This window comes from Astatotilapia calliptera, chromosome 13, assembly GCF_900246225.1.
Source record: "Astatotilapia calliptera chromosome 13, fAstCal1.2, whole genome shotgun sequence".
NCBI classification, from domain to species: domain Eukaryota; kingdom Metazoa; phylum Chordata; class Actinopteri; order Cichliformes; family Cichlidae; genus Astatotilapia; species Astatotilapia calliptera.
The window spans coordinates 31405049-31477137 of NC_039314.1; the positions used below are offsets into that span (position 1 = coordinate 31405049).

Below are 72089 nucleotides of genomic sequence, written 5' to 3' on the forward strand. Positions count from 1 at the left end.
ATATGATACAAACCACTGCAGTGCAGTACCTGTAATACCTACAGCATGTTCTAATCGCTCTAATAGGATATTATGGTCGACAGTATCGAACGCTGCACTGAGGTCTAGCAGGACAAGCACAGAGATGAGTCCACTGTCAGAGGCCATAAGAAGATCATTTGTAACCTTCACTAAAGCTGTTTCTGTGCTGTGATGAGCTCTGAAACCTGACTGAAACTCTTCAAATAAACCATTCCTCTATCACCCTATTAGAGCACTTCGCTCTCGCTCTGCACACACACCTTTTTGATATAGTTAGGGCTAAAGGTGGGGATTGATCAGAATTTAGCACTTACGATTCCATTATCGATTTAGTTCCTTATCAATCCCTTATTAATTGTTAGCGGCTCCGGTTTGAGAGTCGCCACCATCTCTAAGCAGCAAATCAAAGACATTACATTCCTGCAAACTGATTACATGCTGTAGGTCAAAGGATTGTGGGTGTTGGTATTTCTGCACTTTGCTGTGATCAGCGTAGGTGTCAATACTCAAAAAAAGTAATGTATTACACAGAACCATTTTTGAGTTAATTACTTACTAATACCGTAAATGTAATGTAATGCATTACTTAATTATTCCCAGGAGGAAGTAAGTCATTAAACTACATTACTGTTGCATTTCTCTGTGAAATGACCTGAAACACATTCTCTCATAATTATCGTTTAACAATATATACCTGAGGCTACAGTCCTACACACCAGGGCCCTGTTTCAGGAAGCCGGTTTAGTGCAAACTCTGAGTAAGTATACCCTGAGTTAACGAAAACTCTGGGTTTTCGGTTTCACAAAGCGAGTTCAGCTGCAGCCTGAGTGAGTCACTATGACGACACACTCCGTGAAGCTAACCTGCCCCCTAGCAGGTTTACTACAACTAACCCTGACTGTCTCCGCCCCTTTGTCGGAAACCTGACAGTAGGAAGTGTCGGACATGGCGTGCCACTTCCTTGAAGAGCCAGTAGATCGTGAAGCCCAAATTCTCCGCAGAGCTCTCCGCCGGGAGAGAGTGATTAGAGCGCGTTTGGACATTTTATCATTTCCTGATGATTTTCTGTGTGAACGTTACCGTTTCTCAGCACAATCTATAATTTATTTGGATAACATCCTCAGGCCATATATTACGCATGTGACACATCGCGGACATGCTCTCAGTTCATTGCATATTATTTGTATTGCACTTCGGTTTCTTGCAAACGGGAGCTTTCTGTATAATATTGGTGACGCTGAGCACGTTTCCAAGGCTACCGTCTGTCGGGCAGTCAGGAATGTTACAGTTGCACTGAAACGTCTCCTGTACTCGTTTGTGGTGTTCCCCGGTCATAGACCCACAAGATTTATCAAAGAGGGATGCCACAAAATTGCAGGTATCAGGATGACCAAAACTTAATGTATGATGTGGTGATACTTGAACTACTACTTAAATTTTACATTTATTTTCAGTGTATAAAAGTTCCCAGGCGTGATTGGCTGTACAGATGGCACTCACATTCCAATCATTGCTCCTTCAGTAAATGAAGGAGACTATGTGAACAGGAAGTCTTTCCACAGCATTAATGTACAGGTACATAGTTCCCTGTAGCATTTCAAACTAACAAATTATTTCATTATAGTAATGGATGCTAATTTGTGTTCTCTGCACTGTGAAGATCATATGTGATGCTGCCAACATTATCACAAATGTGGAAGCCAAGTGGCCAGGCTCTGTCCATGACTCACAAATATTCCGTGAATGTACACTGAGCACAAAATTTGGACATGGTGAGTTGAAAATACTTTAAAATATATAAAGACCAATTGCTTCAGGGACATTTGAACTGAAGTGTACCCTTCTGTCTTAGGAGAGTTCACTGGCTACTTGCTTGGTGATAGGGGGTATCCATGTTTACCCTATTTGCTTACCCCTTACCCTGACCCTGACCCGGGCCCACAGCAGCGATATAATCTGGCTAATTGCAGGACAAGAGCCAGAATTGAAATGACTATCGGAATGCTTAAGGCCCGGTTCCAGTGCCTGCAAAGACTCAGGGTCACCCCAGAAAGGGCATGTGACATTATTGTGGCATGTGTGATTCTTCACAACATTGCCACAATTAGAGGAGAACACTGTCCTTCTGAACCAAACAGCAGCAGTGATCCAAACCATGAACATCCTGACCCTCCCACGGACATACAAGATGGAAGCACAGTCAGAGACACCATATGTCACAATCATTTCTTTTGACCCATCACCTCAACATGTTGAAAGAAGAATAAACAGATTTTTTGTTCAACTGGCTTTATTGGTCGCCTGTGTTTCCTGTACACAAAGTATTAAAAGATGTAAACCTCATAAAGTGTCTCTGTTGCTTCCTCCTCTGTAACAGCTGTCAATGTTTCTTCATTATTTTCCTGTAGTAAAGAAATAAACAACATTGCTGTTCTACTGTAAACTCATCTAATCTGTGGAGTATTACTCACAACTGCATGTTGGTCTGGCTCAACAGGAGGCTGCACCAGATGCAGTACACTACCACCATCAACTGATAGAATATGAGGTTTATACAGGTCACTTATAACTTACAAGGGACCAAATGGCAATTAACAAACATACCAATCACCTTGCACTTCATTGTCATTATGCTCTCAAAGACAACCAAGGCTGAGGGAAGGCAAAGTCAGTAGGAAAATAACTTCACTACAAAATAATCCATTATGGTAAAGAGTTTATCAAATGAATGAGCAGCACTGCAAAGGTGACTGTGAAGAAAGGATGTATGCACATCATGTATTATTTTGAAGTTACCCCCTATGTAGGCACTTGTGTCTTGCGGGGTTATTGACTCAGAGGATGTCCCCGCAGAGATGCCTTCGGCCACAGGGCGCCCACTGTTTTGGCTGAGGGCCAACTGCTCAGCCTCTGTGAGTGGTGGTGGTGGAGGACCCCCACCTGTTTTTCGGGCCTCCGCTTTTTTTCTGTTGGCTATAACGGGCCGCATTTGAGCATACAGAGTAAGCAAATATGTACTTGTAATGTGCTCAGATAATTTCAATAAGTGCTTACAGAAAAAAAATTAATGTAGCCTCTAACTGCAATTGATTTACATCGGAGAAACAGACCAAGCACTATGGCTCATAATACAATTACACCTTACCTGTTTGGACTATATTTTTATATTTCATTTTTACTTGCTGCCAGGAACGTTTGGGGCCTGTTGGGTTGCACCTGCGCTCACATCACATCACAACATAAAATGTATAAAATAACAAATAAAATAACATATGATAAAATAACGTGTTAAATGGGTGGAAATCCCTCGATCAATGTTTAAATTAACACTCACGCATTGACTCTGTCGGCTATGTTTTGCCATGCATGCTCACTTTCTTTTGCAGCTGTGGCTGTGTTACTTTTTTCTGCGGAATTTGCATGTTATCGGCATATGCTGCCATCAGAATTTCGGCCTCAAGCGCTGTGAAATACATTGACCGCGCCTTCTTTCCCTCCATCTCCATGGTGACTCGCTTAATCTGTGCTCCGCTTATCAGGGCTTTATGTATCCTCGTCCGCACGCTTCACTTGGGGTTAAAGCAACTCCGCGTTGACTGAACTAATTGTTATCAGCCTTTCTGAAACCGAATATTCCGAGTTGGACAGTTCGGGGTTACTCAACCGTGAGTGTCGTTTTTCACTTGGAGTTTTCTAAACCGGCTTCCTGAAACAGGGCCCAGCACACATGTGATCTTACTCTTAGTGTTTAGGTATGAACACAAAGCAAAAATGAAACCAGAGACTTTAAAGTGATCTTTAGAAACATGAAGAGGGTCGTATTATCGTATGGTCTTTACTTTCCAATATAAAGTGCCCTGGGGCAGCTGTTGTTGTGAATTGGCCCTATAGAAATCAAACTGAACTTAATCTGATTTAATTGGATTGATGAAAAAAATCGCTCCATTCATAATACAGCATAATAAAACAGGTTTTCTCAAAGGTAGACACTGAGCCAATAATACACCCACAGATTATTCCACCATCATCCGCGTAGAAACAGCTGTCTCTATAGATGCAGAGAAAGCATTTGACTGGGTAAACTGGAACTTTTGCAACCAACATGTAGATGTTACTTTCCAGACCATAAGATTAGCCTACGTGCAACTCCCAAACCTCTCTTCTGAAGACAATCATTCTCATAGATACTTTCTCATCCATGTCAGACTACTCTGTTACCTGGAGGAAATCTACAGTTCTGCCTCTGAATGGTACATTTCAGAACATCTCGACTACAGTCGGGTATAATCTTTCCACCAGATGCTCGGACCATATGATTGAACCATATTGCTCTACTAAAATCAGTAGAAGATGATCTCACACGTTGGAGCACTTTACCTACAACACAATTAAAATAAACTGTTCCCACTGTTTCCCAATAAACCCTCTACTGTCTAGTTAAGGTCACTAGACTCAACCATCTCGAAACTTTTACAGAAAAATCAACCATCACGAATAAGTCTGAAAACTACAAAAAACAAAAACACAATGGTGGTGTAGAACTACCACAATCTCATGACTATTTCTTATCCAACAGGTTGCTATATGTTTCAGAATGGATCAAATCAAGATGGAGTTCTTGTTCTAGATCTGTGGCTGGATCGAGAACAAGAACCCTGTAAAAACGTCTCATCTCGCTCTCATAAGCACCAGTATTAAGCATCTTTATATAAACACCGCTGAGAGGCTGATGGCGATTTTTTAAAATAACAGCATCTTCACTTATCCCATGTAAACCAACATCCATTTGGAACAATCCAGATATCTGTCAGGAAAAAGAAAGTTTTCATGGCACGAAAAGGCGGAAACCTAGAAAAGGTTATTTAAGATGGAAACTTTCATTTAAGGTACCAAAACATGGACTCAGCAACAGTACGTTTCTTGAATACTGGCTGGGGATCTGGGGGCGGATTAACTGCATCCCATGGGGGGGGCCTTGGGTCCAGGACCCCATCCTCGGCCAACTTTCTCACTCTCTCACACACACACATGTTTGTTTGTGTGCCTCCCTGGGTTTTGTTCGGTGTATTTTGTTACAGATGTAGCAGAAACCCCGCATGTTCTTTTCTCTCTTTCTTTCTGTCCATTTTCTCGTTCTAGTCCTCTGTTTTCTTCTCCTTTCTTTCACCAACCTGGTCTTAACCCCCGTCCACTCCGGCATAACACACAGATAATAATAGGAAAGATACAATAAAATAAAACGAATAAATAAAACAACAAGATTAACAAGAAGAGTCTACAGTGCTCCTCTTATGAAAGCAAACGTGATTGCCGCAAGAAAGCATTCAGACCATGATTCTGCAGAACAGGATTAAAAATAAGTAAAATAACTTCATTTGACCAAATAATAATAAATGGAGCAGCTACAACATGGCCTTCATGCTGTTGATGTGCCAGCCCTTGTAGTAATAACTGCAGCAGATAGAGTAGTGTCACCGTGGTGCTCAAGCGCTAACAAATATCCAGAGTTATGTGTCACACTTATTCATCTTTACATGCATCTTTTTCCAAATTACTGCTGGCAATTAACAGCTGAGATGTTTTCCACTTTAAAAAGGTGAACAACGAGGTAATAAAAACCATCACAAAAAGTCTCTTTAATTAACTACTTCAAAAGCTTGCTCCACCCCGGCTCTTCTCATTTTTTTCTAATCCCCTCCCAGGAACAAACAGTAACCCGTCTGTTGATTTACTCTGTGATTTCAACAGTAATTCTGTGAACTGCTTTTCTGCTTGAATCCTAATTATATTTGTCACATTCTTTGCTTTCATTCAGTCCACCTTCTCCAAGACAACGCATCTACCATAGCATGCTGACACACTGCACTCTCCTCAAACCTGCAAAACCCGGTGGTGGTGGCACTCCTCATGTGGTGGTGTAGCAGTGCACTGTGCAGTGAGGCACAAACTTGGAGGTGGCTGTGGCTCAGGTGGTAGAGCAGATCAGTCACCGATTGGAAGGTTGGTGGTTTGATCCTTGGCTTTCTCAGTCTGCATGTCAAATATCTTAGGGCAAGATGCTAATCCAAAGTTGCCCTCTGGAGTGTGAGTGTAGAGCACTTGTGTGTTGTATAGAGTGCTTTGAGTACTCTGGGAGAGAAGTATAACGCTGTATAAGAATCAGTCCATTTACCAAACTGGAGGTAGTAGCCAGCAGCCCCAAAAACCGCCCCACTTGTTTTTTTGGTCCTGGTATGTGATGGCTATAGCTTTCTCCATCTGTGGATCCACCCCCCCCCCCCCCCCCCCACCTGGGAGGCTGGCAGGTGCATCAGAGACTGAGGCTGTGTCCCAATCCAGCGCCCGCACGCTTCGGAGTACGCGCAGTTTTTTTTTTTTAGTTAAATTATTGTCCTGCAACCCAGAGGGTTTCTTTGTCAGTAATGTATAGACTTCATCATTTAAGTATGTTAATTTTTCTTTAACCTTGCTGGAAAATCTTCACGTGTTCATGAGTGTAAGCTGTTTCTTCATTGCGTGTATGTGCATTTGTATAAAAGCAGGTTAATTTTATCTTTTCTCAAACTAGGCTCCGGACGCCTTCCCAACCTCCACAAGTCCGTTGGCCCTAATTTTATGTGTTAAAACTTCTCTTAATTTCTCCTCTAATTCTCTCCTCGCTGCTGTCTTTTTCACAGCTGCTGATTCGTGCTGGGTGTGGTTCCCATTACCTATAATTTTGCTTCGGCCGCTGTGCTTGTGGGGGCAGTTGGTCCAGGTCCGCAGCTTCCTGTATTAACACACTAAGAGATTTATTTTAATTTCATTTTCATCACTTTTAAACAGATAAGCAGGCAACCCGCCTACCTTGACAGCGTAAACTGTACGCCAGTCTCCCAACACATTCCTCTCTCTACTCCTCCATAATTCTCCACTGCACACCTCTTACTATCTCTCCTTTTTATTTTTATTACACCACAGAGTAATACACCCAATTATGCCCGTCTATCTCTATGTGGCTCCAAATTCCCTCTTTATTTTAATTTCACACTCGTCAGGGGACAGGCACACAACAATTTCAACCACTGAAACGAGGAATTCAACCTTTTTATATTTCTTTACTAATCTAGACTCAACGTTTGTTCACAAAAATGTGTCTTGTTCTAGTCCGGAATAAATGTGAACCCGTGATTACACGGCCGTTCCAGTGTTATATCCGTAGCTATGCGGGGGCCCTCACCTCCCCAAGTCACCACCTTGGCACCCGGACGCCGCCGGTCCTGGCCACGCGTCCACGGACAGGAGGGTCGCCACTCCTAGGGCAAATGTTCCACAGGTACACTAGGCATCAACCTTTGATCCTAAAATGTGTATTTGCTCTAATGTCCTCCTAATCAAACACATCAACCGTCACTGTCACTGTGTTCACGCTTCACACTCCACACAAAAAACACACTCAGAGCGCGCCTCACTCACACTCCACTCAGTGCGCGCTTTACCCACAAGACAGCACCCAGAGCGCGCTTCGCAGCTTCACACACTCTCTCACCCAGAGCGCGCTTTCACACTCACACACAACACTTTTCCTCAGCGGGAATTTTACACAGAAACCTCTGAGCTCAACTATTAGATCTTCTGAAAGCACACTGCACCATAGACCAAAATACCCCTTTCTCTGCGATTATGACCGCCACAACGGAGCAAAGTCGCATCATAAAAGTGATGCTTGCATCCCCGAAGTTATACCTGACATCATAAACCAGGTGTTGCTATTTACTTACATTTTTACTTTGTATTATGACCGCAGCCCTTTATACTCGACTGACGCCACAAACCACCGTCAAAACCTCTATCAAATGTACTAAAACTAGCACCAACCACTACTGCACTTCACGGCCGCACCACCGGAACACGCCGTATCATAAACCAAACCTACGGACGTGTTTCGCTCTCGCGTTGCCAGCGTCCAACTGCACCGTGAAGCCAGCATCTGCTTGTCCTTAAATCAACTTCTATTTCATAGCCGGCAAAAGCCAGGACGTCACTGACACCATAAACAAAATAAACAAACCTCGACTTCAATGTACTGGACTAATGGCCGCGTCTTCAGAATAAATTCTAATGTATTATTGCTACAGAAGCCAGTATTAGACAAAATTAAATGTGGAAGGTAAAGTGGCTGCAACTAGCTCAACGTAGTATCTTATTAGTTTCTCGGTAGAAGCAGTTTACTGCAACTAGCTCAACGTAGTGTCTTATTAGTTTCTCGGTAGAAGCAGTTTATTTAACACACTGGAATTCAGCCTCAACTTATGTTGTTAGTATCTTGCGCCAAAAACCAGACACCGACAAATTTACTGTGAAAATACATGTGACTCAGTGAACAGATTAATTTGGAAAGCCCAATATGCACATTTGGTATTTGTAATACAACAGGCTGTGCTTACCTTTTTATTTTTGGACCGGTCCTCTGTTCACCTCGCCTCACGATCTCACCAAAGGTCAAATCTGCACCTCCTCAGCACACCAAAGATCCGGGTCACACGGCACCAAGTTGTTGAAATCACGCAGTTCTTTGAATCTTTGGGCTGAAGGAGGGACAATACTCGGTGTATCAATGCTCAATCAACAATCATTTATTTCCATACAATTCAACAGTCAGAGCATTACAACGTCCGGACGGGAGAGATGCTACCAGAGGGTCAGGCACATGTCTCAAAATGGTGACGGGTTGCTCAGCTTTTTATAGTCTCTAGTGGCCCCCAGCTAGTCGTAAAAGCCAAAACATCACATTTTTTCTCTGTTACAGCGCCTAAGTTATGACCTCGGCAGTTGTTTCTCTGCTTTCTGTAAGGTGGGGGTGTGGAATGTGGTCTATCTATCTCCCCTGTCTTTAGACACAGAGTCTCCTGCTTACAACCTTCTCTTCATGATTCAACAATTAAGCATGTCAAGAAAACAGTGTAACACATTCCCAGCAGATCAAGGATACAGAGTGATGCACATTTATCCAATGGACTAATATGTGAATATGTTCTGTTAACTCAAAAGTATAATGAGAACTAAACTACATACAGCTCACACACTCTATTTTAAAGGGTATAATATGATCTACAGCAGTATTCTAATTCAACTACTTTGATTACATATATAAGGTAACATATAATAACAGAATAATATCACAAAACACACGTTAAAGTCCATTTGGCTCGACACCACCGCACAGAGGCAGCAATATAACATAGCTAACATTAACAGTGCAGTGGATCCTGCTTGTGCCGTGATGTTCAGGACTGCAAACCGAGCAGCATCACTGACTTTCAGCTCGTTGTGTTTGTGGATATATGACTGACTTTAATTATCCACAAAATCATCAGAGTCTCTGTCAGATTAAGGTCGACTATTGAACGGCGCATATTTTAAAGTAAAGGCTTTAAAATCAAGTTAGTACAAACATCGCTAATGTCACATAACTTTGCCGACATGTGGCCAACAGTCATGTTTTAATGTTCTTCGTTACTAAACATTCGCACATAAGTGACATCATATTCAGTACTTACTTTTGACAGTTTACTCTTCGGCCGCTCCGCTTCAGCCATCTGCGTTTTTTTCCGAAAAAAATATCCACACCCACCGCCGCGCTATGAATTGTGGGACCACAAAGTCTACACCGGACCACACTTCAAATTTGGGGAAATGAACTGCGCATTTGTCGACCGCATTTGGAGTACACTTCGAATTGGGACACCCTTCGTCGAGTCGCTGTGACGTAATCGGTCTCCAGATGTGCACTACGAAGCGTGCGGTCGCTGGATTGGGACACAGCCTGTATGTACCCAGATGCTGTCACTACCCAGATATTGCACCTCCCTCCATGCAACTGAAGACTTCTTTGGGTTGGCCATGTTGGACTGTGACCATCATGCTATGGCATGTGTCTGCCCAGGTGTCATGGACTAGGGGCAACATCCTTCCAGCATCAGACTGTGACACGTCATTCACCTTGGCCACCTGGTCCCCACAGAACCAGACAGACCCTTCTTTCTTCAATACAAGAACTATGGGGCTACGCCAGGCACTGTGGAACTTCTCTGTTACACTCATCTCCAGCATAGCAGTCACCTCCTTCTGAGCTATTTGCCTCTTGTGTTCAGCTAACCTGTAGGGATGTGTTTCAACATGTTGCTCTGTGAGAGTGGTGTGACTATGCAGGATCCCAATTGTGTTCATCCTCGGGAATTAACTAAGGAGTCATGGATTTTAAACTCTTCTTCAGCCGCTCCACCAACCCGTCAGTCTGAGGGTGGAAGCAGATTAATTCCCCCTATTTCATACAGCTGTTTCAGTGTGCGAGACATGTGCCCAGTCAGTCAGTATCTTTGCTTGGAGATAACCAGAAACAGCACTAGCAGAAATTAAATACACTCTTTGCAGAAACTCTGGCTCAGCTTCATGATACTGTGTCCATAATCCACCAGAAATAATACAAAGCAATACAAGCACTCCAGTGAAATGGCCCGATAAGGTCCAGGCCACTGTGCTTAACTACTGGTAATGAGCACAAAGACACTTTTGGAATGGCACGCTGGTTCAGCAGCTGACAGTGCGGGCAGGATGCACATCATTGGTGCACGTTCTGTCAGGTACCCGGCCAATAAAATCAGTCCATTATTCACTCCAGAGACACACTGCTCAACAATCAACAAAGCAGGAGCAGGGCTGGAGAGCCTCAGGGCAGGGACCGGTGCCACCAGGTGATACTCTGCAGTGTGGCTGCCGCCTCCAGGCTTGGCTGCTGATGGCAGTGGGCCCACTGGGCTGTCTCACGGGAGAGTTCCTCCACAAATTGCTTGTGGATGGCCAATTTCAGATGTGGATAACAAATGCAAAGGGGCAATCATACACCTCCATCCTGGTGTTGCAGAGGCCCAGTGAGTCCATAAATACTTTATGGATTCAGCAGAGCACCCTCACAAAGCTGGCTGCAGGCTGGGCTTCCCCCGACAGCAGCAACAACCACAGTGACCATGCCTCTGCTGTCTCCTGCATCGTCTCCAGGAACGCCTGGGTATCATCCTCCTCCCGATTCAATGCAGTGTCACTATCGGGCTTGAGACAAGCAGCACTGGAGAAGATCCAGACTGTGGGACCAGCTGCTCTAGCCCCTACATCTGGCACTTGGTCTAGGCCTGCAGCTTCTTTAGTTGCACATAATGCACCACTGCCTGCTCCTGGTGTATCGTTAACCCTAACCTTAACCCATCATCATTTACAATATCAACACACGACCACACCACATTTTTGTGATACTAAGACTTTTGAGTCACCGTGTCTCCAGCTCAGCTGAGTTCATTTTACCCCGTCAGTCCCAGCTGCCCTGCAAGCCTGACACTGTCCCGCAACCACTGCAGCGGTGCCCATCCCTGCCATGACCGTCAGTCCCATTTTCTATCCTATATCGTCACCTATGGTCTCACGCATTGGGTCGTGACCAAAAGTGAGGAACTTGCCGTTGTGGACCTAGTGAGGGCAGACAATGCTATGCGTCTCCACCAGCTACGAAAGCAAATACTTGCAGACAGGCAAGTGTTCAACAACATAAACCATGTGAGCATCACCACCATCAGATGCATCTTGGGAAAACACAGCATCACCATGAAGCAGCTCTACAGAGTCCCATTTGAGAGGAACAGTGACAGGGTCAAAGGACTTCGAGCTGAATATGTACGGGTACGTGTAACTGTCCCTTACATTTACAATAGAGTATTGGTGAAGTCCAGTAGCAGCTGAATATGTACCATATCAGTACCACATGAATACATTCTGAGAGCTACACAGGTACCTGTGTGATGGGTGAGGGTTCTGTATGTGTAGCACTGTAGTGCAGTAATATGTTCTCTATTTTCTTTTTTTTTTACAGAGAATCTTGGCCATGGATGGAGCTGCACAGCCTCATGAATTCATTTTCATTGATGAAGCTGGATTCGACCTGTGCAAAACAAGACGACGGGGTCGTAATGTAATTGGCCAAAGGGCAGTTGTGCACGTTCCAGGGCAGCGCAGGGGAAACATCACATTATGTGCCGCCATAAGCCTTCGAGGGCTTCTGCATCATCATGCAAAACTAGGTCCATACAATAGGCAACATATACTCACATTTCTAGATGCTCTCCATGATATAGTTGTACAGAACAGACCAGATCAGCCCAGGTTTGTGGTGATATGGGATAATGTCAGTTTCCATCGGGCTGCTCTGGTCCAGGCCTGGTTCTCCAACCACAGTCAACTTGAAGTGGTATGCTTGCCCCCTTACTCACCATTTTTAAACCCTATAGAGGAATTTTTTAGGCTTGGAGATGGCGTGTATATGACCGCCAACTACATGCCTGCATGCCTCTTCTGCAGGCAATGGAACAGGCCTGCGGCGACATTCAGGTGACAGCAATCCATGGATGGATTTGACATGGAAGAGGATATTTTCCCCAGTGCCTAGCGGGAGAAGACATTGCTTGCGATGTTGATGAGGTTCTGTGGCCAGACCCCAACAGACGGCGGGATCCATGAGCCCACGTATGCACAATTGTCATGATTTTTTGTTTACAGTATAGTGTTTTTTCTATTACTGTATTATGGGTTTTTTGTTTTTGTTTTGTTTTTTTGCTTTATCTGAATTCATGGTACTGCAATGTACAATATTGAGTAGGTCTATTTGCTTTTTTGGTTGTTTGCAAATGTGTCTCCTGAAAATATGCCTTCTGAATGAACAATGGAAATCAAAGACTGCAGTGTTTTATATAAAGTAGACTAGTGTGTTCCCCCTGCTCTGTAAGTGTTTGCATATGATGCAAGTATGTGTCATTTTGTCAACAGAGTTACATTTTGACAGAGGAATGTTAGGTTTTGATAGCAGAGTTTAGGTTTTGAGAGTAGAGTTTCAATTTGGTGCAGATGTGAATGGTATATTTCCCAGTGTTGTGTCATGTGTACTTGTGTTTAGGGTTTTGGCACAATGAGCAAAGTTTTGCAAAATGTGTTCAGGCAACGGGCAAAAACTGTAATATGTTCTAATTAATATTTTTGACTCCTAAACTCTCCAGACGTGTCATTTATGCCACGCCGCCTGTCTAATTCTATTTAAAAATTATGCTTTTTTTTAAAAAGTAATATAGTAGTGATTATAATGTAAATAAAAATATTACAAACATTAGATTACGTCTTCATCGGTGTTGTACATATATCAAATCTATCCTTTTCTATTTTGAACATAATCATCTAAAGTCCTTATGTTAAAAGTAATTAATGCATCATTTCTTAAAGCATAATCCCTAACTTCCTCTGAGGTGTTGGGATTGTTTTAAAACCATTTATGAAATATTAGGTTAAAGCAAAACTAGAGAACGGCTGAATCTTCTCTGTTTCTAGCGCTAACTCCTCCCTGTTAGCTTGCTCTTCTCCCCTACTCTCTGAGGTAATTGTTAGAACTTCCTTCGTTCTGTATTTTTTCCAGACCACGCTCTGTGCCCTCTCCTCTCTTTCTGTGGGTCTGAGGAAACATCAGGGACCTATAAACCCTCCGGTGGAGTATTGATTCTTTATTGTGGTGTGGCTGTGAGGAGCACATACTGTGACCGTTTCTCTTCACTCCACAAAACAGGTCTGTGAGGAGGCCACCAGGAGACTCGCTGCAGCTGGATCAGCAGGTTAATTTGAGCGCTCCTTGCTGCTTGTTGTACAATCTGACAGTGCTGCTTTGTCTCTGAGGGTGTGTTTAATACTGCAGCACATGTTTGTGTGTGCACAACACCCTTAATCTACAGCTTAACATTTAGGGTGATATAGTCATTACTGTTCTTTAGATGTGGGTGATTTGGCCTGTTTTTAAATATTCATAATTCTGGTGAATAGAAGTTTATATAGAAGCTTATGCAAATGTGACTCTTCAGCTGTATGAAGAATATTACTGGATTATTAATCATTACAACAAATCTTAAAAAACACTCACACAACAATCAGTATCTGATGAAAGGTCCTGTGATCAGGATCTCCACTGGAGAATGTCTGTTTGATTTTATTATTATAGGATTTAATATTTCATTTTAAAAACAAGCATCTCATTCAGCCTGAGAAGTAAAATAATTCTATTGATTTTGCAGGGCTGTAATGTAATTATGGACATACAGGCCTTAATGAGTTAATTACACCCTCAGCCAATAGGACAGCTGAGAGTCATTGTTTTTGTTTGTGTGATGTTAATCCACCTGCAAGCGTTCACAATATGTGAAATTAGATTTCAAAATATAATATTTTTAATTCTAATTATTGTTATTTTTTCATTTTAAATTTACTGTTTTTCAACAAAGCTGAAATTTTTTTTATTTTGTTTATTTAATTAAGATACAAAAATGACACATATTTATTTGTATTCCTGAAAAGAAATGAAAAATGTGAGTCGTTGAATATTAAGCTTGATTGATTTCTGGCTTCTCAGAGAACTCCAATGTGGCGGGTGTGAAACCAGTTATTTACGTCTTTGACAGATTTCTAAAATATTTTCCTTTTTGTGTTCTTACAGCTGGTCTAATAAATGACATTTGTAATGAAATAGATCTAATTAATATATAGATATGTTTATAATTATAATACATAGAAATAAATCAATAGAGAAACAAAGAACGCGTGCATTAAGTTCAGCCATTGGTAATTCAATAAGTGTTTAAATATGGATAAGAAGAAATATTTGCCCCTCTAACATCTTGTTTTCCAGCCCCACCCTGGTCTCTGAGGCTTGATTTAGCTTAACCGTGAGCTGGTAACAAGCTTCAAACATCCACGATGCTTCACATTAAATCTTCTTCTCCATTGTTCCAAAGCACGCTCATCTGGTAAGTCTTCTGAGTAAAAACTGTCTTAAAAGTGATGGAGAGAAAAGCACTGAAAAGGTAAAAGGCTCCTACTGTAAACGTGTGGCATTTGATTGTTGCTTTTTGTTTATGGCTTCTGACTTTGTGTCACAAAAACATGCTGAAAATTGTGTTAGAAGATCTTAACATATTCATAGAGATTTTTCTTTAAACTCTGTATTTGCCTCACGGTCCATAATCAAAGGAATATTAAGATTTTTGTTTAATTTTTATATAAAATGATTTTTTTAAGTGTCTTCATTTTCTTCATACTCTCCATATTAATTCTGGGAGTTTCACAGTGCTTCAGTGTTAAAACCCACTCGAGATAAAGTCACCCTGTGGTTTAAAGCTGAATGAGTCCGATAAAGGGAACAGCAGTGGAAATGTTGATGCAAACTCCTTGTTTCTGACTTTGCTGGGACACCCTGCTCCTCAAAGCCTTTATATAATACTGGCAGCGTCTCTGTGAATTCTCTCACCGTTACTGGATCTCCTGTGGGCACCACTCACACTGTAGGTCAAACATATCACTGAGCACTATTTCCCATCGAACTCTCTTCCAGCCTGCTACTTGCTGCTGAGGTGAGTCTGTTTCCATCACATCATGCACATTGCTTTGAGAACAGCATGTTTTAGTTCGTGTCACATCTTTGAAATGAGAGAAACAGAGTGATAGATGCTCTCCACGGTTCATAGAATCGGATCCTTTAATTGGTTCATGAATGAGACAAAGCAGGCTACACCAGGAAGAAAGCTCGCTTGTTTTTTGTTTGGTTTTTTGTTATAACAACTGCACTCTTACATACATGTTTACAGTCATGGACTTTCTTTGTATAACACCACACAAATCTATATACTCAATGGCTTTTTATATTTACTTGAAACTTCTTGCTCATTCTGGTGCATGTGTGTGTGTTTGTTTGTTTAAATTCGAGGTTGTGCTCGTATTTCAGGACTAACCTGTCACCTCTCCAAGCCGACCTTTGACCTATGATCCTTCAACGGTCGAGGAATTCACAATAAAGTTCTTAAAGAATGTGCTCATAGAACATCAAACTAGGCCTTTGTATTTGTAGAACATGCTCCTGTCATCCGTACTACATTTGATATATTTTTCACATACAAAACAAACAGAAAAATTCAACTATATACATCTTCCAGTTGTCTTTGCAGCGAAGACTGCAGCTCAAAGGGTTTTGTGGGCCAGCAGCAGTCCAGTTGCAGCATCTTTGTTTTCTTTAGCCTTGGTTTCTACATTTATTCTAATCATGCAGTTCAAAAGAAGGCAAAAATGAAAAGGAACAATAATATTTAAAAATCATTTGAAGCAGTTGGTCAGTTCAGCGACAAAGCGCAGTGGTCCATCTGAACACGTCTATTTGTTGTGTCAGTTGTGGAGATAACTCTTATTGTGTACCATGAACACACAAGCTGGCAGTCTGCTGTGCATCGGCCACGTTACAGATGGAACTAAGGAGATGTGAAGTGGGGTAGCAGTGAGTTTACAGCTGGTTGACTGAGTCAGAGTTTCTAGTTCATACTGGCCGGTCCACAGCATATTGACAGGGGCTCAAGTTGGACACGGGGTTCTGCACTGCTGGATAGGCGAAATTGGTGTGCTGCTTGGCCTTGAGCCGCAGGCTGGCCAGACTGGAGTTACAGGTGTCTCTGTACATGTAGGGACTGGCTGTGGTGGCGTAGGGGCAGGTGGCTGCGGTCACTGCTACCGAGTTGAGTGCTGAGGGACTGTTGAGGTTGTTGAGATTGCCCAGGTTGTTGAGGCTCGTAGCAGGAACTCCAGCTACTGCTGTGGGCACCATGCTAGAGGCCATGTTCATGGAGGGGATGGTGCTTGGTGGGGAGAACATGGGCTGGGATGACAGGGGGCTTACATTCATTGAGTTAAAGAATGGGAAGCTCTTGGCAGAGAGTGGGCTGCTTGCTGCTAGGCTCTTGGTGGCCCAGTTGTTGTAGGAATAACCCGTGTACATGTCATCATAGGGCTGCATGAGTCCATTGAATTGGGCACCGAAGCCATTTTTGCATAACTCTGCCTGCTGGTTCCTCTCGCGCTTTCTCCACTTGGCACGCCGGTTCTTGAACCATACCTAGGACGCACAAAAATAGCTAGTTATATGTTACAGTTCATACAGTGTGTGTATGAACAGGTCAGTGTGAGGCATAAGAACATTGTTTTGGCATCCAAAACGTTCTTTTTTCACAAACACAGCTTGACATGTTCTGAATTCTCTTTTTTGGCTTCACTTTCCTGGTTTAAATCCTTCAGTTACTCGTGAAATCTGCAGCTCCACAGTCAGGTTGCACAGAAACCATCAGACAAACAAGCTCAAGCTCAGACAGTGAATCGTTACAGCTGCCTTCTTTTCAGAAGAAAACCTTACATTTTGTCTGTATTTGTTACATTTTTGGAACATCTATAAAAACATACATATACGTATATGTATTGTAACCCCAAAACACTGTTTTATTCTGTCGTCATTAATAAACCCAGACAATTCCATTAAACACAGGTATACATAACTCATCATAATTAGGACAATACACAATGCTCAGCATCTCCTAACTCACAGATATCACTGTGTGGTCATTCTGGATGTTTGTACATCTGCCAGTTTGGAAGGGAACACTGTGGGAACACTGCGGGAACACTATGGGAACACTGTGGGAACACTGTGGGAACACTGTGGGAACACTATGGGAACACTGTGGGAACACTGTGGGAACACTGCGGGAACACTGTGGGAACACTGTGGGAACACTGTGGGAACACTGTGGGAACACTATGGGAACACTATGTGAACACTGTGGAAACACTGGGAACACTGTGGGAACACTATGGGAACACTGTGGGAACACTATGGGAACACTGTGGGAACACTGTGGGAACACTATGTGAACACTGTGGAAACACTGTGGGAACACTGGGAACACTGTGGGAACACTGTGGGAACACTGGGAACACTATGTGAACACTGTGGGAACACTGGGAACACTATGTGAACACTGTGGAAACACTGTGGGAACACTGGGAACACTGTGGAAACACTGTGGGAACACTGGGAACACTGTGGGAACACTGTGGGAACACTGGGAACACTATGTGAACACTGTGGAAACACTGTGGGAACACTGGGAACACTATGTGAACACTGTGGAAACACTGTGGGAACACTGGGAACACTATGTGAACACTGTGGGAACACTATGTGAACACTGTGGGAACACTGTGGGAACACTGTGGGAACACTATGTGAACACTATGTGAACACTGTGGGAACACTGTGGGAACACTATGTGAACACTGTGGGAACACTGTGGGAACACTATGTGAACACTGTGGGAACACTGTGGAAACACTGTGGGAACACTATGTGAACACTGTGGGAACACTGTGGGAACACTATGTGAACACTGTGGGAACACTGTGGGAACACTATGTGAACACTGTGGGAACACTGTGGAAACACTGTGGGAACACTGTGGGAACACTATGTGAACACTGTGGGAACACTGTGGGAACACTGTGGGAACACTGCGGGAACACTATGGGAACACTGTGGGAACACTGTGGGAACACTGTGGGAACACTATGTGAACACTGTGGAAACACTGGGAACACTGTGGGAACACTATGGGAACACTGTGGGAACACTATGGGAACACTGTGGGAACACTGTGGGAACACTATGTGAACACTGTGGAAACACTGTGGGAACACTGGGAACACTGTGGGAACACTGTGGGAACACTGGGAACACTATGTGAACACTGTGGGAACACTGGGAACACTATGTGAACACTGTGGAAACACTGTGGGAACACTGGGAACACTGTGGGAACACTGTGGGAACACTGGGAACACTATGTGAACACTGTGGGAACACTGGGAACACTATGTGAACACTGTGGAAACACTGTGGGAACACTGGGAACACTGTGGGAACACTGTGGGAACACTGGGAACACTATGTGAACACTGTGGAAACACTGTGGGAACACTGGGAACACTATGTGAACACTGTGGAAACACTGTGGGAACACTGGGAACACTATGTGAACACTGTGGGAACACTATGTGAACACTGTGGGAACACTGTGGGAACACTGTGGGAACACTATGTGAACACTATGTGAACACTGTGGGAACACTGTGGGAACACTATGTGAACACTGTGGGAACACTGTGGGAACACTATGTGAACACTGTGGGAACACTGTGGGAACACTATGTGAACACTGTGGGAACACTGTGGGAACACTGTGGGAACACTATGTGAACACTATGTGAACACTGTGGGAACACTGTGGGAACACTATGTGAACACTGTGGGAACACTGTGGGAACACTATGTGAACACTGTGGGAACACTGTGGGAACACTATGTGAACACTATGTGAACACTGTGGGAACACTGTGGGAACACTGTGGGAACACTATGTGAACACTGTGGGAACACTGTGGGAACACTATGTGAACACTATGTGAACACTGTGGGAACACTATGTGAACACTATGTGAACACTGTGGGAACACTGTGGGAACACTATGTGAACACTATGTGAACACTGTGGGAACACTGTGGGAACACTATGTGAACACTGTGGAAACACTATGTGAACACTGTGGGAACACTGTGGGAACACTGTGGGAACACTATGTGAACACTATGTGAACACTGTGGGAACACTGTGGGAACACTGTGGGAACACTATACCTGACAATTCTGCACTGGGCTCAGAATCGTAGTTTGTATAATCATACAAATATAAGTTCATATATATTTTATTTTGAGATTTTTCAAACATTGTTACAACTCCAGCATGTAAGCTTTCTCAGTGCTGCACAGCATGCTCATATTTCCATAACATATTTTGGTTTAAAGAACAGCATGAAGGCTATATCTCACTAAAAAGAATAGTTTCAGAAATATCTGGCAATTTGTGTCATTATAAACGTGGTTATGGTGATTATGGCCCCAACAGTGCTCGCTGGCACCTTCAGTCCTTTCTTCTTTAACCAACGCCATCAGTATGTTTTGCAGCAGTGAGGCTGCAGAGGTCTTGAGATCATGAGATGTTCCTTGTGTGACACCTTTTATATGTGTTGTTGTATCACATTTACAAATATATTTACTTAGAAAACTGGTAACATTTTAATACTTATTTTAGCTGCTACATCAAATTAAGACTAGCTCTAATTAAAAAACTTTTATTCTTTTTGTTTTTTATTGTTTTGTGGAAGTTACATGAAAGTTCATTTGCAATGACAGAGCCAACAGGTAATGTTGAGGGTAGAAAAGGTTAAACTGTAGAGAAACACACAGCATGAAATGCCACAGACAGGAAGATGTAATTTATCTGAAAGTTGACGTCTAACAGTTTCACTCATAATTTTATTTCAATAACAAAGACAAAAGCGAAGGACCAAGAAAGTTAGAAACTGTCTCTTAACCATAACTCTCTGTCAAATACTCAGTAATATTGTGTGCGCACGAACCCACAGTCTCTGAAATACGTGATGATCACAGACAGTAAGTGTACTGTCAAACAGTCATATTAGGAAAGGCTTATTAAAACTCATAATTCACTTATTTGAATTGCGAAATCTCAATGAAAGAAATGTCAGGGAAGGGCAAGCGTCACATTGGTGCTTTTATGGCCCTATATTTGGAGGATATATATCGGATTAAAGCTTTAGTGGAAAATTCAAATCTAGGGTTTTTCAAAATGAGAGGAGTTCTTCTGTAGCTACATTTCTGGACAAACTTTGCAGAACAATGGTGTTTGACACACTCCACCATCCATATAAATACTTGGTGTAATATCTGATTCACTCTGATTGACATGTAAACGCTATTTCACATCCCCGTTTCTTTCATTAAGCAACACTAAACTGTGAGCTCGAGTTTCCTCGGCTGAACCGGAGAAAATTGTGCATATATTTCTGATATCATGCACAGATGACTGTGACGCTCCACTCAGCCACTTCTCTGTCACATCTCCAAGCTAGAGAAAATACCACTGCCAGATCAGTAATGTGCTTCAGTGCTCTTATTTTATACTCTTTACACTGGCTTCCTGCAGATTTTAGAAGTCATTTTTAAATTATTTTACATATATATAAATATATATTTTAATTCCCGTCTCGCCCCTGCGGGCGGTCTACCCTTGAAGCTCGGGGTGACGGAGCTTTTCAGCACAAAGACTTTGTTCAGCTGACTCTATGGACTCAAAGTCCTTACAAACATTTTTGTTTCTTTATTCTGTTTTGTTTGAATTTATTTTTTTCTGTATTTTTCCTTGTTTTGTTTTTTTTATCTTATTAACTGTATTTCCTATGAGTTCATTGTCATTATTCCTGTCGTTTTCATTTGTGATGCACAGCGCTTTGTGACTACATGTCTGTGAAAAACACTTTATATTTGCTTCCTGGTGATCTGTTCAGAACCACATGTCTGTCATATTCACGTTTTCTGCTGCTTTAATCCTCCTGAACCTCTGTGTTGGTGCATGCTGTGCATCACCCGATCCTACAGTAACAGAGAAGTGTCAGGACAAGCTTGTGAGAGTCGTCTGCAATGCTGTTTGAAGGTTTCTGAGAGAGGTTTTTTTCACTTTTATGCGTCTTTTGCTGAAATAAATACACAAATCCAACGATCCCTCTGAAACCACAGTGAGACACATTTGATGAGATGGACTGGTTACCGTACTCCACTTTGTTACTTTTTGTCTGTGCCTGAAAAATAGTCACCACAGAAACTCTGACCCAGTTTCGTCTGTTGACACATCTACCAGTGCAGAGACTGGGCCCGTCTTTAGTGCGTCACCTGACTGACCCGAGCTGTCAGAAAGCCAAACCTACCAAACAATAATCAGGTTTCACAGCAACCCGCTCAACAACTGCCAGCTTTAGTTTACAGGTTTAGCAAACCCAGAGCACTCCTGACTGTTGGGAGCTGTTTATTCAATTTAGTCTCATCTTTAGAGTAAGAGACCAAACGTGCTGACCTCTGAGACCTCGACTCTATTAAGCCACACAAGCAGGTTAAAAGCTTCATTTATCTGTTAGGTTTTAACTCTCCTTAGACCAGGAATCAACAATGTTTGCAATAGATTTAAGGCGAGTACTGGCATGTAGCACTTTACATCATCATTACATCTAATACTTTGGATGTCTTTACAAAATGTGCTGCCATCCACCAACATTCACTGAGTTGTACAAACGTTTCTCATCCAGCATCATTATCAGCACTGATTTACCGCACGCCCCGACTAAAGTCCCACTTACCTGCCGCTGAATATGCCACCGACAGTCAATTTAAATCTCCTGCACTGAAACCAACCTTGGATTTGTCAGAGTCTCTGAACATTTGATTATAATTTTTAATTTAAGACTGACACAAAGCCATGACAAGAACATGAAAGTGTAAGGCCGGCCACGCCCTGATGCGGAGTGTATTTCATGGGGTGTATTTCACATTTCAAATCCAAAAATATGACTCTGCTAATCTGCTGATGTCAGCGTTCAGTTCAACATACAGTCAGTGTAGATCACGCTGATCCAAAATGAAATGAAAACCAATAATGCATCACGTAGAAGTTCTTTATGATCAGTTCGCTCTTTACCCAAGAATCCGTCTTATCAACAGTGGGGTGATCTGTGCCACGCCCTGTTTCTACGAAACCATAGAGGAAGTGGGTCATGTGACCGCACATTTTTAAAGAGTCAACCATTTTCCTCATCCTGCAGAGAGGAGAGCCTCATTGCACAAGAATGAAGCACATAGAAGTTCTAAAACTTACTTTGAAAGGCAACAAAATCAAACTTTTGTTTTGTGTGAACATTTACAGATGAAATGTTTTAGCGCTCTGTAAGCTGCACTATGAGTAACTCAAACAAGTCCAGACTCTTTTTTTCTTTCCGGGCTCCTTAGACTGTGATGACTGAGAACCTTCACAGACATATTTAAACTAACTGTGATTGCTACGGTGAACTTTGCACACAAAACCAGATCCTACAACTACACTGGATGGTTACCGCACACCGGGGGCAGGTTGTGCCACAAAACCACTTTGTTTCGGATCCACAGTGATTGTTCCCACACGCACAACATCCTGAATACATGTTTTAGTTGGAAACATGACTGTCATTGCCTCGCTTTAAAGTCACTTTAAGTAAAAACTGGCACAGCACAGCCAGCTTTGATGTTTAACAATAGCTCCCTGACAAATCACACGAATCACACTGACAGATGAAATCTTTGGAACATGGAGGAATCTGCTTCAACGGTCCGCATCGAGAGTTTTTAGATTCCACCGATGGACGTTAGGAACGACACGATGTGCGCTCTATTGTCCTTTCCAAATATCAGCCGAGCGTGCGTGCTATGTGACCTTTCCTACAGCCAACATTAATTTGATCCATTACTTGTCAGGCAGGCCAGCGATTGTATTGTCATCCATCACAATGTGTGTCCTCCTGCTTCATATAGCTACAATGACCAAACCAGTGGGTGTGGCCACGTCCTAACATTTAGGTTTATTGTCCAAACTCACGCTTTGGTGAAGGGAACAAAATGTTTTACCCAGCTAATTACATGGAGTCACATCCATGGGGGCAGATTTGTTAATGACATATTTCAACATTGAATAGCACGGTGCACACAGAAGACTGACGTATCCCGTTCTTGAGTTGTGCTAAAATCATGAATTCTGCCCCAGCTTTACAGATGAACATAAATTTTAAAGATTACAATCAGTATTACAGAGTAAAGTGTTTTCCTGAGCAGATGAAGATCCGACAGGATTAAACCCCCCAGATTGCAAAGACACTTTTCTGCCTTTGAATTTTTGGAGGTGCACAAAGTGAGAGAGATATTTCTGATGTGGTCCTTTCAGCTCGTGCTGTGTGCACACAAACCTTCCCACCTGCAGCCAATCAGAAGAAAGTTGGTTCAAACTCTGAAGAGCCAACAAAGCTAAAAAGGCTCGTTTCACTTGATGAAATTAGAATAAGAATAATTCCACCCTGAAGTAAAAGCAGAGTAATATGTCAGAGTCCATTTGTCACTATTGTTTATGAACAGTAGCCCATCACAGACTCATCTGTGGGACTGGCTCATAGACTTGCTGGACAACAACATGTTGTGAGGAGACGTCTGCATCTTATTTGCCTGAGCTCTGCACTCTGCCTTCTCCTGTGCAGGCTGACGCCATTCAAATTAAGGAGATCACGATTTTTCACGCAGTGCTGCAGTCACTGTGAACGCACACTTAGAAGTAGCAGGTTTAACTTTGCCAAGCTTGACAATGGCACTAAAGTTGTGGTTTGCAGAGGTCACAGTTAATAAGTTTGCACACTTGGGGGACACAGTCAAAGGCCACCAAACGTTAATGCAGGGAAATGCTTGGAAACATGTTGTGCAGCCTTGTCACCTATACTGGAACAAAATACAGTCAGGGCTTCCCTCTCCCCACCATGACAGCACTCATGTACCCACCCTGACCCGAGCCTCGGTGAGGTTGGTCCATACTGCAATCTCCTCTCTGGTGCTCATGTCAGGGTAGCGGTTCCTCTGAAAGGTGGCCTCCAGTTCCTGCAGCTGCTGGCTAGTGAAGTGTGTTCTCTGCCGCCGCTGCTTCTTCTTCAGAGAGCCGTCCTCGGCGCTGGACTCGTCCAGCTGGTTCTGCTGGGATTTCTCTGTGTCTACAGACACACAGGGTATAACACATTGCATGAGACACAAGGAGGAAGTGACAGCAACGACTCTATAGACTATCAAACGGCTGGTCGTGAAGGTTCATACATGACTGTACAGTAATGATTAGAATTAAACATACCCGTTTTTTAAAAGGAAGAAACATGCATATAACTGCATGTTGCCGTGGCTGACGATGCAAATCAGCTCACAGTCATAACTGTACTCTACTCAAGACCACATGAAAGCAGCTGTGGACACAGTGACTCAGATTTCTGTCATATGTTCGCTGTAAGTAATAAAGGCCAATAAAACTGATCAGCATTAATCAACAAATCCATAAGAAGTCATTTAACACCAACTACACCTGCTGTACATCACTGTAATCAGCACCACACCTACAAGGAGGAACTCGTTTCTCAAATAACAGAAATGTGTAAATATGTATAAAACATTTATTGACTGTAACCTTTAAGTAAAATACATGAAAACAAGAGTGTTTGCTGGTTTCTCAGTTCATTCAGCATCTATGCTTTTCTGACTCGTACTCAGGAAGTTAACAAATGGTTTTCATTTTATACCCACAGTCATCTCATTTATAACTGGTAAATGGTGGTCACATGGTACCTTTCAAGTAAAGGTCATCCAGTCATACATACAGTCATGTCCCTCCTACATCCATGTCTAAGTACTCTCTAATACTCAAACACTGAGTGAGAGGCTACAGGAGGAGTCAGGCTTCAAGCACCCATCTGACTGGACCCATTTAACCATTATACCAGTGCAAACAGATCCAGTTTTGTTATGCAGTAAAGTTAACATGTGCAAATTAACGTGCAAATTTTAAATTTGTATAAATTAGGAAACAAAGTGGTTTTATGTAGATAAATCTGAAGTGTTTTCACTTTAAGTAATGTCACAAAACGAACATGCAAGCTAACGTCCGAGTAACACAGAAACAGACTTTAACATCAGTGATATTTGTTATAGTCATATTGTGTGTTAAATAGTTGGCAGAAGCAGTGTTAATGTTTTTATTTGTTGTTGTTTTCTTTTTTGTGATATTTACAAACTGCTCTTCCTGTTGCCCCGGATCATAAAAATAAAGTGTTTCTCTGGAAGTGTGCGTGAACATAAGGAGTGCCGCGGCCCGGCTCTGTTCGGACTTGTATTCCTGACATTCAGAGTCCGTTCCACGTTGTGATTACAGAGGCCATCCTTGCCTGTGCTTCTGTTATCATACTTCCACGTCTTACTTTGTGTTTGGTTAAGTGCTCTCGGGGTTCCCTTGCTCCTGTGTCACTTCTCTTGTATTTAGTCTGTTCACGTGTATCCGTCTCCAGAAGTCTGTTTGTTTACCTTTTTGTCCATGCCGAGCTCGTGCGTTTCCTGTTTTATTTTGATAGTCCCTGTTTCCATGTGTGTCACACTGGGCTTTGGCTTTCTTGGCTCATTAGTGGATTGTGTCCCCCAGGTGTTTTCTCTGAGCCCTTACCTTTCCTCTGTTCCTTGTCGTGTCCTTACACCCAGGCTGTGCTGTGTGTGCTTCTGTTCTTACTGTTCCCAGTTCGGTTTATGCCTGAGTTTTGGGTTTCCTGCATCCTAAAGCTTCAGCAGTACAGCTGCTGTTTCAGGGTTGCTGCTGGGTTGTCGCACAGCAACCACGCATCACTTCCATGACCATCTCTGCATTTGAACTTGTGTATTTTTGATGCGCTTCCAGCATCCATTAATAATCATTAAGAAAAGATTGAGAGTGAAAAACCACAGGAAATGTACTTTATTATTTTATAAACATGTCCTACTTGTTTGAATATAGACACCAGAAAAACTGAACGCTCAGGTTCTTTTCTGGGAAATCATCCGAATGCCGTAGGACAGTGATTTCCCAAAATGGTGATTTTGCTGGCTTCGGAGAGAGCTAGAGACACTGGAAACATTTTTCTGACACCTTTCATGCTGGATGGCTCCGGCACTATCCAGACCAGCTGAAACTGACTGGATAATAATGTGAGAGAATCATCAGATGGTATCGCTCTGTCCCAGAACGTAACATCGTGTTGCCTGCAGGGAATGCCTGCAAACAGTGCATTATGGTCAGAGATGTGCAGGAGAACAGAGTGATTGCATTTCGCCCCCAGTGCAGTGTTTAAGGGACTGCATGTTATGTCTGCCAGGCCTCCTCTCTGACAGATCTGACTCCTGCAATTTGAGGACCTCACAGAAAGAAGTGAAATTAGTTGGCCAGTTAATCCTGTGGATCAGGCTTTTGTGACGAGGGCAGGTTGGGCTCTGTTTGGTGAGGGCTTAGCTCTCTGGGAGCAGTTCAAAATGATCAGCAGGGTTTAAAAGCAGGCTCCAAGGGACCACCGACCAAATGAATAAGCTGAAGCTGCTATCTGGCAGTAAACTGACACTGGGTAAGCTGTCACTTAAGGCCAGAATCTATAACACAATACGGACGAAAGGGCAGCGACTTTTAGAGTAATGCAGCGACGGACAATAGGAGCAATCGGACTGATAATGTGCCGACATGACAAAGTCCTTCCAGGTCAGCCTCTCTGAGATTTTAATACGGAAAACAACTTCAAGAAGCTTTTAACCAAATTACTTTTCAACAGCTGGGAAAAAAAACAAAGTGCAAGATGCATTCACAGAAAGAAGAAAAAGACATGAGCTGCTAAACGTAGACGAGTCCAGATCCCAGCTTTCAGAAGCCAGTCAGGTTTTACAGGAGTGGAGCCTTTTATCCAGAGAGAAAGCGTCCAGTAGCACCGCACACTCGTTCAGTTACGCCTGCAGCATAGGCGTCAGCTCGGTGTGGTGAGGTGTGGCAACCTATTCTCCAGAATAACAGAGCTTAAGGTTGTATGTTTTGTTCATGATCACGTGAACATTAAACTGAAAGTAACACACACACGCATATATATAAAATAGCCTGTGTGTGTGTGTGTGTGTGTGTGTGTGTGTGTGTGTGTGTGTGTGTGTGTGTGTGTGTGTGTGTGTGTGTGTGTGTGTGTGTGTTTGGTAAATGGAAGTTATGACATGTTTTATTGCAAAAGACAATTTCTTTAAACCAGACTTTAATGTTATTATTATTATAATTATTATTATTAGTCTTTTATTTATCCAGGTAAAAAATCTCATTGAGATTAAAATCTCATTTCCATGAGTGACCTGGCATCAATGTATTCATTGTTTATGAAGTAGAGTTATTTTGGGTTTTGATTGTGGAGTAAAGGCTTGTAATTCATAAATTGTGTGATTTAGATTTTGAACTTTAAACACTGAGTTTTACCTTCAAACTAAAAGCTTTCTTTGATTTATTATTATAATAATAAGCAGTTTTAACTGGATGAGAAATGTGACAGAAGCAGGAGAACAAAAGGCGACAGCAGGTGCTGCGGAGGGAGCGCCGTATTTCTCTTTAGAATAGCGCGTGTTTGACAGTTTGTTAGTGCCACGGATCTCGTGGCGGAGTGGAGCCATTAGATTGGGTTACACACACATAAACACACAGCCTCACGGCACTGACACGGACTGGCAGACGGGTGTCTGGGTTCAGATCAGACCTTAGAGAGCGGAGACGATGATTCTTATGTACGACCGGTCACGTCACGCAAGTCTGTGAAACGTATAAAAATTTCAGTGGGTTAATTTTAGCGAAGATGAGTGGCAGCTTCATCAAACACAGTTTGTTTCTCTGTAAGAACGGAACTGAAGCCGCCGCCTCTCGGTGTCCGTCCGTCTCACGGTCACGTAGAAATTGGCGGAAGAGTTGACGGGAAGCTGTTCTTCGTCGCTTTGGTGATTAAACACAGAAATGTGGCGACGGCCGCAACTTTTCCAGTTTTCTCGCTTGTAAAGAGCGCGCGATCCTGGCGCCGGTCCGGTGCGCGTCCACGGCGAGAATTACGTTTGATTGTTCGGCGGTTCATTTTCATATTCAAAGTCGGATTGAGCGACGTTTGATTAGAGCTTATCATCGGCCTGAGTTTGGGCCTAGAGAGTCTGCGCCGACACAAATCACCCGCAAATGAAAAAGGCTCAGAATGTAATTCCACTCGCAGCGCAACACTCCGAGCCTTTCTTCACTTCTGTAATGACATTACACTCGAGGTCAGCAGACACAACAGCCCGCAGAAAAAGCAGAAAACCACCAGGTTCTTTTCCAGTCATCTTCACGGAAATATCATCTCGCTGTTAGAGTAAACTAATAAACCATTTAGTCGTACATTTGCGCAGTGCATCAGTCATGTGTCAGACAGAGATCAGACTGACCGCTCTGGTCCAGGCCTTTACATCCCGGGTCATGCTGCGGGGTCCCGGAGTCTGAGAGCGACAGCGCCGGGCTGCGGGGATCACCGTCCGTCAGAAGGTTAAAATCCATAACCAGGCTCTGCACACAGACACACACGGAGCGAAAGACACGGTCAGAACACTTTTCACCACCTGCAGTCAGCATAAAGAAAGAAACAGCGGCCTAAAGGTCAGCGACCACAATTATCATCTGATAAATCTACAATTCTACCAACAGAAAGACGATTTTACCTTTTTAAATATTTCATTTCCAAGAACATTTTCATCATTTTGTAATATTGTTACTTTATTGTTTGCAGTGTTGATTTCAGATGATTATCCTTCTTTAATATTGTCTTACTGCAGGGACAGTCGTGACTCCGTTCAAACATTTATCCATGTTTTCTCCAGTTTTATATTTATGACTCATGTCCAGCTGCCATAATCCATACAGAGCTGATAAAATACTGATGTTACCAACATCATGTGTTGTGCACAACTCCTTTCTTTAATGTAAAAAGGAAGGGACTGAGTTTTCATAATCGTGAAAAATTCAAAAATATTATCAAATACTCTGACTTGAAGTGCATCAAATCAAACACACAGTGTGGTTCATCATGTGCATACAATCATCTTTGCATCTGAGGATCACCTGACGTCTTTGTATCACCCTCTGAATCACAGTGTTTCATGTGGGTCTGTGTGTATTTGTTGTACTTGTCGATACATGCTCTCTTCTCTCTCCAAGCTTTCCTTTCACACTCGGTTGTGGTTATGATTATGATCCCCTGTATAGAAGGCTGACACAAGCAGCTATAAGTAGACCTGCCTTGAATTGGCTCTATTTTGGGATACACAGGGAGCGCTGTAGAGGTCTGGCTGTAAAACACACTATGACATTTCCAAGACAAACTTAAGACAGTGAGGTCAAAGTGTCGGTCACTGTTTTATTAATCTGAAAGCAGCTGATTTTGAAAATGCAGTTATAGAAAACGATGGGATGATTTGTGGCTTTGAGGTGAAAATAGGATTTGGTTTAATCACAAAATGCTGGTTCAGAAATGAAGCCAGTAGAAACGGTCCTGAAGCGAGCGGATCAGTGCAGGCTCATCGATGTTACTGTCAGCTGCAAAGTGCTGGACTCAATCAAATCAAAGAAAAGGGAATCAAAGGGATAAAGACCCACCCTAAACTCAGCACGGTGCCAATGTTTACTCGTCTTTTTGATTGACTTTGCATTTTCCACGTTCGGTTAGTGAGTGAAAATTCAGAGCAGGTCTTGAGGCTACTGTCAGCGAATCCATGTCATCAGAGGTTTAAAAAGATGATACGGCTGCTCCCCGTTTGATGTTGCCAGTGTCTGTGTGTAGTTAACGTTGTGGTTACAAGCTTTATACTTAGAAGCAGCACATTTAGATTTCCAGGCGAACGGGTATTTGTGACCCCCACCTCTCCTCAGCCCCTCCATCACGAATGTGTTTCCCTGTCCTCTGTTTGCCACTATGCCAGGCCTGACATTCTGCTAGAGTTAAATCAGAGGGCTCGGACTGCGGTGTTGCATCAAAGACCACCATCCCACTGCTAACATGGATTAAACACTATCCCCTGTTTTATGGTAGGAATTCATTAAAAGCAATGGCCTGAAAAGAAGTTTGAGAAAAGGGCTCAAAGTTGTTCTGACCTTTTTGTCAAAATGAAATGGTTATCCTGACCGGACTGGTCTCTTCCAGGAGGACCGTGCCTCCATCCATATGATGTGATGGCTCACTTAATGCTTAATGCAGATGAAAATGATCTGAATCGCGTGTTATGGTCATTACAGTCGCTCCATCTGGAGTCAGTTAAACACCTACAGGAGATTTTAGACCAGCTTGGCAGACATTACGCTCTACTATCAAACACTAAACGAGCAAGATGAAGTTCCAGCTCCCAGGAGAGCTTCATCTTTACAATAAGGAGCACTGAAGAAATCTGGGTGTGTGTGGTGGCTCAACATGTAGCAATGGTTTTCTTTTAATTTGTCACTCATCTATACTCTACTCTTGAAATATGGGAGGTAGAACCAGTGACCACATGGAGTTTTTCTTGTTTTGTCTTTATTCTGTTGTTCTAATCCGTTTCTCTTGGCAGAAATGCCCTAAAGAGTCTATGCAAATATTTGTAGCTCCATGCAAAACACACCTAAAGACTCCTACAGAGAGGACATAAAGTCCTAATATTTAGAGGTCAGCTTAATAAGACAAAATCAAGTAAGAATACTAAATGTAATCCCAGAAAGAACCACACAACGCCAAACTCAGCCTGACAAATGCAAATGTCCTCCACTAACGTTCACAGAACAAATGCTGTTTGGCACAACAACACACAAAAACATACAACTGCATTTTCTTCCTGCTCCCTCTTCACATCGTGTCAGCGGGTGTGATGCTGCGCTGAGGCCAACCTACATGTTGTGATGAAAGGTGTGCGACATGTGCCACATCTGAATCAACGTTTTCTTCCACTTCTGTTTCTCAGCCTTTAAAAAGCACGTTCGTGTGATCACCACCAACATTTGCTACACTTCAGAGAAAAAAGACTTGAGTCTCTTTTTTTTATTGAGCATCCGTGACAATGGTGACAACATTTCACAACAGACGGGAAAATGAGCACTGCGTGGAAGCTACAGCTGGATCCCGGGGGTGGGGGGCGAGACCTCAGTGCTTTGGATTAATGACTCTGACATGGACGGTGGGTTAAAAAGATCAGTTACTGTTTTATTTTCCAACTTTTCTTTAACGGGATGACTTAACAACGACAAACACACACTTTTACATTCAAGGCCCATCTATAGGCTTCACTGTAAAAGTCAAACAAAAGCAGCAAAAACTGCAACAAGATATGAATTCAGGCAATCAGCTTATATGATAATGAACTCTTTTCATTTGAAAAGCAGACCATCAATGGATGTTTACCTTTGCGCTGGATTGTTGTTGAGCCACTTCTCTGTTTTAAAGCTAACAGCCCTCCACAGACGCCACTTAAACGGCGATGGACTCGACAGAGCAACAGCCGCCCAGGTTTAGTATCAGCAAGGTCCGGTATTTTGGCCAGAAATGACAGTGAGCTAGTTTGGGGCACTATATCCGCCGTGGCAGTGATGGATGGACGCGGGGCCTGCTGTCAATGTGGTGCTGAGAGGCCCGAGAGGCCGGCTGGCTCGGCAGTGAGGGCGAGTGCGGGTGATGCAAGCCAGTCATTTTGTCCAAAACAACGTGCCACAGCCCCACCCACCAGCACTCACACACACTTTCTCATGAAGGGCTCGATTATATTTGTAAAATCAAAAGCCCTCATCCTCCCTCCCTGCTCAGTATGTCCAACAAACTATCACCGAGCTAACGAGCAGGCCGGGCCTCAGCAGCTGACAGTGTGACTAATCACTGACCGCACAGCCTCCCGTGACCGAACCACTGAGCTGAGCAGACTTTTTCACGGATCTTACCTCTGCTTTCTAACACAGACCGCGGCTCTTTCCTGGAGCACACTCGAACCTCTACCTCAGCTTTGAAACAAAGCCTAAAACACGGGTAATCTGGAGGAGGCGGGCGGGGGTCCTGCTAGGAAGTAAACGCAAATCAACAGTTTGCATGAGCAGAAGCGCTTTGCATGAGTAGCAGCCTGGTGAAATCGAGCTCAAAGCATATATCTGCTGACGATAATACAATAAATACTTGTGAAAAAGTGGAATCCTCTCATTTCTGCAGTTCTGGCGGTCCATCTGGCAGTGCGCGCGGCGGCGTGCTTGCATTTCCACGGACAGCAGGCATTAGCCCGGGAATTATTCATAAACGCGTTGAGAATTAATTCCTGGGATTAAGAGTTGATTAAGATGTGTGTCACTTTGCTGTCTGAGAACTTATTAAGGGCCTCCTCCTCCTAAGAGGCGGCAGATGGAATTTCGGTCCAATGTTTGTAGATGTTAATTTCTGCCCTCCTATAACAGCCATTTGCATATGATTGAGGGAGCGAGGCCGATGAAGTCCTGCAGCAGAATCACGGAGGAATAATTGGTTGGGCGAGCCAATAGAAGCTCTCGACAGTGATCAGTACAGAGCGTTTCCACATCAAGAATTTATTAGGCCCGATAAAAAATGCATTTCACCCATTCAGCTCAGTCTGCGAAGCAACTTTAGTTAACAGAAATTCAGACCTGCAGGGGAATACTAAACACTCGCGATTTTATTCACAGACGGCCGGGTTAAGTCCCGCGCGTGAATCTGGGTCCATTTATAACTAAAGGTTGTGTTTGAACAGTGTGCGATCTGCTTCTTATTATTAGATGGAGCACAAATGACAGTCAACTCCAAGTCTGTATTATTATTATTATTATTATTATTATTATTATTATTGTTATTATTAGTATTATTAGTATTAGTATTATTGTTGTTATTATTATTGTTATTATTAGTAGTAGTAGTATTAGTATTATTATTGTTGTTGTTGTTGTTGTTGTTGTTATTGTTGTTGTTGTTGTTATTGTTATTATTACTTCGACAGATCACAAAAGTAATGTAAACATGTTGATAAGTCATTGTGCTGGAACCTTGGCCTCTCAGCGGAGCACCTCGGCCCTCGGCTGGGTGTAAAATATTTCCATTGTGCCCTGAGGCCAAACGTGAACTTCGATTAAACAAATTCAAGTAAGTATTTTCATATGTCCGGATCTGAAAACATATGCAAAAAAGGCTATAAAGTACAGGCCTGCAGGGGCAACGCTAAGATGGTGTTACCGGCCGTAATTGTGTGGGGATTTGAGTGTCTAGGTGCTCCTCCGGGTATGTTACGATTTGGCGTTGGTAATGTGTTGTTTTTGCGTGACTGTTATGTGTTTCCTACTTTACTTTGAAAGTCTGTGTCATCTTAGTGTGTTCAGTTTACGTTTCCTTGTCTCGTTAGTTCTAATTTGCCCCGGCTGTGTTTCCCTCCTGTGGTCCATTCCCTGATTGCTCCTTCTATGTATTTAAGCCCTGTGTTTCTGTATGTCATGGTCGCGATCTCCCCCGTGTTGTAAATAGTTTGGTGTGTTTGTTGTAAATAAATAGTCTGTTGTAAATAGTTGTGAATGGGTTTGTTAATATTTTCGTTTGAGACACCTTCTTTTTGGGATTTTGGTGGTGAGCTTTAGTGGGGGTTTTTGTGTGTGTTTTCTTTCTTTATTTTTACTTTTTTCGTGTTGCACTCCGGTTGCCAGATGGTCATTTATAAATTTAAAAAAGAACAATCGCTTTGATTTTCATGTTTATAATGATAACAACAACAACAATAATAATAATAACAATAAAAATAATAATATGAGCAGCGCGAGCTTCTGAGTTTATAGTGATCGAACATTTTGATCTGTTTATTCTGTAGTGACAGTTTCACGCTCTTTCCCTTTTTTATTATTTTAAAGGAATTAAACAAAATTATTTTGTGGAATAATAATAATAATAATAATAATAATAATAATAATAATAATAATATAAACAGCGCGAGCTTATAGTGATCGAACATTTTGATCTGTTTATTCTGTAGTGACAGTTTCACGCTCTTTCCCTTTTTTGTTATTTTAAAGGAATGAAACAAAATTATTTTGTGGAACAATAATAATAATAACAATAATAATAATAGCATTATTATTATTGTTGTTGTTGCTGCTGTTTCCTTGAAGATTCCCTTCAGTGTGATTATACAGAGTGAAGCTTGTGAGTATCCGCGCGCGTGTATGTCTGCGGGTTCGTGGGGTTTCCTCGGGCCTCTGCAGCCTCCCATCAGTTTTCCTCACATTCACAAATGTTTTTCACATTTTCAAATATTGTCACGCCGTCGTTTGAACTCGTTTCGAGATGATCATCTTTCTGGTTATTACAAAAATAGAGGTAAAAGAAAAACAGGCCTCGAACACCTACCCACGGAGAAGCGCTGCAGCAAACAGCACCGCTCTCTTGTACCAAGTGCGAATTGTCGGATTTACTCGAAGCACGTCACGCCGGCCGTGTATAAAGTTAACATTCACTGTGATTTAACTGAAGCATCAAACGGTCGCTTTTCATCAGCACAGTGATCTGCTCGTGAGGAACGCAGACGGGATTTTATTTGCGTTCCAAGCGCTATTCACGGTTTATTCTTCTGACTCTGTCCAAGAACAAACAACGTGTGTATTTTGGAAAAGTGCAAATCGTCCCACAGAAGAACGTTAACGAAGCCTCTCAATTTTTACTTTGGTCGTCTTGCGAACTTTAATGCACAGGAAAAAAAATCTACTTGGATTTCAAACACACCAAGAAAAGCTGAAAAATAAAAAGACAAAATTACTGAAGGGGCGCGGGGAAAGTTGGGCAGTTTCACTTACATGGAATCCCAGGCTAGTTAAATTAATCCGTGGAAAGGGCAAAGAGCTCTGCTGCAGGCTGATGGCTGTCCTGGCGTCAGGTCTGCTGGTGACATGGACAAAAACTTCCCCGGGTGCGTCCAAACCTCAGAAGAATGTGTCTGCCGTCACTCTCTGTCTTCCTCCTCTTCTTCTATCCTCGGTACTGTCAGACATGAAGGCTGTGGACGAGTGAGACTTGATCCCACACAGAGTATAGGGAAGAGGCGGGAGGGGGTGCGGGGATGGGAGGGGTTGATCTGGTGCTAAGTATTGTGTGCGACAGGTCCACTGCAGAGAGGAGAGGCGAACCCCCCCCACACACACACACTCAGACACACTGATGTGCAAACACACGCAAACACTGAACTCCCATTGGCTCTGTCTACAAACACCCTCCATCTCTTCCTGACTGCACAACTCTGGTTATTATTTACCTGCACATTGTTTGTAGGGAACAGCTGCACTTATAGCTTTAAAATTCAACCAGAAAAATGAACAATAGTTTAGTTTAAATTGAATTTAATCATTTTCAGTTTAGTTTACACTGAAGTTTCTTTGACACAGAAATACATAGATCTGTCACATAAGCTCGAATATTTACTTGAATAGAAAAGAAATGCATCTGTGCTTCCTGTGGAAGATTTCACTTCACCGGCACGTTTTAAAAGAAGTCTTGTCCACGCTCGGAAGTATTTCTGAGCGTCTCTGAGAGCAGCGCTCACAATGACAACACTCAAACGCAGCTCTACATGTGGCGTAATTTAACATATTTAACCACGTGTTCAGTGAACCTGGAATTCTGTGACTAATGCAGCTGATACCAATCAACGGATTCACTGGACTTTTAAAGAGGAAGCACCACTATAGAGAAATGATTTTCATAAACATCAACAACAACAAAAATCAACAATCTGTTATTAGCCTCCAGAATGGCCACTATCAAAACAACAAGAACAAACCTACTGAATATTCTGGTAGCTGAAATAATGGAATTTACCATCATGTACAAATACTGAAATTTTTCATAATTAAAATACAGAAAAAAATGTGTTTCCAGGAAGGCAAATTAAGTTTTAATGCAATTCTATCAACTTTAAACTCCATCAAGTCTTTTGTATTTTTATTGATTATTTTAATATTAAATTAAATGTATTTGCATGTTTACATGCTTACACAAATTGAAATACAATTAATAGTTTAAAATGTGAAAAAAGTGTTGTTATCAGTTGGATTTTATTTTATATTTATGTAATTTTATGAATACCTGAACAGGTAAACCAGACAGTTAAAAGTCAGGAGAACAAAGATGTCTGCCACTAAACTATCCAAGGTGTGCGCTCAGTGGAGGGAACGATACGAGAGCAGTCCCAGCGAGGCTGGAGACGGAGCCATACTGGAAAGGCTTATGACGATAATAAGAATAAGAATCATTTTATTGGAAAAGTCTGACAGAGCTAATCTGCTATTTGTATGAGAATTAAAAAGCTCGATGGTTGGGGGTGATTCTCTGTATTTCTCTGTTTTCCAATAAAGAGACAAGAATCCTCCAGTACTGCTGTTTTTGTTCCATAAAGCTAAAGTGGCTGATCAGAGTTACTGGCTCTAACATCTTTGGTGTGCATCTTTCCACCACATCTCCCAGCGTGTCCAGTCTGGTTCCAATTACAAAGCCAACTTTCCTCACCAGTCTGCCTGCATCCGTGTTTCTAATGCCCCCCCAGCACACTGCATCATAGAAAAGCACACTTGCCACCGCAGACTGATAGAACATCTGTAGCATTTTACTGCAGATCTCAGCATATTCTTAGTTTTCTTAACAAAAAGAGGGGACTTTGCTACTTCTTGTAATAGTTTGTCTGTATAGAGGGACCAGTCTAGTTTGTTATTCAGGTGAAAACCTCGATATTTATATTTTGTTACAACCTCTATGTCTAAACCACAAACCTCTGAATCTACTATCATTTCCTTCATCTTAGAGGTGTTTAATATGAACCATTTTTGTAACTCCAGTCAATGAAGGCTTTTACAATGGACAGACTCTGTTTCATTTCTGATACATGCCACAGTGGCACGGTCGTCCAAGTATTTCTAGATGTGACAGGACTCAGAGTTGTATTTGAAGTATACAGTGTGAAAAGAAATGGAGCCGGGAAAGCCCATGTGCTGCTCATTAGTGTCCCACCCAACCTGATAACTATGGGCTTTCTGTCAGGTAGTCGGTGATCCAGGAAACAGAGGAGGAATCTGCTCCCACCTCTGTGAGCTTGCTTTTGAGTATATTTATTTGGAGGTATTGAAAGTGCAAGAACATAATTCTCTCACGGTGAATTATGTAGGGCAACATCATTCAATTCAATTCAATTCAATTCAATTCCATTTTATTTACACAGCGCAACAACAGGCACCTCAAGGTGCTTTATATTGTACAGTAGATCGTACAATAATACATACAGAGAAAAAACCAACAATCATATGACCCCCTATGAGCAGCACTTTGGCGACAGTGGGAAGGAAAAACTCCCTTTTAACAGGAAGAAACCTCCGGCAGAACCAGGCTCAGGGAGGGGCGGGGCCATCTGCTGTGATTGGTTGGGGTGAGAGAAGGAAGACAGGATAAAGACATGCTGTGGAAGAGAGACAGAGGTTAATAACAGATATGATTCAATGCAGAGAGGTGTGTTAATACATAGTGAGTGAAGAAGAAACACCCAGTGCATGATGGGAGCTTAAGTCTATTGCAGCATAACTAAGGGAGGATTCAGGCTCACCTGGTCCAGCCCTAACTATATGCTTTAGCAAAAAGGGAAGTTTGAAGCCTAATCTTGAAAGTAGAGATAGTGTCTGTCTCCTGAATCCAAACTGGAAGCTGGTTCCACAGAAGAGGGGCCTGAAAACTGAAGGCTCTGCCTCCCATTCTACTTTTAAATACTCTAGGAACAACAAGTAGGCCTGCAGTGTGAGAGCGAAGTGCTCTAATAGGGTGATATGGTACTACAAGGTCATTAAGATAAGATGGGGCCTGATTATTTAAGACCTTGTATGTGAAGAGCAGGATTTTGAATTCTGGATTTAACAGGAAGCCAAAGCGGGAGAAATCTGCTCTCTCTTTCTAGTCCCTGTCAGGACTCTTGCTGCAGCATTTTGGATCAGCTGAAGGCTTTTCAGGGAGTTTTTTGGACACCCTGATAATAATGAATTACAGTCGTCCAGCCTGGAAGTAATAAATGCATGAACTAGTTTTTCAGCGTCACTCTGAGACAGGATATTTCTAACTTTAGAGATGTTGCACAAATGGAAGAAAGCAGTCTTACATATTTGTTTAATATGTGGGTTGAAGGACATGTCCTGGTCAAAAATGACTCCAAGGTTCCTCACAGTGTTACTGGAGGCCAAGGTAATGCCATCCAGAGTAAGAATCTGCTTAGATACCATATTTCTAAGCTTTTCAGGGCCGAGTACAATAACCTCAGTTTGATCTGAATTAAGAAGCAGAAAGTTAGCGGCCATCCAGGTCTTTATGTCTTTAAGACTGTAAATGACCCAGATTATTTGTTTATTTGATATTTTTCAAATAGTTAAATCCCTGAACGAATTATACCTTATAATATAGATTAAACTCTTATTTTGAAATTCGGAACGGGCAACTTCCGGGAAGGAAGATCGTACCGCAACTGCTTGCCACAGAAAGGATTAATGAGAAGGTTATCGTTTTCCATCCATCTTAAAATTAGCATCTAGCTGGAAGGCAAACAGGTATGTTTGTGTGTTGTATTTGTTGTTTACATTTCGGACAATTTGTAAATGTATTACTTGATTGTTAATAAGTTTATGAGCGATCTAGCAGGCTGATGCTAGCACCTCCTGTGCCTTTTCTGTGAATTGATTAGCATAACAGAAACGTGGTTATATCAAGTGAATGTTTATTTGTTTTATGTTATGATTACAGCTCTTACGATGTGTCTATGGCAATTTGTGAATAAATGGGTTGGAATACCCCACCATGGTCCATCCGTAATGATCATTGAGTGCATCGTCTGAATAAAGTCCAGCTGGAATGCTACAGTAAGAGCTGATCCCCCGCATCATCCTGCTGCCATCCTGCACCACGGAACCACGAGGACGAGTCACGGAGCTGTGTTGCTATTCGTCTGGGATTGACAAGACATTTCACGGAGCAACTCAGTGCCATTCTATGGGTCTTCTAGACAGAGACTTTATAATCATCATGCAGCTGGCTTAATGGTTTGATGTGACGGTCAGAAAAGGTATGGAACATTTCATTCTAATCGACAAGGAAAGGACATTCATTCTCATCAGTGGTGGTTAAAGGGAGAGAGAAGGTCGTCAACTACTGTGGACATCTGCTGCATTAAGACACGACGGACATGAAGTAATAACAAGTGAAGTAATTTTGTTTATTGGTATTTACCACCACTACTGTATATTTATCATTCTTTCTACTGACCAAAAAGGGGGTGAAAGAGGGGCATTTAGTTCAATTTGTAACTGTACAATAGTAATGGTGTATTGATCTGTGTTTAGCATAAGAGGTTTACTTTACCACATCAGTTTGCAACAGCTAGCAGGTTGCATTTATTATTTTATACATTTTTTCTCAATGTTGTGTTGGTTATCCGCTTCTATTTCAACTTGGTTTAAAGTGCAGAGATTCTCCTCCCATCTGTTAATGCAGCCTTTAAGTTATAGTAACCACAAGCAGCTCATTAACTAAAGCCTGCAAATTAGATAAGTAAATAACATAAACATGAAGGAAATGGAGACTCCCTCCTCACAAACAGAACTAGAGCATCAGATAGTCGACCTGCAGAATAAAATCAAAGGGCTTAAGGCGTCTCTTGAAGACACATCAGAAACTACGGAAATAGAACTTTTGGAGAAGGAAATTCAACGCAGAGAAGAAACGTTGAACAACTTACAAGGTGAGCTTAAGGAAGGCCTCCGACGTTCCACTCGAACAAAAATCCCAACTCCAAAGGCGCTCGAAATGCAGCAGGAGGAAGCAAGAAAAAGGGAAAGAAAGTTCATCTCAACGTACGAAAGATGGAAGATTCGAGCCCGAGAGTCAAGAGAGCAGCTCAAGTCAGACATTAGTAAAGGCGAGCTGGCATCTTTGATGGATTCTTTGGAGAAAGAGAAAGAAACTGTGTTAAACACTTACCTTGAAATACGAAGTCACATTACACCTTCTCCAGAATTAAGACGTCACGTTGACAGTTGTGAGGCAGTTACAGCCGAAATTATGAAAGTTACCTACGAGAGAATGTCAGATCTCGATGGTGATTATGATGCAGAACAAGTACATTGCCGTCTCAGGGAGCTGCTTAAGAACAGCTACGCACGCTCCATCTATGGATCCACTGCATCTAGAGTGACAAAGTCAATCCGTAGTCACAAAAGCACTACTCTAACACTCAAACAGGCGGATGCAGCAGCAGAGCTAGCTGCTAAGGAAGTCGAATTTGAAGGGTTGCTGGAAGAAGAGAGACAAATGGAGAAGATAGAGGAACAGCACAGAAAAATGGAAGTAGAAAAACGCAGACTTGAACGCCTTCAAGCAGAAAAGAATTTGAGGGCTGCTCGGGCCAAACTGCAAGTCTACAGCCAGGTAGCCTCGCAGGAAGGCAGTCTCCATTCCTCTAATAGTTCAGTGGGAAATCATCATGTTCCCCCTGCTATCAACCCTCCAACTCCCACCGTCACAGCATCGCCACCCGACCTAAACGTGTCATCCCTTGCCCAAGCCCTACAAGACAGTATGGCTCTAAATAGACTTCCAGTTCCAGAGCCGTCTGTATTTAGTGGGGACCCCATTCAGTTCATTGAGTGGAAAACTTCATTCATGTCACTTATTGACAAAAAGGCCATCTCCCCAGCAGACAAACTTTATTACTTGAGGAAGTATGTAGGCGGCCCAGCTCGTAAAACATTAGAAGGAACTTTCTTTAGGAATGACAGCGACGCTTATAAGGATGCGTGGAACAAACTGGATAACAGATATGGCCAAACCTTTATTATACAGAAAGCCTTCAGAGATAAGCTCACAGATTGGCCAAAGATCCAACCAAGAGATGCAGAAGGATTAAGAGACTTCTCAGATTTCTTAAACGCTTGCCAAGATGCAATGACACATGTGAAGAGCCTCGAAATACTGAACGACTGTGAAGAGAATAAGAAGCTAATCCTTAAACTACCAGAGTGGATAGCATCTCACTGGAACAGGAAGGTTACTGAAGCCTTAAAGGGCAATAAGGAATTCCCCAGTTTTAAGGACTTCGCCACATTTATGGCGACAGAGGCAGAGATTGCTTGCAATCCAATCACCTCAGCTTATGCCCTCCGCAGCTCTGAGTCGAGCACTGCAAAACAAGGCAGCAGAGACCCTAAGAGGAACAAGGCAAGCGTTCTAAACACACAGACTGAGGCTGACACCGAGAGGCTCAAGCCAGTTAAAGGAAAGGAAAGGTCTCCTTGTGCCTTCTGTCAAAATAATCAACACAGACTACATGGATGTCCCAAGTTTATTGCTAAAACTCTGGAGGAGCGTCGAGATTTTGTCAGAGAACATAAGCTCTGCTATGGCTGCAACAAACCTGGACATAGTGCAAAAGACTGTCGACATCGACACTCATGCAACACGTGCAAGGGTAAACATCCCACTTGTTTACACGATGACAACTATTTAAAGAAGGAAAGAGTTCTGCCACAGGAAACCACTATCCTGAGCAATGCCGGCCAAACGGAGGCTGCTGCAACTTCAATGTCAGTGATTACTGGACAGCCAACTAACACATCAATGATTGTGCCTGTGTGGGTGTCAAAAAAGGATACAGGAACTGAGAAACTGGTTTACGCCTTGCTGGACACGCAAAGCGACACGACGTTTGTTGACCAGGAACTGAGTGATGTATTAAAGGCAGATTCCTGTCCAGTTAAGCTGAAGTTAACTACGATGATTGGACGCGACGTGATCGTAAAGAGCCAAAGCGTCTCAGGGCTTTGTGTTCGGGGTTATCGCTCTTCCCTCCTCATCGACCTTCCTCCTGCTTATACCAAGGATTGCATACCAGTAAACAGAGCCCATATCCCAACATGCGAGACAGCTAAAAGGTGGAATCATCTCTCCAAGGTCATAGAAGAGATTCCACCTCTACAGGACTGTGAGGTTGGTTTATTGATAGGCTATAACTGCTCACGAGCAATGGCACCAAGAGACGTCATAATGGGAGGAGACGATGAGCCTTATGCAATTCGTACCGACTTAGGATGGAGCATAGTTGGTGGTACGTCGACATGCCCCGACACCTCAAGTACAGCGGGACAGTGCTTCCGAGTTGCAGTCAGGGAGCTCCCACCAGTCACTCCGGCAGATGCCATTCGCATTCTAGAGTCTGACTTTAAGGATGCTAAGGAAGACGGCAAACCAGTGTCTCAGGAGGACATCCTGTTCCTGGACAAACTCAAGAACCACATCGAAAAGAACAGTCTAGGTCACTACGAGATGCCGTTGCCCTTTAAGGAGAGACCTACCTTACCTGACAACAAACAGCTTGCAGTCATACGTCTGAGCCATCTAAAGAGGAAGCTGTTAAAGGATGAAGGGTACAAAGAACAGTATATCAAGTTCATGGAGGAGGTCATAGAAAGGGGTGATGCAGAGGAAGTCCACGATGATGGGAAAGAGGGCGAAAAATGGTACATACCTCATCACGGTGTATTCCACGACAAGAAGCCAGGCAAACTGCGCGTGGTGTTCGACTGCTCTGCCAAGTACAAGGGAACCAGTTTGAATGATCATCTGCTCACTGGTCCTGACCTGATGAACAATCTCAACGGTGTACTTCTTCGCTTCCGGTTGCACTCCACTGCATTGATGTGCGACATAGAGAAAATGTTTCACCAATTTCATGTGAAGAAGTCAGACCAGGATTACCTGCGCTTCCTTTGGTGGAAGAAAGGAGATCTCGGTGCACAGCCCCAAGAATACCGTATGAGGGTGCATATCTTTGGCGCAGCCTCATCGCCTGGCTGTGCGAACTACGGATTGAAGCATTTGGCTACAGAAAATAAAGACCGATACCCATTAGGCTCTCAGTTCATTCTGAGAAATTTCTATGTCGACGATGGAGTCACAAGTACAGACAGCTCAGAGAAGGCTATCAAGTTAGCAGAAGAAGCCAGAAAACTTTGTGCCCTGGGTGGTCTTAGGCTCCACAAGTTTGTGTCCAATGACAAAGCTGTCCTGGTAAGCATACCAGCAACTGAACGTGCATCAGACATTAAAGACCTCAACCTTGCCTTTGATAACTTACCTTCAGAGAGAGCGTTGGGTATCCAATGACACGTCGAATCAGACTGCCTGAAGATCAGCACCAACCTTAAGGAACAGCCTGCAACACGTCGAGGCATATTGTCCATTGTTGCATCCCTGTACGATCCCTTGGGTCTCATAGCCCCCTTTTTGCTCATTGGAAAGGAAGTGCTGCAGCAGATGTGCTGCCATGGAACAGGTTGGGACGACCCTCTAACCAACGAACTTCGTCCACGGTGGGAGAAATGGAAAAACGACCTCAACAACTTGGAGAGGATAAATATACCCCGAAGTTATGCCCCGGCAGATTTCGGAAGGGTTATTAAACGTGAGTTACATCACTTCTCCGACGCAAGCACTACTGGCTATGGACAGTGTTCATATCTGAGGCTTAGCAATGAAGAAGGAGACATCCACTGTGCTTTAGTCATGGCCAAATCTCGCGTCGCCCCAACAAAGGTCACCACGATCCCAAGATTAGAGTTGACGGCTGCAGTCATCTCTGTGAAAACCAGCAATGTTTTGAAGGAAGAACTTGGATATGCGGACATTGAAGAGCATTTTTGGACCGATTCCAAGGTTGTACTAGAGTACATCAATAATGAGGCTCGACGTTTTCATACATTCGTAGCCAACCATATCCAGAAGATACATCTCTACACGAATCAAAGGCAATGGAAATACGTCCCTACTGACCAGAATCCTGCGGATCGTGCTTCTAGAGGTTGTTTTGTCCATGAGCTAATATCATCGGACTGGTTTACCGGCCCTGCATTTCTATGGGAAAAGGGAGTTGACCTCTCAGAAGAGGTGGCTCCGGAACTGTCAGTCGGAGATCCAGAAGTTAAGGAAACATGGACTCTAAACACGGAAACTGTAGAACAAGATTCTCTTACTTATCGGCTGGCAAAGTTCTCATCCTGGACTCGCGCCATCTGTGCAGTGGCTCGCATTCTTCGAAGGATCAACAAGGATAAGTCAATCGGCCTCTCTACAGTGCAGGAAAGAGAAGAAGCCGAGCGCCTCATCATCAAAGATCTGCAGAGACAAACATATTCGGAGGAAGTGCGGCTACTGAAGAAAGGTTGTCAGCTGCCACCTCATAACAAGCTACATCACCTCAACCCCTTCTTGGACAACAATGGTGTGATTAAGGTGGGAGGTCGACTCCGTGATTCAAACCTTCCTCTCTCAGTTAAACACCCTACCATCATTCCAAAGGAACATCATGTTACAAGGATGATCATAGCATACTGTCATGAAGAAGTCAAACATCAAGGCAAGGGGATGATTCTCAGTGCAATTAGGACAAGAGGTTACTGGATACCAGGAATTGGCAGGACGGTTGCATCCTATCTTCGCCGATGTGTAGTTTGTCGGAAGCTTCGGAGACGGACAGAAGAACAGAAAATGGCCGATCTCCCTCCAGAGCGAGTAAATCCATCTCCACCCTTTACCTACTGTGGAATGGATTGCTTTGGACCCTTCTATAGCAAGCAAGGACGTAGTGTGCGAAAACGATATGGTCTCCTTTTCACCTGCTTCTCCTCCAGAGCCATCCATATTGAAATGCTGGAGGATCTATCTACAGACTCATTCATAATTGGACTGCGCTGCTTCATTGCTATGCGTGGAGCCGTGCGCCAGATCAAATCTGACCAAGGCAGTAACTTCCTAGGAGCCAAGAATGAACTGCAGGAAGCCCTCACGGAATTAGATGGTGATAAACTGACGAACTTCCTTTCTAAGAAGCAGTGTGACTTCATCCTAAATGCTCCTGGATCAAGTCATGTTGGTGGAGTGTGGGAGCGTCAAATTAGAACAGTCAGGAGTGTTCTCAACGCGACCCTTGGACTCTCACCTGGAAACCTACCTGATGCTTCCCTCCGAGCATTCTTCTATGAAGCAATGACGATAGTTAATAGTCGTCCTCTCACTATTGAAAACCTACATGATCCCAACAGTCTTGAGCCACTGACACCAAACCACTTACTTACCCTGAAGTCTACCATGGCCCTTCCTCCCCCCGGCAAGTTCATAAGGGAAGATATGTATGCGAGAAAGAGATGGCGCCACGTACAATATTTGGCCGAGCAGTTCTGGAGCCGTTGGCAGAAAGAGTACTTAGCCAACATTGCCTTTAGACAACGCTGGCACACCCCAAAGAGAAACCTGCAGATCGGGGATATAGTCATAATGAAGGATGAAGACTTGCCCAGAAATGAATGGAGGTTGGGAAGAGTCGTAGAGACTACAATGGACAGAGATGGACTGGTTAGGAGAGTGAAGCTCTGTCTAGGTGACAGGAAACTTGGCAAAAATGGTGAACGTCTTACTAAGCGGTCAGTGCTCGAACGGCCAGTTCAAAAACTAGTCTTATTGTTGGAAGGTGACTAGTCCATTCCTTGCATACTATGCTTCTGTTGTTTGGTCATTATTTGTATTATGAAATCATTGTGTTCTTTCTTCCTATGTTTATGGAGTTATGTTTTTGAACACTAATGATTTGGTGGGAGTGTAAATGACCCAGATTATTTGTTTATTTGATATTTTTCAAATAGTTAAATCCCTGAACGAATTATACCTTATAATATAGATTAAACTCTTATTTTGAAATTCGGAACGGGCAACTTCCGGGAAGGAAGATCGTACCGCAACTGCTTGCCACAGAAAGGATTAATGAGAAGGTTATCGTTTTCCATCCATCTTAAAATTAGCATCTAGCTGGAAGGCAAACAGGTATGTTTGTGTGTTGTATTTGTTGTTTACATTTCGGACAATTTGTAAATGTATTACTTGATTGTTAATAAGTTTATGAGCGATCTAGCAGGCTGATGCTAGCACCTCCTGTGCCTTTTCTGTGAATTGATTAGCATAACAGAAACGTGGTTATATCAAGTGAATGTTTATTTGTTTTATGTTATGATTACAGCTCTTACGATGTGTCTATGGCAATTTGTGAATAAATGGGTTGGAATACCCCACCATGGTCCATCCGTAATGATCATTGAGTGCATCGTCTGAATAAAGTCCGGCTGGAATGCTACAAAGACATTCCTGCAGTTTAACTCATTGGTGTGTGTTATCTGGCTTCATGGACAGATAGAGCTGGGTGTCATCTGCACAGCAGTGTAAATGTATGCTATGTCTTCTAATGATGCTGCCTAAGGGAAGCATGTATAATGTAAACAGAACTGGTCCTAGCACTGAACCCTGTGGAACTCCATAATTAACCTCAGTGTGTGAAGAGGACTCTCCATTTACATGCACAAACTGGAGTCTATTAGATAGATATGATACAAACCACTGCAGCACAGTACCTGTACCTGTACCTGTTAGCTGTTTGACAACTACTCATTCACTGCATGTGTTGTTTGTATGCAAACTGCAGTGGATCATTTTAGTCTTTGACCTCAAGTCTCAGTGTTTTGATGATGTGCAATTATTATTATTTTGGCACAGTACAGGATGTTTTCCAAAGTGTCGGCACCCGCCCCAACTGTAGACTTAGATTTAAGATCCTGTAGAAAGGTGGACACAGTTGGGCAATACAACCTTAAGAAGCCTTGGACACACACCGTGTGGGCCAGCAGCCTTCCCACAGCAGTGTCTTCCTAGCGCCAGTCTTACCCTTGTGTCTGTGACAGACAAAGGTGGGGACACAGGTGTGAGAGAGGAAGAAGCTGCTGCATTAGAAATGCAAGGAGAAGGAGAAGCTGTGGCAGTGGGTGGGACCATAGGGTTGAATCTATCGAAGAACTGGTCGAGCTCATCTGTCACAGGCTGGGTCTCCGACCCAGCACTCTGAGTTTTCTTTGTATTTTTTGATATGTTATTAGTTTGTGTTATTTCCTATTTGCCTTTAGTTTAGGCAGTTATTGTTCCTGGGTTTTCTATGTTTTGGGGTTTTCTATTTATTTCATCACGTATTAGGTCTGTTAAGTTGTGTTGTCATTTCCTGTTTTATTCTGACAATGTCATGTGTTCTTTGTTCATTGTATTTAGCTTTCCTCTCCTGGTCCTGTCATTAGGTTTACAGTGGGGCAAAAAAGTATTTAGTCAGCCACCGATTGTGCAAGTTCCCCCACTTAAAATGATGACAGAGGTCAGTAATTTGCACCAGAGGTACACTTCAACTGTGAGAGACAGAATGTGAAAAAAAAATCCATGAATCCACATGGTAGGATTTGTAAAGAATTTATTCGTAAATCAGGGTGGAAAATAAGTATTTGGTCACCTCAAACAAGGAAAATCTCTGGCTCTCACAGACCTGTAACGTCTTCTGTAAGACGCTTTTCTGTCCCCCACTCGTTACCTGTATGAATGGCACCTGTTTGAACTCATCATCTGTATAAAAGACACCTGTCCACAGCCTCAAACAGTCAGACTCCAAACTCCGCCATGGCCAAGACCAAAGAGCTCTCGAAGGACACCAGGAAAAGTATTGTAGACCTGCACCAGACTGGGAAGAGTGAATCTACAATAGGCAAGCAGCTTGGTGTGAAAAAATCAACTGTGGGAGCAATCATCAGAAAATGGAAGACATACAAGACCACTGATAATCTCCCTCGATCTGGGGCTCCACGCAAGATCTCATCCCGTGGGGTCAAAATGATCATGAGAACGGTGAGCAAAGATCCCAGAACCACACGGGGGGACCTGGTGAATGACCTGCAGAGAGCTGGGACCAAAGTAACAAAGGTCACCATCAGTAACACACTACAACGGCAGGGAATCAAATCCCGCAGTGCCAGACGTGTTCCGCTGCTGAAGCCAGTGCATGTCCAGGCCCGTCTGAAGTTTGCCAGAGAGCACATGGATGATACAGCAGAGGATTGGGAGAATGTCATGTGGTCAGATGAAACCAAAGTAGAACTTTTTGGTATAAACTCAACTCGTCGTGTTTGGAGGAAGAAGAATACTGAGTTGCATCCCAAGAACACCATACCTACTGTGAAGCATGGGGGTGGAAACATCATGCTATGGGGCTGTTTTTCTGCCAAGGGGACAGGACGACTGATCCGTGTTAAGGACAGAATGAATGGGGCCATGTATCGTGAGATTTTGAGCCAAAACCTCCTTCCATCAGTGAGAACTTTGAAGATGAAACGAGGCTGGGTCTTCCAACATGACAATGATCCAAAACACACCGCCCGGGCAACAAAGGAGTGGCTCCGTAAGAAGCATTTGAAAGTCCTGGAGTGGCCTAGCCAGTCTCCAGACCTCAACCCCATAGAAAATCTGTGGCGGGAGTTGAAAGTCCGTGTTGCTCGGCGACAGCCCCAAAACATCACTGCTCTCGAGAAGATCTGCATGGAGGAATGGGCCAAAATACCAGCTACTGTGTGTGCAAACCTGGTAAAGACCTATAGTAAACGTTTGACCTCTGTTATTGCCAACAAAGGTTATGTTACAAAGTATTGAGTTGTATTTTTGTTATTGACCAAATACTTATTTTCCACCCTGATTTACGAATAAATTCTTTACAAATCCTACCATGTGGATTCATGGATTTTTTTTTTCACATTCTGTCTCTCACAGTTGAAGTGTACCTCTGGTGCAAATTACTGACCTCTGTCATCATTTTAGGTGGGGGAACTTGCACAATCGGTGGCTGACTAAATACTTTTTTGCCCCACTGTATGTCTGTCAGCTGTTTTCCCCCATGTGTCGCCACTTCCCCTGATCACCTCATGTCTGTATTTAAGCCTTTTGTTTTCTTCATGCCATTGTCAGTTCGTCTGTTTATCTCACCAGAGTTACAGTCATAGTCTTAGCCTGTTTATTTTCCACCTCAGTCATAGTTATAGTTTTTGGTCTTAGTACCTTTAGTGTTTTGTTTCTTAGTGTTTTGCCAGCTTAGTGTTTTGTTTCTTAGTGTTTTGCCTGTTTGCTTTGGTCTCTTGGTTCATTTCCTGCCGTCATCGCAATAAAGGTTCACTTTTCTGTTAATCATTACTATTCCTCGTCATCATCTGCTTTTGGGTCCTGTTTCCGCACACATCGGCGCACCCCGCCGTGACATCATCAGCTCTTTCCACATCACCTACAAGTGTCCATGTTTTCTTTTTGATTTTGCATACCTCCTCACAGGTATTGCTGTACTGTAGCTTCCTTTCTATCTTCTTTTTGTATTCAGTTTTTTGTTTTAGATCTTCTCTTCCTGTTTGATCCATTCTTTGTCACCATCTCTAAAAGCTCCTTTCATGGTTAAAAAACCTTTTATGTTGCATCCTTATGGGAGAAGGACGCAACACATAACAACAATGTTCAGTGTCTAGTGGACTGAGCAGCACCTCCCTGAACAGGGTCCAGTAACCATCACAGTGTCAAATATCCAAGAAAGAGCCTCAAACATGAAGAGTTGTACAGCACCAGGCCCTGATATGGTTCACATCTGATGGCTAAAGAAGCTAACTGCACTCCATGAACGTCTGGCAGCACAAATGAACGAGATGCTCGTGGATGATGTGCACCTAGAATGGTTTCCCAAAGGCGGGACAGTCCTGATCCCCATCTAAATTCTGGCATGTAACATGCCAGTTAACATAGTGGATAAGATGAAGAGGCACATGGCTCAGTACAAAAGCTGAGCCTAGAGAGGAATTGACAGAAACACCAGAGCCATTATCAGAAATTCAGTGGTATGTGGCAAACAACACTAGAGGCCAACTTCAAGACAATTGCACAAGTTGCCATCAAAACAGAGATGCTCTGCTCCCACTGCTGTTCTTTACAGTCAGGAACCCCCTCACCCAAGACGTCTTTCAGACTGGAGAAATGTAGTAACAACTAGTGAGTGTCAGAAGGAAACAAAAGAAATCATGAATACATCAGGAAGATGACCACAATTGATCATGTGCTTAGTGAGTACCTCAGGTAGCAGAAACCCAAGAAAGGGGGTGGGGAACCGGGAGGAGGAGTTGGTGGTCGGGGTCTGGGATGCTGGGCCTCCCTGCTGCTGAAGGACCGGGGATGGTCTGCTTGTCTCCACCCCAGAGCAAAGGGAAACATCTCCTGGGTCTGGGGGCAGATTGCCCCTCTGGGGGTGATGGTACCTGGACCTGGGCTATAGAGTATGTCTGGGGAGGGTGAGTGTGCGTACAGTGTTCATTTGTTTGTCTCCACGTTGGGTGAGTGCTCATTATTTGTATGTGTGTGCGTGAGGGTGGGAATGCATGTTTGTGTCTGTGTGTGCCTGTCATGTGTCAGTCGGGGTCTTAGACTCCACCTCTCTGGGAACATCTCAGGGCCCCCGAGGAATCTCCCCCCACCACACTCCCTGCCAGTGGCTGATGTCCTCACCCACTGGTGCGTTGGTGGTTCCCAGTGTCTGGGGCTAGGTGCTCTCGTGCTCTGGGGGGCCTCTAGATGTCTGGGGCCTGGATCTCCTCCATGTCTGCTTCATGTCCTTGGGGGCAGGGCTATGACTCCTCTGAACCAGCTCCCCTCAGGTTGGGTTAATAAATGCCAGATCGGTGGCAAATAAGACATTTATTTTGAAGGATTTCTGTTCTTCCCATGCTTTGGATTTCCTCTGTTTGACTGAAACCTGGAGTTCCCCCGGTGAGTTAAGCACCTTTTCTGAACTGCTGCCCGCCAGCTGTGCTTATGTTAGCGCTCCGAGAGCTTCTGGTCATGGCGGGGGGTTAGCTGTTTTTAAAGCACACTTTGAGTTTAAGCAACTATCCTCATGGACACGCCACACCAGCTTTGAACTTTGCCTGTGTGAACTGGGCCACTCGCCTTCATTGCTGTGTGCAATAGTTTATCGGCCTCCTAAATATAACAAGGAGTTTTTATCTGAGTTTTCTGAGTTTCTCGCTGACTGCACATCCCGGTTTGACCAGGTCCTGCTGCTTGGTGATTTTCATCTGTTGCCCATGAAGCCCCTGGCTAAGGAGTTCATGGACCTGGTGAACTCTTTTAATCTTGTTCAATCTGTTAAAGGTGCCACTCAAGAACCTGGTCACACGTTGGACTTGGTGTTATCCTATGGGTTATCTGTCTGTAACTTACATGTGGAGGATGCTGTATTCTTTGACCATATGCCCATTGTATTTGACGTTGTTCCTCTTAGTCCTGTTGTTAAACGGGCTGCACTTATGCGATGCTATCGTGCCTTCGGCTCAGATACTGCTGAGGATTTTTCAACACTATTTGAACAACTTGTGTCCAGTCCCTCTGAGTCGTTCTCCGTAGATCAATACCAGCCTCTTGTCAGGTCAAGTACCAAGCGAGTTTAAGCATGCAGTTATTCATCCTTACTTACAGTTTTTGCCCGTTGCCTGAACACATTTTGCAAAACTTTGCTCATTGTGCCAAAACCCTAAACACAAGTACACATGACACAACACTGGGAAATATACCATTCACATCTGCACCAAATTGAAACTCTACTCTCAAAACCTAAACTCTGCTATCAAAACCTGACATTCCTTTGTCAAAATGTAACTCTGTTGACAAAATGACACATACTTGCATCATATGCAAACACTTACAGAGCAGGGGGAACACACTAGTCTACTTTATATAAAGCACTGCAGTCTTTGATTTCCATTGTTCATTCAGAAGGCATATTTTCAGGAGACACATTTGCAAACAACCAAAAAAGCAAATAGGCCTACTCAATATTGTACATTGCAGCACTGTACATTGCAGTACCATGAATTCAGATAAAGCAAAAAAACAAAACAAAAACAAAAAACCCATAATACAGTAATAGAAAAAACACTATACTGTAAACAAAAAATCATGACAATTGTGCATACGTGGGCTCATGGATCCCGCCGTCTGTTGGGGTCTGGCCACAGAACCTCATCAACATCGCAAGCAATGTCTTCTCCCGCTAGGCACTGGGGAAAATATCCTCTTCCATGTCAAATCCATCCATGGATTGCTGTCACCTGAATGTCGCCGCAGGCCTGTTCCATTGCCTGCAGAAGAGGCATGCAGGCATGTAGTTGGCGGTCATATACACGCCATCTCCAAGCCTAAAAAATTCCTCTATAGGGTTTAAAAATGGTGAGTAAGGGGGCAAGCATACCACTTCAAGTTGACTGTGGTTGGAGAACCAGGCCTGGACCAGAGCAGCCCGATGGAAACTGACATTATCCCATATCACCACAAACCTGGGCTGATCTGGTCTGTTCTGTACAACTATATCATGGAGAGCATCTAGAAATGTGAGTATATGTTGCCTATTGTATGGACCTAGTTTTGCATGATGATGCAGAAGCCCTCGAAGGCTTATGGCGGCACACAATGTGATATTTCCCCCGCGCTGCCCTGGAACGTGCACAATTGCCCTTTGGCCAATTACATTACGACCCCGTCGTCTTGTTTTGCACAGGTCGAATCCAGCTTCATCAATGAAAATGAATTCATGAGGCTGTGCAGCTCCATCCATGGCCAAGATTCTCTGTAAAAAAAAAAAGAAAAAAGAGAACATATTACTGCACTACAGTGCTACACATACAGAACCCTCACCCATCACACAGGTACCTGTGTAGCTCTCAGAATGTATTCATGTGGTACTGATATGGTACATATTCAGCTCGAAGTCCTTTGACCCTGTCACTGTTCCTCTCAAATGGGACTCTGTAGAGCTGCTTCATGGTGATGCTGAGTTTTCCCAAGATGCGTCTGATGGTGGTGATGCTCACATGGTTTATGTTGTTGAACACTTGCCTGTCTGCAAGTATTTGCTTTCGTAGCTGGTGGAGACGCATAGCATTGTCTGCCCTCACTAGGTCCACAACGGCAAGTTCCTGCCGTTGTGTGAACAGGCGTTGGCGTCCTCCCCCAGAAGGTCTTCGAGTCATTCTAGAGAAATACAACCACATGCTGTCATCGGTTTGCTTATTTTTCTTACAGTACTTTACTGTATATACTGTATCATCCACTGTACAACACTGTACTTCAATATAAGTAATCATGGTATGTTTCACAGAAACTACCACTTTGGCTGCAAAAGGAGCATTAGCACCCTGCAGTACCCTGCACACTTGATATGGTAACTGTAGAACAGTACTATAAAAACCATCTGAGTAGAGTAGAAGGCAGTGAGATGAAGACAGACCTGTTTTCTAGTCGGAATTTTCTTATTACAGATGCCACTGTGAAGCGGCTTAGATGTGGGTGGACTCTCTGCCCAGCTTCCCTCATAGTCAGGCCGTGGTTGATGACATGGTCCACCAAAGTTGCTCTTATATCATCAGAAATATAGGTCCGTGCATGGCCTCTTTGACCTCCTCCTCCTCTTCCTCTTGCTCTCCCTCCATCCATGCTTGCAAAGTTCTTGAAATGGCTAAACTGAGGGCTTTTTGTGGTTGGCTAATTGGTGTTCAGTTTTGCAAGTAAGTGCCTTCAGGTGTGTATTTGAGTGGTTGCAATTACCCGATGTGTTTTGTATTTTGGATACATGTGTTTTCCAAATGGCACCCTGAAATTTCATTTTGTGAACGAAGTGTCTTATGTATGAAATAGAGTGTAGTATGCAGGACCATGTGTGTTGCATAAAGGAGTAAGTGTGTTGCATAATTGCAACCAGAGTGCAAAGCAGCACTTTTGTTTAAGGTATGGGTACATGTGTTTGGGGTATGGTAACAAAAGCTTCAAGTTGTGTTACTTTAGTCTAAGCATGGGTTTATAGTGTTCAAGCAACGAGCAAAAACTGTAATACCATAATTCCCTCCACACTCACCACCAAGCTGGAGCATCTGGGACTCAGCTCATCTATGTGTCAGTGGATCTCCAACTTCCTAACTGGCAGACCACAGGCAGTAAGGATGGGCGGACATGTCTCAGCCTCCACCACTCTCAGCACTGGAGCCCCCCAGGGGTGTGTTCTGAGCCCCCTGCTGTACTCTTTGTACACATATGACTGCGTGGCCACTACCAGCTCCACCACCATCATCAAGTTTGCTGACGACACCGTCGTGGTGGGCCTGATCTCTGATAACAACGAGACGGCCTACCTGAAGGAGATTAGGAATCTGGAGAACTGGTGCCAGAGGAACAACCTCCTTCTAAACGTCAGTAAGACAAAGGAGCTGATAGTGGACTTCAGCACTAAGCAGGAGAGGAACTACCAGACCCCCGTCATCAACGAGTGCCCGGTGGAGAGAGTGGACAGCTTCAAATACCTCGGAGTTCACATCACGCAGGACCTGTCATGGTCCTGTCACATCAACACCGTGGTGAAAAAGGCCCGACAGCGTCTCTACCACCTCAGACGCTTGAGAGACTTCCAACTGCCCTCCAAGGTGCTCAGGAACTTTTACTCGTGCACCATAGAGAGCATCCTGACGGGAAACATCTTAACCTGGTTCGGGAACAGCACCATGCAGGACAGACGAGCTCTACAGAGGGTTGTGCGGTCAGCTGAGCGCACCATCCGCTCCGAGCTCCCTGACCTGCACTCAATCTACAGCAGGCGGTGCCGGACCAAGGCCAGGAAGATCGTGAAGGACCTCAGCCATCCCAACAACAGACTGTTCTCTCTGCTGAGGTCAGGAAAGCGATTCCGCTCCCTGAAGACCAACACAGAGAGACTGAGGAGGAGCTTCTTCCCGCAGGCGATACGGTCTCTCAATCACACCACCACACAGTCCTGACCCACACATACAGTTCTTACACACACTGGACATTCTGGACATTGTTTTCACTTCATTACTTAAATCACGCTGCTGTTATTGTGTATATATTTATTTATATTTCTTCATACATTCTTATATAGTTCTATATTGTGTATTTTGTTGTAGAGTTATTTTATTTTCAACTTTAATTTATATATTTTATCTTATTCTTTCCCAGTTAAATTTACCCTTCATTCTAATTTGTGTTGTACAGTTATTTCATTTTTAACCTTAATTTATATTTTATTCCTTCCTAGTTAAATTTACCCTTTTTAATTTTTCATATTTATTTCCTATCTTATTCATAGCCTTTTCCTTTTTTGTTCTCTTTAGGTCACGAGCAGTTCTCCAAGCATTTCACTACATATCGTACTGTGTATGACTGTGTACGTGACAAATAAAAAAATTTGAATTTGAGTATGGAAAAATAACAAACACATGACGACTTCATAAGGTCAAGAATCACAGCAAAAACATCTCACATTAGGCTTTGTTTCTTAATTTGACTATGGGGAATAGGACGCTTGGACTATAGTGAGAGAGCACCGGTTCCACACTGATTCAAAGAAGCGCATGAATCACACTTATCTGACACGTTAACACAACTAAACACAGCTGTGGCCCTCGAGATATGATATTACACATATACACAATACAGTGTTTGTCATCTTTCAATGCCATTTGCTGCTGATGCTAGCCCCGGAGGCTTGCAAATCCAACCACTGGTGCAGGTTGGGTATGAAAATGACCGACAATCGAAGGCAGGTGTATTTGTCTTTCTTTTACACCTGGTGTGTGAAAAGCCCACGCTGAATGCCAGCACTGATAAACTACTTGTCCATGTTCTGCAGCTCAGGTGATACAGAAGGGCAGAGAGTGAATAGTAAACAAGAGACAGTTCTTTGGTTTTAATAAAGAAGACTGTTGCAACCAGCTCAAAGAATTCAGACTGTGCAGCTAGCTAAGCATGTAGGTCAGTTTACAGAGACCACATATCCCACAGGAAACCTCCATAAAAACCTCGTTTGATTCCCAGTTTACAGCTCGAGTTCTGGCTTCTGGAAACATTGGAGTGCATTCAGGACTATGGAGATTTTTGCCATGTCTGTTGTAAACCTTTCAAGAATATATTAGGTTTAGCGACAGTTTGTGTTTGATAAATAAAGTATTTCAAGATGTTGTATTTCTACATTTATTGGTTTATTTTTCAGATAAGATCAATATCAGTTTATGGCAGGGGTGTGGTCTCTGGCCTGCTGCAGTGGAGCGGTGGTGCTGAGGGGACGGGTGATTATGATGGGACTAATCACTCTCTCCCCTTTCCTCTGCACTCTTTACAAAGAAGGCAGGAGGGTAGGAAAATTGTGTTTACGTGGTTTGTGTCTTTCTTATCCATGCGAGTGGGTGGAAGTTAAGCTTTATTGTAATAGCTTAAAACACAATCTGCAGCATCATCCATAAAAATTTTTATATCTGCAGGTGTTTATGCACAAGACCAGTTTCAAGGGTTTTAGTTTTTATCATCAGACAACACCAGATTTCTCACTGAAGTAATGACATCAAAATGTAGGGAGTCTTCAGATTATACAAAGTTGTAATGTTTGCCCAGGTTGGAGCAACCAGGCCATATCTTTCCCAGTCCACCAAGCCCAGCCCCTCTCACGCCATTGATGCTTCAGCTGCCTTCAACTGGAAATGATGGTGTAAGATATCCTGTAAAGAGGAAACAAAGAGCATCTGGAAAAAGTGCAGGCTGGTGGCCGACTGGGGACACAAACAGGGACAGTAGAGTTGTCGCTGATGTCATGTGGTTGTGCGCATAATTAATCCAGGGCAGGTGAGATCTCCAAGTTGACCGGTTGGATGATGCAACACAGCAAAGAGCGGCATCAGTGCAGGTGGTTAGCATGCTCAGTTTTTCCATTAGTCTGGGGGTGAAAATGGATAAAAGACTGAGCGCTCCACACATGAGAGGTGAATTATTATTCCGAAATAAGAAGATGTGATCAATAAACAGCTGGGTGGTTTTGAGAGTGGATGGAAGTTTTTTTGGTTTGTTTTTTGTTGGTTTGGGAACAGAGACAGTTTCTAAGGGTGAATGAATACTGTGAATTTAATCAGCAGATGATTAAACAGAAATGTGAATTATTACACTATGAAATAAGATGTTATCTACAGATTTTTAACTAACCTGGCTGCACAGATAAGCTGTGTGTTGTAACAGGAACAGGAAGTGATGCTTTCGTTCTTGAGTCCCACTGAAATCTAACTTTGGGAGAGCTGCGATTAGTCTAGGGCATGGTGGTAAAATTTTGCAAATTGTTTCTCCAGGAATCTATTTGTAATCAACATGAATCATTGAAGCTGCTTTCTGCTGGGGGGGGCAGGCCACTCCATCACTGCTTGCACTGACCTTTCTCAACAGTGAAACCAAGAAATGAAACTTGGCGTGAACCACTCACATCTCACCCTTTACACAGAGACGGTTTTCCAAGAGATGTTGACCAACTTGACAGATGTTAGACTTAAAGTTGGATTAGGATGTGGTCGAGTTAGACAAAGACAGAGTGAGGACATCGTTCACTAGGGGCTCAAAAGCAACTGGTGCATTAGTTGACTCAATTGGCATTACCAAATACTAGAAGCGAAGACCGTCTTCCTCCGTCCTTTATACTTGACTGGAAGTGGTGCACAGGCCCAGCTCCAGAAGTTGATAGCCACTGCAGAAGGTCAAAAGCAGAGGAGAACAGAGGTCACAGTTCTTTAAAGTTATTTTGTTCAGGCCAAACAGGGACAGAGTTATTTATCTTTCTTTTAAACAAAGAAAAAACCTGCACCAGGAAGAGACACCAATGATACCAGGAGCTCAACCGTCACTGATGTACCTCAGCGGGCGCCGATTTAGAGCAGGCAACCATGAACTGCTGAGAGCGGCTGGTCCGGGTTTGAATCCCAACCCGTCAGTCTCGGTCGTTGTGTCCTTGGGCAAGGCACTTCACCTACCGCCTACTGGTGTTGGCCAGAGGGGCCGATGGCGCGATATGGCAGCCTCGCTTCTGTCAGTCTGCCCCAGGGCAGCTGTGGCTACAACTGTAGCTGCCTCCACCAGTGTGTGAATGTGAGAGTGAATGGGTGGATGACTGGGTGTGTAAAGCACGTTGGGGTCCCTAGGGGGGACAGGCCATTTACCATTTACCGTAGTCCTTTGCCACATGTCTTCCTTTCTCTCCTTCTGCTTTTACTGCTCCTATCAAATAAGACCAAAAACACAATTTTAAAAAGGACTTGGCTAAACTGTAGAGGCAGCTACAGGGCAAAGGAGCACAAGGAAGCAGATCTATAGAGTCCAAGATCTTTGGGGAACACCTCAGTTAGGTCGTGACACAAAGCCGGATGGTCGGAGGGAGGGACTGAAACAACCAGTGCATAGCTGACTTTGGAGACCCCAGAGACTCCCACAGGAAATGCTATACAACAGCGGTCCCCAACCCCCGGGCCTCGGACCGGTACCGGTCCGTGAGTCGTTTGGTGCCGGGCCGCGAGAGTTGAGGCTCAGGTGTGAAATGTATAGTTTTCAGGGTTTTTATCGGTTTTCAGCGTTATTTTGTTATCGTTCTTATCGTTAACTCGGTTTTCCTGGGTCTTTTCACCTGTGTTATGAATAAATCGTCTTTTTTTCAGTACCGGTACTAGTTTTATTTTGTTGTATTTATCCGCGACACCTTAAAGGCCTTAAAGGCCCACAACCGAGATGTGCGCCTTGTTGACCATACATACAATACACAAACATCACATTGGGGAAACAGGTCAGGCTAGGTAGCGAGGAAAAAAAACATCGAAATGTGTAACACAAAAGGATAATACAGGAATGCACAGATATCAACACACCATAGCACAATAAACACAGACAGCAACATGGGAAAGAGTTCCAGTGTGTACATCTGATCTGGGACCGCTGCAATCTTCGACTGCGCCTCCAGCTGACCCGAATATTGTCGGGCATAAACCGGTCCGTGGCGCAAAAAAGGTTGGGGACCGCTGCTATACAACATAGATGGTAAATGGCAAATGGACTGGTTCTTACAGTATATAGCGCTTTTCTACTCATCTGAGCACTCAAAGCGCTTTACACAACTTGTGCATTCACCCATGCACATTTTTCTAAGTGCTTTATAGCTAAAATTCACACACATTCATACTCCGATGGATGCATCAGAGAGCAATTTGGGGTTAGTATCTTGCCCAAGGATATTTGGCACGTAGACTAGGGGAAGTCAGGAATCGAACCACCAACCTTCCGACCAGTGGATGACCTGCTCTACCACCTGAGCTACAGCCACCCCTACAGCCAGGTGGGAAGTAACTCAGTTTTGTTGTTGTTGTTGTTTGTTTTTTGGATACAAAAAGTGCAGCTGTGCATAAGTTTGGCTGCTGTGCTCAGCATCCAGCTACGAAAGAGGAGCGAGAGGAGCATAAAGAGTAAAGTTTGTAATTAGCAGAAATGCAGCGCTTCTAAACAGCAGCAAACACAAACTGTTCATGTGTGCAGTGTGTCTGCTAAAGGTCCCACTGCTGCATTTTAAAGAGCGAACTTCAATCAGATGGAGAAAGATAAGAAAGAAGGACAGGAGAGGAGGAAGAGAGGTTTGTTGCTGAGGACTGCTCAGCTTGCATCAAGTGCTCATGGCTTCAAATCAGATGCTGGGTCTGTACATGTGAAATGTGCTACAAAATAAACTAAGGTAAACAAACGGTGTTATTTAAAGGTTAAAATAATCTGCAGTTTAGTTCAGGATGAACTGGTTAGCTCGGAGTAATGATGGATTCAAATGAAGATCATGGTCTGATTCAGGTTACATTATAGCAGGGACCTTCATGCTGTTAAAGTCAGGACAGCTGTTGACAGTTTTCACAAAGTCAAAGGCATCAGTCCGATTGTGCTGACAGAAGCTAGATGTGACACATTTTTCTAACCCGCTGACAGAGAATTCAGGTTCAGGCGACTCCGGAGGAGCAGGAACATCAGGCTGTGAGGAGGACATGGTTTAGGTTCCAGAAGATTTAATCAGAACTATTAACTCTGTGAATGATCGCACCCTGCTGTCCCGGGCGTCCTGAATAGAGTGGACGGATCAAACTCGGTCCGCTGAGTCAGGTTTGCTAGCGGGATCGTTCTGTAGGTAGGCGCCACTCTACTGAAAATTCACCCGGTTTACGTCCAATAAGAAAGTGCATCCATAATCCAAACTTTACCCTGCAGAGTTAAAGAAAGATCAGTGCTCTTATTCTTGTGTCTGTCATTCATGATAAACCCAATCACGTCCACGACTTTAAATCAATATTTTTAGCTCGGATGAAAGAAATGTCATGGAGAGAACTCCGGATGTTTCATAAGCCACTGATCATGGTAGCAAAGGGATATCGTTGAGTGCAACACAAACTCCTGGTCATTAAAAATCATTTCTTGAGTCTTGGAAGGTTTGACGGCTAACAGTGGTTCTCTGATAATGAAATATGTTTAAATAAATATTTATGCAAGGACATCAAAAACACACGGTGTGTTATTTCTGCGGGGGTGCCCGTGTATCTGTCACTGTGGAAACCCATGCACATATTTGCTTAGAAATGTTGCAATTACAAATCTCCCAAGTCATCAAACAGACTGGAAAGAGCGAGCAGAGGATCACACACAATGGTGGCTTCTGGGTACACACTGAGTGGAACTGTAGCTGGTGCTGAGTGGACCCCCACACCCACCCAGTTCAAAGAAAATATGCATACATACAGGATTTGCTCCCTTCCTCAAGTCTTAATTTTTGAGTAGGTTTTCAGATGCTGACAGATACGTAACAGGTACATGTTTCAGATCATACATGTGTTAATAGTTAACATGTGTTTGTTAACAATCAGAAAACTCAACAAACTGTTTAATTTGGTATCTATCACACTCCTGGCCCTGACTCAGTTTCACTCTAGCTCTTGTTTTGACACATGGCACAGACACTGAGCATTTAACAGCGTGTCCTGAAGTCCCTCGTTTGTCTGTTTCTTAATAACAATGAAATGTACAGTAATTAATTACACATCAGTGGGGATTATATTAACACATCAATGCACTCCAGTTTCTTTGTGTAACTGGGGAGTCTTCTTCACTCTCAGGTTAATTATGTAACACAGTATAATTTACATTATACATTAACAGTAGAATGGGAGGCAGAGCCTTCAGTTTTCAGGCCCCTCTTCTGTGGAACCAGCTTCCAGTTTGGATTCAGGAGACAGACACTATCTCTACTTTCAAGATTAGTCTTCAAACTTCCCTTTTTGCTAAAGCATATAGTTAGGGCTGGACCAGGTGACCCTGAATCCTCCCTTAGTTATGCTGCAATAGACGTAGGCTGCTGGGGGACTCCCATGACTGTTTCTTCTTTGTCACCTTTGTCTTCATGCACCACTCTTCATTTAGTCATTTAGTGATTATTAATCTCTGGCTCTCTTCCATGGTGTGTCTTTGTCTCGTCTTCCTCCATTCACCCTACTTGTTCATGGCAGATTGCCGCCCTTCCCTGAGCCTGGATGGGCCAGAGGCTTCTTCCTGTTATAAGGGACCTTTTCCTTTCCACTGTCGCCAAAGCGCTTGGTCATAGGCAGTCATCTTGGGTTTCTCTGTATTATTTCCCTCGAGGCACCTCTTGTTGTGACTTGGTGTTATATAAATAAAATTGAATTTTTCATGTTCAATCTTGCCTCTTAGTGTGTGAGACACCAATGATGTGCCCGGGGCAGTCAGTGTCTCTTTTCGGATGCTGAATCAGAAGATTACCAGAACAGCCCCTGAGCCACACACACACACACACACACACACACACACACACACACACACACACACACACACACACATCAGGAAAGACGGAATACTCAACCGGAAAAAAAGGGCCAAAGGGCACCCTGATACCTGCACAGCTGTGTAATAAGTATTGAGCTGTCAACAATTTCTAAAGGTGCTGCTGACATGAAATGTTTTATTAGGTTTCACTGATAACCCAGATCATGCTAAGAAGTCAAACCATCAATGTCCATAGATGAGTCATGTGTAATAATGAGAAGTACTAAACTCTTGAAAAAGAGAGGTGCAAAAAGGCACGGAAAGCCACGACAACAGCCTAAATGCATCAGATATTAGAAAACAATCCTTCCACTTAGTACAAAGAGCCACGTCCGAGAGCCGAGGACGACGTGTGGAGAGCTCCAGAAGGAACTGGAGTCAGTAGGTACAGTTGTTTCAAAGAAAACAATAAGTTATGCACCCAGTCACCATGGAGTGTATGTCAGTATCACCTTTAGAACAATAGTTAGAAAACTGGTGGCAAAAATGTTTCATAGCAGTTCAAATAAGAGATCTGCAGCAGCAACAGTAACATGCAGCTCGATGCTTCAGTATTATGCAAATGTGACTCACAATAATATGTAAGATCAAACCATGCAATTAGGGTCATGATTTGTTTGACAAAGATAGAATTTGTGTCGTTTTGCTTTGGTACAGCACCACAGAGGATTTTAAATCAGTCAGTATGTGATTGAATTCCAGACTTTCAGCTTTAATTTAAGCGGTTTTACAAATATTTTACATAAACTGCTTTAGAAATGAAACGAAACGTACGTGCAATGGCCAGAACACAGCCAAATGACAGCTAAGCGTCACAGTGGGATTGCTCCTTTCGTGCTTTCGTCATCTGTCCTTCGCAACCTAACCCGCCACTAGTCCCGCCTTTATCACTATGTAACGCAAGTGGTATTTTTGAGAACCCCTGTTATTTGTAAATAGTTATAAAGTAACACAAGCATTAATATAACAATCAGCCTTATTTCATGATCTGATACGTACTTGTATAATGAAGCCGTATATAGCCTTAAAAACTACTTGGTTTAGTTGCACGTCAATCAAAACTGTGCAATCATGTTCGGTTGAGAGTGTAGAGCTTTTCCACGTCAGTGTGTTTACTAAGAGCAGAGTGACAGCTGGAAGGTGTAGACTTTACTGACCTGTCGAGCATTTTTAAGCGAATGAAGAGCCGGTGTTTGGGAATATTTCGCTATCGCACTGTGGGATGTCCGACCTTTTTGCTTTGTTTCATTGCGGAGACTGAACTGAACTCTGGTCTTTTTCATTCACTCTTGGCCGGCTAGCCTACTAGCTTACCGAGCAAGGCTAGCATTAGCTATAGAAGGACTTCATCTGCGATACAACCGCCCTAGACAGGTAATATATTCATTTCAAATGGACAACAGAAGCGTTTTATGTTTTACTCAGCGGAAGTTTATCCTAAGCAAATCAGGGACGTACATAGTGGCTTGGATGATGAAAACACAGCTACCAGTAGCCTAAATAAGATGCTAGCTAGTTAAGCTAAGTAGGTAGCATGCAGGTAATTGGTCCCGTAAATTGCTCATTTACATTTGAGTTCGTCAGAACGTCGATTAAACTTAAGTCTGACGCCATGTTTTTCTTTTGATCAAATGATAAATGCCTTTCAATGAGAGAGAGCCTGTTGAGTTTGTCTTTAAGGAGATACTGCCTAATCTAATTAGCCACATAGCATATTAGATTATCAGAAGCTTGCATGGCTGAGTTTATTTTTTTGTTTCTTTTTACACTGATTGATAAAATTGTCTGCATTCTGACACAGAGGTTGAATCACCGGAAGTTACTTGTAATCCAGACACAGGCTAAAAATACCACTTTCCCCCAAAACAAGCACAAACTGTTCCATAAACACTGTTACTTTTTACTCAGCTTGTTTATGGGGTTGGTATTATGTGATTTTTCTTTCTGTCTAAGGAAATATTACCATTTTAAAGGGTTGGTACAAGTTAACCATAAAAATGTTTTCCTGCACATAAAAAATCCTGGCACCCCATCAAAGATGTTTTGGTTTCCACCAAATAAAAACCAGAACTGTGACAAAGATATTTATTTGTCAGGTTTCATTAGCTGAACCTAAAATACATTTCATTTTTGTTGCTTGTGTCAGCTGTTGTTGGAGATGAGACATGAATATATGAGGCCAATTGATTATGATGACTGTAATTACATTAATTTAATTAATTGAATTTAACAATAGTAAAATGTGCTAAGCTTAATTGGTGAGTTGCTGCTGCTGCATATTTTGACTATCGTTGATGCCCGACATCATCGTCCATAAGCACGACCCTAGTGACATCACCAGCCCCTGAGATGAACATTATAAGGAGCAGGTAGGACAAGGTGTCACTAAATAAAGGCCCCTGCACACTGAGGACACTACTAAAACAAAGTTACTTAGGTGTGGAACAAGGTGCCTTTACTTTGTAAATTAGGGATGTTTTGGCAACTAATTTCCTAGTCAATGAAATGCTCAAAGATTAGTCCACATCTGGGCGTTGTATGGCCCTGGACCACATCCAGCCTTGTAGTTATCTCTGACTCGCCCACGTGAGGACATTTGGGAATTTGGATTCAAATTTACATATGTACATGTGTGCACGTGAATGCAGCTTCAGTGTAAATGCATTGGGACTGATGTGTATGACAGATGTGAGTGTGCTGTCAGCTCACATTTAAAAAACAAAAACAAAGGAAAAAACCCAAAGATTTCTCAGCCGGAAAAGGGTGGAGTGGCCACTCCGGGTCGGGGATGAGTTCCTCCCACAAGTGGAGGAGTTTAAGTATCTTGGGGTCGTGTTCGCGAGTGATGGGAGAAGGGAGCGGGAGATCGACAGACGGATTGGTGCTGTGGCTGCAGTGATGTGCACGCTGTACCGGTCCGTCGTGGTGAAGAGAGAGCTGAGCGTAAAAGTGAAGCTCTCAGTTCACCGGTCGATCTACGTCCCTACCTTCACCTTTTGGTCACGAGCTGTGGGTAGTGACCGAAAGAATCCCCGGGCCACTGACCGGTACCGTCGTTTGGTACCAGGTCCCGAGAGTTGAGGCTCAGGTGTGAAATTTATGGTCTTCAGGGTTTTTATTGTTAACTCCGTTTCCTGGGTCTTTTCCCGTGTTGTAGTTGTGTCTTATTTTGAAAGTAATATTTACACGTTACCATAGCGACCAGAGAGCATTAAGGGACAGAGAGGAGGATGTTACTCTCAATGTTGTTGGCGCATTTCAGAAGGACTAATAAAGTTACACACTTACAAAGTGAATTCGCGTTTATTATTATATTTACAAAATACCACCGTTTTTGTCTTGGTCGGATCATTTTATTTTTTTGTATTTATCAGCCACACCTTGAAGGCCGGCCAGTTTGGTTTATTGGTCAGCTGACGCTAGTACTTATGACTCTATTACCTCAATGTCCATTCTGTGGCTGTTCACTGTAGTTTAGGTAGGTGGAGGATGTTTGTGCTTGTGGAAGTCAACCAGCAGCTCCTTTGTTTTCTCACCTTTGAGATGGGGGTGGTTCCGGTACCACCAGTTGACGGCGTCCTCAGTCAGTTCTCTATAGTCCCTGTTGTCCTCATTGGCGATGAGGCCAACAATTGCTGAGTCATCAGAGAACTTCTGAAGGAAGCAGATACCAGAGTTGAAGAAATCTGGGGTGTATATGTTGATTATGAGCTTACTTACGATAGCCAAGTTAGGGTAACTTATAAATCGTGAGTATTGTGACTGCTGAAGATGTTTCATATTTCTAATATTATCATATGTAAATGTTAGAATTATTTGTTAAACAATTTAAAACTTTAATAACCTTACAATAAAGCAACATCTCAGATTTAATCATTTTGAAACAAAGTGTAAACTTTCCATAACTTTGTATTGTAAGGTTTTAGGGTGGTTTGTTTCCCGGCTCAGGCATTACTGCTCGACTATGATAGAGTTGGGTGATCCAAGTGCAATTTCCTGACATGTCCTCTTTTATTACATAAGGGTCCAACCACAGATAACCTTGTATCTGTCCATTACCAGCATTTCACTTCTATAAATCTTCCAAGTTTGTGTGGTTTTTCCATGTCACCTGATGCAGCTTTCTCTACCGCATTTTTAACATCCTTATGTTTATCACCACACTGTGTTTATGTGCTGAAAGAGAAATAATTTCCTTCCTTGTAATAAAAAACAATTCTGAAGTGTGATGTCACTAACTTGGACAGTTTGGGAACTGTGGTGGTTTGTCTCGAAACAACCATTTCGACTTTTTTCTGGAAATACAAACTAGATTTTCAACTTTAGTTTCTAAATTTCAACTCTAATACTAGCTCTAATACGCCATCTTTTTTTAAAAAAAAAAGGGACCTAATGATTCTGTCCTCTTCTTTATGTAAGACTGTAGATGTAGTTGTCTCACCCAGATGTAAGAACTAGAGACCTCTGACTTTCTGCATATGCTGTGGGGGAAATACAGACCCGTTAACAACTGTGGCTCATGAAATGAATGTCTGGTAATTCTTCCAGACTGCTGTCAGCTCCTGAGCATTGGGCTCATTCTCTTGCCAATATCTACTTAATATTATTATCCTTTTTTTTTTTTTCCATCAGCTATACGCCTGTCACTGTATCCAGCTATTTACACTTATATCTGGGTGTTATTTTAAATAGGCTGCTTTCTGTGTATTCAAAAAATGAATGGTATGAAAAATTGCCATGAGAGTCATGGCAAAAGGAACAAGGTTAATCCAACCATTCAGACCTGTACTGCTTGTCAAATATAAATCACATGTCATTTTGATTCTGTTTGGTTATCCATATTGGCTTTAGGCATTGGAAAGCCAGACACGGAAATTTGCTGTTTGCTTCTTATATTCGATGCACATTTACTGGTCATAGTTCTTAGACTTAAACTTGAAGCTTGAAGACTTAACTTTCATATAGTTTTTGTAGAAATTTGGTATTTGACATTGAATTTTTTAAAGTCTCACACATAAAATGACACAGTATACCTACTCAAATTTTTATTGGAACCTATCTGTTCTGAATAGTATGATCAATAATGTATGTTTCTTTTTTTTAATTTATTTTTTTAAATATCTATGGTTTGACTTGAAAAGCATACCGGTGGTGCATCTGCTAAAAATCGTGGACTAGTTTAAATCCTGGTGACCAAGGGCCGTTTTCTGAAAAATATATTGACAACAATAAGTTGGGGAAAGATGTCACCTAGGATTTATAAAAAATAACATGGGTGCATCTACTAGGAGGCTGAGGGGTAGCACTGGCGACCACCAGTATTTTTACTGGATGCCGCCGTCAATACTACCAGATTGACGGCAGCAAAACTGGTACGGTAGATAACATCACCCCCACCCAAGACCCCGAGTGTGATGGAAGAAGGATCATTGAGTGTGAGAGAAACTGACCTGAGAGATGGGATCATAGCGAAGCTTGAAACCTGGATCCTCCCTAGCCGGTTACCACGACTATGTAAAGTATCCTCTGAAGATCTACTAGATGATGTGAATGAGCACATGGCTCAAAACATGAGCGGGGCACAGAAAGGGATGGGTAATAATACCAGAGTAGGTAAACACCAGCTGCTGGTAGATCAAGCAGTCGTCCGAGACTGCAAGACTAGACTGACCAAACTGTGCCCTTTCTGGATTGATTACAAGAAGGCCTGTGACTCGATGCCCCACACATGGATCCTGGAATACCTAGAACTAAACAAGATGAACAGGACCCTAAGAGCCTTGATCAGGAACTCAACGGGGATGTGGCGGACAACACTAGAGGCCAACTTCAAGGCCATAGCACAAGTCACCATCAAGTGTGGGATCTACCAAGGAGACGCTCTGTCCCCACTGCTGTTCTGCATAGGCCTGAACTGACTACAGATACCGACTACGGGATGGAGCAGTTGTCAATCACCTCCTGTACGTGGATGACATCAAGCTGTTTGCCAAGAGTAAACAAGACATTGATTCACTGATCCACACCACCAGGATATACAGCAAAGACAAAGGAAGTCGTTCGGACTGGAGAAGTGTAGTCAGATGGTAACAAAGAGAGGGAAGGTAGTCAGAACTGAGGGGACTGAACTACCAGAAGGCAACATTGCAGACATGGAGGACAGTTTCAAGTACCTAGGGATCCCGCAGGCAAATGGGAACCATGAAGAGGCCGCTAGGAAAGCTGCAACCACCAAGTACCTGCAGAGGGTCAGGCAAGTCCTGAGGAGTCAGCTGAATGGCAAGAACAAGATCCGGGCTATCAACACCTACGCCCTGCCCGTGATCAGGTACCCTGCTGGGACAATAACCTGGCTAAAGGAGGAGATGGAAGCTCCTGACGATGCATGGAGGGTTTCACCCCAAATCCAGCACCCTGAGGCTGTATGCTAAGCGGAAGGAAGGAGGCCGGAGGAGACAACGACCATCCATGAATACATCAGGAACATGGCTCCAACTGACCACATGGTCAGTGAATACCTCAGGCAGCAGAAACCCGAGGAAGAGGAGGAACCATCATGGATGGACAGGCCCCTGCACGGTATGTACCACTGGCAGATAGCGGAGGTGGCTGACATCCAGAAATCTTACGAGTGGCTGGACAAAGCTGGACTGAAAGGCAGCACAGAGGCACTAATCATGGCAGCACAGGAACAAGCTCAGAGCACAAGATCCATAGAGGCTGGGGTCTATCACACCAGGTAAGACCCCAGGTGCAGGCTGTGTAAAGATGCCCCTGAGATAATCCAGCACATAACAGCAGGGTGCAAGATGCTAGCAGGCAGGGCATACATGGAACGCCATAACCAAGTGGCCGGCACAGTGTACAGGAACATCTGTGCCGAGTGTGGCCTGGAAGTCCTGAGGTCAAACTGGGTGGTGGTGAATGACCGAGCTAAGATCCTGTGGGACTTCCATGTTAAAAACTTAAATTCTTCTGTGATTATTTTATTAAGGGTGAAAAAACCTCGATGACTTTCACTAAGAAAGACTTACAGACAGGCAGAGATGGTGGCTGCCTGCTTGGATGGATCTTTAAGAGGTGACGATAGTTTCAGTGCAAATGAAACGCTGCAGCTGAACAACAAGCACTAAAATGAGAAAATCCCTCTTTTGAACGTTGTATTTTCCTAAACTTTATCACAGAAAAAATTATTGTTTTTGTAACAGTGATTTGTAAATACGTTCTGTCAGTGATTCCTTGAATACCATTTACATGTGATAAAATCAGGGCTGGCATCGAGAGGATATTTGGGCTGGGGTTTGGAAGTCGCTGGCTTCTGTGGGGGTGGGAGCGCTCTGAATGGTCACCCACTGTGTGACAAAGGAACCCACTGTGATGCTAATGACAGCCTGTGCTTTCTTACCTGTCTGTAAAAGTCACAGCAGGCAATTTACTGCATTTTAACATGATGCAATCCATACTTCATTAGTAAAGCTACTGTCAAGTCATCCATTCAATATATTTTTACCAATTGTGTTATAAAAGTGTTCATTTATTTATTCACCGTTAAAATACCATATTACATTTTGATTTTGCATTGTATATAAGAACATTAGCAGTGCAATAAAAGCCTCGTTTTATGCTTTCATGTTCAGAAACACAAGTCGACAATAATCAGAGAACACAAACGGTGTTGGCGACTGTCAAGCCTTTGAGTCGCCGAGCAGCTGAATAGGGGAATAATGTTGACGCGCCCGCTGTTTAAAACGTTAGTCAAAGTTCCAAGTTAAAACTCCTTTATTTGTTATCAAATCCTTAAAATCCGTAGAAAAACAGTGAACAAAAACATTCCAAGCTTGAGCGGTCAGCAAAAGTCGACTTCCCCCATCACCCACTCATTCACAAAATTTCCCTCGGGCCGTGAACAGGTGATATAGCAATCACTATTACTGACACCACGTGACCAAAAGCTACGCCTATCCACAACAAACAGTACTTTCTGTCTGGCTGCTTCGCTGTGCACAGCCTCTATTTTATTTGCTGCAAACACATATCCAGGTATGAGTCTGTCATAATTAAAAAAAACCCTGAACAAGTATAAACATATAGTGTAGCAGCCTGTAAATGACTGCAGCGCCACACTGCTCCCCCTGGTGGATACATTAGACATTACCACTGGTTTTCCTAGCTGTTTAGCAGCATTACTACTCCATGGTTGCCTCATCCACGTCACAGGCAGGGGCTATCATTACGGTCACCCATCTGCCGGCAGTCAGTCAGAATTCCTTCATGGTCCTGTCAGGGAGAAGGCAGCAGTACACATCTTTCAGTGGCTGTATCTGTCCATGGTCCATCCTTTAGCTCCAGTCCCTCCTGCGCCCTCAGCCCAAAGCCTAATGTTCTAAATTCAGCAGGTATCCAATCATTATTTTCCCCAGCGTACTTTTTACACTGGATGCCCTTCCTCTACCTACAATTGAACAAGTAACCTTTCACTTGCTAAGTGAACGTAAATCAGTGTAGCATGGAGCCACAGATGAAGAGCCGCATTATAAACGCCTGTAGAAATGGCCTTTCAGTGACTTCAGGTTATTTAGCCTGGCTCTAGAAGTGACCATATGCTATTATGTGTTTTCTGTCAGGAAGCAGCATGGTGGATAAGAACATCTACATCGTCCAGGGTGAAATTAGCACCGTTGTTGGAGCCATAAAGAGGAACTCCAGATGGAATACCCACACTCCACTAGTAAGTTCAACACAAGCGTGTTATGTGTTGTTTTACACAGTTAGTTAGATTTACTAACAATATGAAAAAGTGACCAGCGTGAACGTGATGAGCTCCAGCTTGGCTGTATGTCTGTCTACAGTCAGTCTGCTTCAGGGCCAAACAGTAAACCCATAATACTGATAATACTGTGTGTAAGTGTTTTCTTACCAATCAGATTCTGTTCTTTACCCAGGACGAAGAACAGGACCCATTACTCAACAGCTTTGGCAATCTCAAGGACATCCTGAACACCATAAAAGGTACGTGGCCTTATTTAGGCTGTGTGCTAATTTGAATTCCACTTTAAATACTGAAAGATTTGATTTTTGAGTCACAGCTTCACTGGAGAACCTTCAATCTGTAAAAAGTGTTATGAATTCGTATTATTGAACAGATACGAGTCTGCAACTGTTCATCAAGATTTGCTTTGTTGGTTATCTTATTTTCAGGACTTCCACGTACTTACAAGTTTATTTATCAAATGACCTGAAGTTGAAGTTAAAGGACAGGTCCACTGTTCTTCTGTAAATCACCATGGCATAGATCTGTTAGAACGTGCTATATATGGGTTTAGCTCAGGAGGCAGAGCAAATGATCTGCCAATTAGAAAGTTGGTGGTTTGATCCCAGGCCGGGTGCTAAAGTGTCCTTGGGCAGGATACCGTACACTCAGTGGAGAGTGTATAAATGTTAGAAAGCACCAGAGTGTAGTGTTGTTGAGTGAGGCATGTTGTATAAAGTGGAAAGAACGATTTACGTTACGTAATGACTCACTGTGTTTTGATTCCTGCAAATGTGATGATGACATTTTTGACCTTGACCACAGAATTTTTTAAATTTTTCAATAAATGCCAAATGTACCATGTATACATGTATATAAATAAATGGCCTGGCCTGTATTTATATAGCGCTTTACTAGTCCCTAAGGACCCCAAATAGAGCTCCTGTGGACTTGCAGAGCAGCTGACAGTCTATGTGACTCATGTTTTCATGCTTCATGTGTGAAAATGTCAGAGATCACAATAGGTCGCCTATTATATTGACTGGCTCTAAATGGGATCTTTTTATCTAACATTACTCTTAGCCAACAGAAGAAATGAGCAGGAGCGAACCAGCAGTTTGTATTTTACTGTTTCGTTCTAGTTGCTCGAGGAGTCTGAAAGCAAAGTGTTAAC

At 43.1% G+C, this 72089-nt stretch overlaps 4 protein-coding genes across 10 annotated transcripts in view; 3 read left to right on the forward strand and 1 right to left on the reverse strand.

The window, feature by feature from the left end:
* Window positions 1-15587: 15587 nt before the first annotated feature.
* Window positions 15588-35601, reverse strand: pitx3 (paired-like homeodomain 3). 4 transcript variants are annotated; one of them, XM_026190716.1, is made up of 5 exons: window positions 32635-32910; window positions 32406-32520; window positions 28904-29021; window positions 24425-24630; window positions 15588-17011 (listed from the first exon to the last, which is right to left on the reverse strand). In XM_026190716.1, the coding sequence occupies exons 3-5, from the start codon at window positions 29010-29012 to the stop codon at window positions 16439-16441; spliced, it is 888 nt and encodes a 295-aa protein (XP_026046501.1). In that variant the 5' UTR covers window positions 29013-29021; window positions 32406-32520; window positions 32635-32910; the 3' UTR covers window positions 15588-16438. The 4 variants fall into 4 exon arrangements, with proteins under 4 accessions (XP_026046501.1, XP_026046499.1, XP_026046502.1 ...); XM_026190714.1 differs by lacking the exons at window positions 32406-32520; window positions 32635-32910 and adding an exon at window positions 35295-35601; XM_026190717.1 differs by lacking the exon at window positions 32406-32520.
* Window positions 35602-38852: 3251 nt separating this feature from the next.
* LOC113035256 (uncharacterized) lies at window positions 38853-43681 on the forward strand. Its single transcript, XM_026190702.1, has 2 exons — window positions 38853-39068; window positions 39262-43681. Exon 2 carries the CDS (start codon window positions 40081-40083, stop codon window positions 43672-43674), a length of 3594 nt encoding a protein of 1197 aa, XP_026046487.1. The 5' UTR covers window positions 38853-39068; window positions 39262-40080; the 3' UTR covers window positions 43675-43681.
* LOC113035257 (uncharacterized) lies at window positions 43681-46636 on the forward strand. Its single transcript, XM_026190703.1, has 2 exons — window positions 43681-46383; window positions 46577-46636. The coding sequence occupies exon 1, from the start codon at window positions 43825-43827 to the stop codon at window positions 46039-46041; it is 2217 nt and encodes a 738-aa protein (XP_026046488.1). The 5' UTR covers window positions 43681-43824; the 3' UTR covers window positions 46042-46383; window positions 46577-46636.
* Window positions 46637-63240: 16604 nt separating this feature from the next.
* gbf1 (golgi brefeldin A resistant guanine nucleotide exchange factor 1) overlaps window positions 63241-72089 on the forward strand; it is an 82486-nt gene continuing 73637 nt past the window's right edge. For all 4 annotated transcript variants that reach the window (XM_026190775.1, XM_026190776.1, XM_026190777.1 and 1 more), the window contains exons 1-3: window positions 63241-63540; window positions 70791-70894; window positions 71109-71175. In XM_026190775.1, the coding sequence (XP_026046560.1) occupies window positions 70799-70894; window positions 71109-71175 (163 nt within the window). In that variant the 5' untranslated portion in view covers window positions 63241-63540; window positions 70791-70798. The remainder of the gene's footprint in view (window positions 63541-70790; window positions 70895-71108; window positions 71176-72089) is intronic.

What these genes read in the sequence shown, in the direction of transcription:
- LOC113035257 (XM_026190703.1), top strand. Translation starts at nt 43,825, where the DNA reads ATGTGCTGCCATGGAACAGGTTGGGACGACCCTCTAACCAACGAACTT.
- pitx3 (XM_026190714.1), bottom strand. Translation starts at nt 29,012, where the DNA reads ATGGATTTTAACCTTCTGACGGACGGTGATCCCCGCAGCCCGGCGCTG. An exon ending in TAAAGGCCTGGACCAGAGCG is followed by an intron (nt 24,631 to 28,903) that starts GTCAGTCTGATC and finishes GTGTGTCTGTAG; the next exon opens with ACACAGAGAAATCCCAGCAG. An exon ending in TCACCGAGGCTCGGGTCAGG is followed by an intron (nt 17,012 to 24,424) that starts GTGGGTACATGA and finishes TGTGCGTCCTAG; the next exon opens with GTATGGTTCAAGAACCGGCG.
- LOC113035256 (XM_026190702.1), top strand. Translation starts at nt 40,081, where the DNA reads ATGAAGGAAATGGAGACTCCCTCCTCACAAACAGAACTAGAGCATCAG.